Source organism: Arachis hypogaea, chromosome 15 (assembly GCF_003086295.3).
Source record: "Arachis hypogaea cultivar Tifrunner chromosome 15, arahy.Tifrunner.gnm2.J5K5, whole genome shotgun sequence".
NCBI lineage: Eukaryota > Viridiplantae > Streptophyta > Magnoliopsida > Fabales > Fabaceae > Arachis > Arachis hypogaea.
Window position 1 is genome coordinate 73,063,256 of NC_092050.1, and position 72,089 is coordinate 73,135,344.

The 72,089-nt window shown below is 33.9% G+C and overlaps 4 protein-coding genes and 1 non-coding gene across 8 annotated transcripts; 4 read left to right on the plus strand and 1 right to left on the minus strand.

Annotated features, from left to right (window-relative positions):
• Window positions 1–7,675: 7,675 nt before the first annotated feature.
• On the plus strand, window positions 7,676–7,783 carry LOC112752296 (small nucleolar RNA R71). The gene has a single exon (XR_003176740.1). It is a non-coding gene; the product is annotated as a small nucleolar RNA R71 (small nucleolar RNA).
• A 7,066-nt stretch (window positions 7,784–14,849) lies between these two features.
• On the minus strand, window positions 14,850–17,900 carry LOC112750316 (uncharacterized). 4 transcript variants are annotated; one of them, XM_025798972.2, is made up of 7 exons: window positions 17,647–17,900; window positions 17,205–17,367; window positions 16,323–16,385; window positions 16,135–16,182; window positions 15,965–16,018; window positions 15,392–15,452; window positions 14,850–15,285 (listed from the first exon to the last, which is right to left on the minus strand). In XM_025798972.2, the coding sequence occupies exons 2-7, from the start codon at window positions 17,352–17,354 to the stop codon at window positions 15,191–15,193; spliced, it is 471 nt and encodes a 156-aa protein (XP_025654757.1). In that variant the 5' UTR covers window positions 17,355–17,367; window positions 17,647–17,900; the 3' UTR covers window positions 14,850–15,190. The 4 variants fall into 4 exon arrangements, with proteins under 4 accessions (XP_025654757.1, XP_072072462.1, XP_072072461.1 ...); XM_072216361.1 differs by having other exon boundaries at window positions 15,398–15,452; window positions 17,647–17,887; XM_072216360.1 differs by having other exon boundaries at window positions 14,850–15,288; window positions 15,398–15,452; window positions 17,647–17,887.
• A 3,404-nt stretch (window positions 17,901–21,304) lies between these two features.
• Window positions 21,305–22,819, plus strand: LOC140179235 (uncharacterized). Its single transcript, XM_072217908.1, has one exon. The coding sequence runs from the start codon at window positions 21,305–21,307 to the stop codon at window positions 22,817–22,819; it is 1,515 nt and encodes a 504-aa protein (XP_072074009.1).
• An 11,524-nt stretch (window positions 22,820–34,343) lies between these two features.
• LOC112748450 (uncharacterized) lies at window positions 34,344–36,395 on the plus strand. The gene has a single exon (XM_029292940.1). The coding sequence runs from the start codon at window positions 34,344–34,346 to the stop codon at window positions 36,393–36,395; it is 2,052 nt and encodes a 683-aa protein (XP_029148773.1).
• Window positions 36,396–45,643: 9,248 nt separating this feature from the next.
• Window positions 45,644–47,923, plus strand: LOC112748448 (uncharacterized). Its single transcript, XM_025796684.1, has one exon. The coding sequence runs from the start codon at window positions 45,644–45,646 to the stop codon at window positions 47,921–47,923; it is 2,280 nt and encodes a 759-aa protein (XP_025652469.1).
• The last annotated feature ends 24,166 nt before the right edge of the window (window positions 47,924–72,089 follow it).

Sequence of the window (72,089 nt, forward strand, 5' to 3'; positions counted from 1 at the left end):
GAACACTATCAACCTTTCCACCCCCACTTCTTTGGCCAGCTTCAAGCCAGCAAGTAAGGCCTCGTTCCCTGCTTGATTGTTAGAGGCAGAGAACTCAAACCTTAGGGATAGTTCTATCCGAGTTCCTTAGTCGCTTTCCAAAATTACACCCGCTCCACTTCCAGCTTTGTTTGATGACCCATCTACGTATAGGCTCCATGTTGCTGGGTCCCTTAGGCTTCTGGTGTATTCAACGATGAAGTTGGCGAGGTATTGTGACTTGATTGTTATCCGTGCTTCGTACTTTAGGTCGAACTCGGACAGTTCCACAGCCCATTGTAGCATCCGTCCTGCCAATTCCGTCCTTTGTAAAATGTGTTTCATTGGTTGATTAGTGCAGACTTTGATGGTGTGAGCTTGGAAGTAAGATCGGAGTCTTCGAGATGTGAGGATATGAGCATAAGCGAACTTCTCTATCTTTTGATAGTTCAACTCTGCCCCCTGTAGGACTTTGCTAACGAAATAGATAGGTTGTTGCCCCTTTTTATCTTCTCAGATCATGGCAGAAGCTATAGCTCGGCTTCCTACTACCAAGTATAGCACAAGCTCTTCTCCTTTGATAGGTCGGGTAAGTATAAGGGGCTGTCCCAGAAATACTTTGAGTATAAGGGTAGTGATTTCAAAGCTGATCCGGCTAAGAATCTGGATAGAGTTGCCAACCTTCCGTTTAGTTGTTAGACCTCTTTAACACAAGTCAGGCTCTTCATGTTGAGTATAACCTGACACTTGTCTGGATTTGCTTATATATCTCTTTGGGTTAACTTGAAGCCCAGGAACTTTTCTGCTTCTACTACGAATGTGCACTTTGAGGAATTTAACCTCATTTTATGCTTCCTTTTGTGGAGAACACCTCGGAGAGATCAGGCAGCAATATTGTGTTCTCTTTGGTTTTGACGAGCATGTCATCTACGTACACCTCCATGAATTTTCGCAGGTGAGAGGAAAATACTTTGTTCATTAGTCGCTGATAAGTAGCCCTCGCGTTCTTAACCCAAAAGAAATTACTACATAGCAATAGTTAGCTTTTGGAGTTATGAACGAGGTCTTTTCTTGGTCTAGTTTGTACATCGAGATTTGATTATATCCTGAGTAAGCGTCCATAAAGGATAGATATCGGTAGCCTGAGGTTGAGTCGACCAGAGCATCAATGCTAGGGAGAGGATATGGGTCCTTGGGGAAAGCTTTGTTGAGGTCAGTGTAGTCTACACACATCCTCCACTTTCCATTTTGTTTTTCACTAAAATGACGTTAGCTAGTCACAATGGATATTTTACCTCCCTTATGAACCCTGCTTCCAGCAAGGGTTGCACTTGCTCTTCCACGACATGTGTCTTTTCTGGCCCGGGTACACTGCGAGTTTATGGGACATTAGGTCGGGATCTATGCCGGGCATATCAGAGGCCTTCCAGGTGAAGATGTCAGAAGTTTTCCTTAGTAGTTCGACAAGTTATTCCTTTAGACTTTCCTCCAGGTTAGCTCCGATATTTGTTGTTTTGTTTGGGTGATCTCCGATTTGCACCTCTTCTACCTTGCCTCTAGTTTGGGGGCGTAGTTCTCCTCGAGTTTGGACTCCACCTATTTCAATTGTGTTGACCTCTTTTCTTATAGGACTATCTTTTAAATTAAGGCTTTCATTGTAGCATTTATGTGCTAGCTATTGGTCTCCCTTAATAGTGACAATTCCTTCTGCTATAGGAAACTTCATACAGAGGTGGTGTGTCGAGACAACAGCTATAACTCGGTTTAAGGTGTTCCGACCTATCAAGGCGTTGTACGCCGAGTTTACATCAACGACGATGTAATCGATACTTAGCGTCTTTGATCTTGCACCCTTTCCAAAGGTAGTGTATAAGGGATATACCCAAGGAGTCGGATTGGCGTATCCCCTAATCCAAAAAGGTTATCTGGGTAGGCCTTTAAGTCCTTTTCTTCCAACCTGAGTTTGTCGAAAGCGGGTTTGTAAAGGATGTCCGTGGTGCGCAAAAATTGTGATCATCAACAATGGCGCCAAAGACTTGGTGCTCTCAAACGTGAATCACACTTTGTCACAACTTCGCACAACTAACCAGCAAGTGCACTGGGTCGTCCAAGTAATAAACCTTACGTGAGTAAGGGTCGATCCCACGGAGATTGTCGGCTTGAAGCAAGCTATGGTCACCTTGTAAATCTGAGTCGGGCGGATTCAAATGGTTATAGAGAATTGATAATTAAAACATAATTAAAATATAAACTAGGATAGAGATACTTATGTAATTCATTGGTGAGAATTTCAGATAAGCGTATAGAGATGCTTTCGTTCCTCCTGAACCTCTGCTTTCCTGCTGTCTTCATTCAATTATTCCTACTCCTTTCCATGGCAAGCTGTATGTTGGGCATCACCGTTGTCAATGGCTACATCACGTCCTCTCTGTGAAAATGGTCCAATGCGCTGTCACTGCATGGCTAATCATCTGTCGGTTCTCGATCATACTGGAATAGGATTTACTATCCTTTTGCGTCTGTCACTACGCCCAGCACTCGCGAGTTTGAAGCTCGTCACAGCCATCCCTTCCCAGATCCTACTCGAAATACCACAGACAATGTTTAGACTTTCCGGATCTCAGGAATGGCCATCCATGGGTTCTAACTTATACCACGAAGACTCTAATATCTCAGACTCAGTCCCCTGTATTAGATATCTAAGAGATACTCATTCTGTCTCGTCTTCATGTAGAACGGAAGTGGTTGTCAGGCACGTGTTCATAGGTGAGAATGGTGATGAGCGTCACATAATCATCACATTCATCATGTTCTTGGGTGTGAATAAATATCTTAGAATAGGAATAAGCTTGAATTGAATAGAAAAATAGTAGTACTTTGCATTAATACTCAAGGAACAGCAGAGCTCCACACCTTAATCTATGGTGTGTAGAAACTCTACCGTTGAAAATACATAAGAACAAAGTCTAGGCATGGCCGAATGGCCAGCCCCCAAAACGTGATCAAAGGATCCAAAGACAATCCAAAGATGTAAATACAATAGTAAAAAGTCCTATTTATACTAACTAGTTACTAGGGTTTACAGAAATGAGTAAATGATGCAGAAATCCACTTCCAGAGCCCACTTGGTGTGTGCTTGGGCTGAGCATTGAGCTTTACACATGTAGAGGCTTCTCTTGGAGTTGAACGCCAGTTTGTAACCTATTTCTGGCGTTTAACTCCACTTTGCAACCTGTTTCTGGCGTTTAACTCCAGAATGCAACATGGAACTGGCGTTGAACGCCAGTTTGCGTCATCTAAACTCAGGCAAAGTATGGACTATTATATATTTCTAGAAATCCCTAGATGTCTACTTTCCAACGCAATTAAGAGCGCGCCATTTGGAGTTCTGTAGCTCCAAAAAATCCATTTTGAGTGCAGGGAGGTCAGAATCCAACAGCATCTGCAATCCTTCCTCAACCTCTGAATCTGATTTTTGCTCAAGTCCCTCAATTTCAGCCAGAAAATACTTGAAATCACAAAAAAATATACAAACTCATAGTAAAGTCCAGAAATGTGATTTTTATTTAAAAACTAATAAAAATATACTAAAAACTAACTAAATCATACTGAAAACCATGTAAAAACAATGCCAAAAAGCGTATAAATTATCCGCTCATCACAACACCAAACTTAAATTGTTGCTTGTCCCCAAGCAAATGAAAATCAAATAGGATAAAAAGAAGAGAATATACTATGAATTCTAAAATATCAATGAAACTTAGCTCCAATCAGATGAGCAGGACTTGTAGCTTTTTGCCTCTTGAATAGTTTTGGCATCTCACTTTATCCTTTGAAGTTCTGAATGATTGGCATCTATAGGAACTTAGAATTTAGATAGTGTTATTGATTCTCTTAGTTCAGTATGTTGATTCTTGAACACAGCTACTTTATGAGTCTTGGCCGTGGCCCTAAGCACTTTGTTTTCTAGTATTACCACCGGATACATAAATGCCACAGACACATAACTGGGTGAACCTTTTCAGATTGTGACTCAGCTTTGCTAAAGTCCCCAATTAGAGGTATCCAGGGTTCTTAAGCACACTCTTCTTTTTTGCTTTGGACCTTGACTTTAACCGCTCAGTCTCAAGTTTTCACTTGACACCTTCACGCCACAAGCACATGGTTAGGGACAGCTTGGTTTAGCCGCTTAAGCCAGGATTTTATTCCTTTAGCCCTCCTATCTACTGATGCTCAAAGCCTTGGATCCTTTTTATTTACCCTTGCCTTTTGGTTTTAAGGGCTATTGGCTTTTTGCTCTTGCCTTTTGGTTTAAAGAGCTTTTGGCTTTTTCTGCTTGCTTTTTCTTTTTCTTTCTCTTTTTTTTTGCCATTTTTCTTTTCTCTTTTTTCTTTTTTTTTTCGCAAGCTCTTCTCTATTCACTGCTTTTTCTTACTTCAAGAATCATTTTTATGATTTTTCAAATCATCAAATAACATTTCTCCTTTTTTCTTATTCTTCAAGAGCCAATATATTTAACATTCATAAACCACAATATCAAAAGACATATGCACTGTTCAAGCATTCATTCAGAAAATAAAAAGTATTGTCACCACATCAAAATAATTAAACTAGTTTCAAGGATGAATTCGAAACCATGTACTTCTTGTTCTTTTGTTTTTAGAACATTTTTTTCATTTAAGAGATGTGATGGATTCATAGGACATTCATAACTTTAAGGCATAGACACTTAGACACTAGTGATCATATAGTAAAGACACAAACATAAATAAAACATAAAGCTCAAAAATCGAAAAACAGTAAAATAAATAGACAAGGAGATTAAGGAATGAGTCCACCTTAGTGAGGATGGCGTCTTCCTCTTCTTGAAGAACCAATGGTGCTTTTGAGCTCCTCTATGTCTCTTCCTTGTCTTTGTTGCTCCTCCCTCATAGCTCTTTGATCTTCTCTAATTTCATGAAGGATGATGGAATGCTCTTGGTGCTCCATCTTTAGTTGTCCCATGTTGGAGCTTAATTCTCCTAGGGAAGTGTTTATTTGCTCCCAATAGTTTTGTGGAGGAAAATGTATCCCTTGAGGCATCTCAGGAATTTCTTGGTGAGGGAATTCCTCGTGCTCTTGTTGAGGTCCATGATCTCTTGTTTGCTCCATCCTTTTCTTAGTGATGGGCTTGTCCTCTTCAATAAGGTGTCTCTGGCCTTAGGTTCCATAAATGGTTATGGAAAAATAAAAAGCAATGCTTTTACCACACCAAACTTAAAATGTTTGCTTGTCCCCGAGCAAAAGAAGAAAGAAAATAGTAGAAGAAGAAGAAAATGGAGGAGATGGAGGTGTGTGAATGGTTCGGCCACTGGGGGTTTAAAGTGGTTATGATGTGTGAAAAGGAAGGAGTGATGGTTTGAATTTGAGTGGGTGAGTGTAGGTGGTTGTATGGTGGTTTTGGAGGGGAATTGGAGGTGATTGGTGGAGGTTATTTTGGGGAAGAATGTTGTGGAAAGGTGTGAAGAGGAGAGAAGAAGTGGTGAGGATCCAGTGGGGTCCACAGATCCAGTGGGGCCAAGGACTTAACATCCCTGCTCCAATTAGGCGTGTAAAACGCCCTTGCTGTGCAATCCTAGCGTTTAACGCCAGACTGCTGCTTGTTTCTGGCGTTAAACTCCCAAATGTAGCCTGTTTCTGGCGTTTAACGCCAGGTAGATGCTTGTTTCTGGCGTTAAACGCCAGCTTGGTGCTTGTTTTGGCGTTAAACACCAGACAGATGCTTGTTTCTGGCGTTTAAACGCCAGAATGCTCCTCCTCCAGGGTGTGCTGTATTTAATGCTATTTTTTATTCTGTTTTTGATTTTTCAGTAGTTTTTGTGACTCCACATGATCATCAACCTAATAAAACACGAAATAACAAAAAGAAAATAAATAAATATAATTAGATAACATTGGGTTGTCTCCCAACAAGCGCTTCTTTAATGTCAATAGCTTGACAGTGAGCTCTCATGGAGCCTCACAGATGTGCAGAGCATTGTTGGGACCTCCCAACACCAAACTTAGAGTTTGAATGTGGGGGTTCAACACCAAACTTAGAGTTTGACTGTGGGGGCTTTGGTTGACTCTGCAGTGAGAGAAGCTTTTCATGCTTCCTCTCCATGGTTACAGCAGGAGATCCTTGAGTTTTAAACATAAGGTTGTCCTCATTCAGTTGAAGGACCAACTCTCCTCTGTCCACATCAATCACAGCTCTTGCTGTGGCTAGGAAGGGTCTTCCAAGGATGATGGATTCATCCTCATCCTTCCCAGTGTCTAGGATTATGAAATCAGCAGGGATGTAAAGGCCTTCAACCTTTACTAGCACGTCCTCTACTAGTCCATAAGCCTCTTTTCTTGAGTTGTCTGCCATCTCTAATGAGATTCTGGCAGCTTGCACCTCAAAGATCCCAAGTTTCTCCATTACAGAGAGTGACATTAAGTTTATTCCTGACCCCAGGTCACACAGAGCCTTCTCAAAGGTCATGGTGCCTATGGTACAGGGTATTAAGAATTTACCAGGATCCTATTTCTTTTGAGGTAGAGTTTGCTGATCCAAGACATTTAGTTCCTTGATGAGCAATGGAGGTTCATCCTTCCAAGTCTCATTGCCAAATAATTTGGCATTCAGCTTCATGATTGCTCCTAAATATTGAGCAACTTGCTCTTCAGCAATGTCTTCATCTTCTTCAGAAGATGAATAGTCATTAGAGCTCATGAATGGTAAAAAGAGGTTCAATGGAATCTCTATGGTCTCTAGATGAGTCTCAGATTCCTTTGGTTCCTCAAAGGAAAACTCCTTATAGGTCAATGGACGTCCCAGGAGGTCTTCCTCACTAGGATTCACGTCCTTCTCCTCCTCTCTGGGTTCGGCCACACCAAGTAAGGTTATGGCCTTGCACTCTCTTTTTGGATTCTCTTCTGTATTGCTTGGGAGAGTACTAGGAGGAGTTTCAGTGACTCTTTTACTCAACTGGCCCACTTGTGCCTCCAAATTTCTAATGGAGGACCTTATTTCATTCATGAAATTTAGAGTGGCCTTAGATAGATCAGAGACTATATTTGCTAAGCTAGATGGATTCTGCTCAGAATTCTCTGTCTGTTGTTGAGTGGATGATGGAAAAAGCTTGCTATTGCTAAACCGGTTTCTTCCACCATTATTAAAGCCTCGTTGAGGCTTTTGTTGATCCTTCCATGAGAAATTTGGATGATTTCTCCATAAGGAATTATAGGTGTTTCCATAGGGTTCACCCATGTAATTCACCTCTGCTATTGCAGGGTTCTCAGGATCATAAGCTTCTTCTTCAAAAAAGGCCTCTTTAGTACTGTTGGATGATTCCTTCAATCCATTCAGACTCTGAGAGATCATATTGACTTGCTGAGTCAATATTTTATTCTGAGCCAATATGGCATTCAGAGTATCAACTTCAAGAACTCCCTTCCTTTGAGGCGTCCCATTATTCACAAGATTCCTTTCAGAAGTGTACATGAACTGGTTATTTACAACCATGTCAATGAGTTCTTGAGCTTCTGCAAACGTTTTCTTTAGGTGAATGGATCCACCTGCAGAATGGTCCAATGACATCTTAGATAATTCAGACAGACCATCATAGAATATATCCAGGATGATTCATTCTGAAAGCATGTCAGAAGGACACTTTTTGGTCATTTTCTTGTATCTCTCCCAAGCTTTATAGAGGGATTCACCTTCCTTCTGTTTGAAGGTTTGAACATCCACTCTAAGCTTGCTAAGCTTTTGAGGAGGAAAGAACTTGGCTAAGAAAGCCGTGACCAGCTTATCCCAAGAGTTCAGGCTATCCTTAGGTTGAGAGTCCAACCATATTCTAGCTCTGTCTCTTACAGCAAACGGGAAAAGCATAAGCCTGTAGACCTCGGGATCAACCCCATTGGTCTTAACAGTATCACAGATCTGCAAGAATTCAGTTAAAAACTGAAAAGGATCTTCTAATGGAAGTCCATAAAACTTGCAGTTCTGTTGCATCAGAGAAACTAATTGAGGTTTCAGCTCAAAGTTGTTTGCTCCAATGGCAGGGATTGAGATGCTTCTTCCATGAAAATTGGAATTTGGTGCAGTAAAGTCACCAAGCATCTTCCTTGCATTGTTATTATTTTCGGCCATGTCTCCTTTTTCAAAAATTTCTGTCAGATTTTCTCTAGAGAGTTATGCTTTAGCTTCCCTTAGCTTCCTCTTCAGAGTCCTTTCAGGTTCAGGATCAGCTTCAACAAGAATATTCTTATCCTTGTTCCTGCTCATATGAAAAAGAAGAGAACAGAAAATATGGAATCCTCTATGTCACAGTATAGAGATTCCTTATGTAAGTATAAGAAGAGAATAATGGAGGAAGGAAAAGATAAGAATCCAAACACAAGGGAGAGGAATGAGTTCGAATTCTTGGGTAAAAGAGGGGTGTTAGTAGATGAATAAATAACCAGAAGGGGATGAGAGATGAGAGAATTCGAAAATTAAATAAATTAAAATAAAAGTATTTTTGTTTTTAAATTGAATTTAAAATAAAAATTCAAAAATTTAAAAAGAAAAATAAAATTAAATCAAATTAAAATTTAAAATAAATAGTTAATTAAAAAGAAATTTTGAAAAAGAGAGAAGGTGATTTTCAAAAATTAGAGAGAGAATTAGTTAGGTAGTTTTGAAAAAGATATGATTGAAACAAAAAGATAGGATTAGTTGGAAAGGATTTGAAATTTAATTTTGAAAAGATAAGAAGTTAGAAAAGATTTTGAAATTAATTTTGAAAAAGATATGATTGAAACTTAATTTGAAAAAGATTTGAAAAAGAAATTTAAAAAGATTTGATTTTTGAAATCAAAGTTGATTACTTGACTAACAAGAAACTAAAAAGATATGATTCTAGAGTTTAAAGATTGAACCTTTCTTACTAGGCAAGTAACAAACTTAAAAATTTTGAGTCAATCACATTAATCATTAATTTTGAAAATATGAAATAGAAATAAGAAAAAGATTTTGAAAATAAATTTTGAAAATTTCGAAATTATGAAAGAAAAAGTGAAAAAAATTTGATTTTTGAAAAAGATTTGAAAAAGATAGAATTTTTAAATTGAAAATTTGATTTGACTCATAAGAAACAACTAAATTTTAAAAATTTTTGAAAAAGTCAACTCAAAATTTTCGAATTTTATGAGTGAAAAAGGGAAAGATATTTTTTTGATTTTTTGAATTTTTAATGATGAAAGAGAAAAATATCAAAAAGACTCAATGCATGAAAATCTTGGATCAAAACAAATGATGCATGCAAGAACACTATGAATGTCAAGATGAACACCAAGAACACTTTGAATGTCAAGATGAACACCAAGACTTATTTTTGAAAATTTTTCAAGAAAAGAAAACATGCAGGACACCAAACTTAGAAATTTTTAATTTTTAGACACTATGAATGCAAGAATGCATATGAAAAACAAGATGCAACACACAACAAGAAAATATGAAGATCAAACAAGAGGATCCATCAAGAACAACTTGAAGATCATGAAGAATGCAATGCATGAATTTTTGACAAATGCAAGAAAGAGATAAACATGCAATTGACACCAAACTTATGACTTGACACTAGACTCAAACAAGAAACACAAAATATTTTTGGTTTTTATGATTTTATTAATTTTTTTTGGATATTTTTCAAAAATTAATTGGAAAAATAAGGATTTCAAAATTTTTAATAGGAATTCCAGGAATCTTGCAATGTTAGTCTAAAGCTCCAGTCCAAGAATTAGACATGGCTTACTACCAGCCAAGCTTTTAGTGAAAGCTCCGGTCCAAAACACTAGACATGGCCAATGGCCAGCCAAGCTTTAGCAGATACAAATCAGACATACAACAGCTGATACTTCATTCAACTTCATTCTATGCTGATAAGTGGAAGCCCCAGTCCAAATGGATTAGACATGGCTTTACAGCCAGCCAGGCTTCAACATGCTTTGTGAAACTCTAGAATTCATTCTTAAAAATTCTGAAGAACATAGAATAATTTATTTTTGAAAATAATTTTTTTTTGTTTTTGTCGAAAATTATTTTGGGAAGGATGAAAAAGAAGAAAAATTTTTTTTATATTTTTCGAAAATAAGAAATAAAAAGCTTAAAATTAAAATAAAATTACCTCATCTGAGCAAAAAGATGAACCGTCAGTTGTCCAAACTCTAACAATCCCCGGCAACGGCGCCAAAAACTTGGTGCGCAGAAATTGTGATCATCAACAATGGCGCCAAAGACTTGGTGCTCTCAAACGTGAATCACACTTTGTCACAACTTCGCACAACTAACCAGCAAGTGCATTGGGTCGTCCAAGTAATAAACCTTACGTGAGTAATGGTCGATCCCACGGAGATTGTCGGTTTGAAGCAAGCTATGGTCACCTTGTAAATCTCAGTCAGGCGGATTCAAATGGTTATAGAGAATTGATAATTAAAACATAATTAAAATATAAACTAGGATAGAGATACTTATGTAATTCATTGGTGAGAATTTCAGATAAGCGTATAGAGATGCTTTCGTTCCTCCTGAACCTCTGCTTTCCTGCTGTCTTCATCCAATCATTCCTACTCCTTTCCATGGCAAGCTGTATGTTGGGCATCACCGTTGTCAATGGCTACATCCTGTCCTCTCTATGAAAATGGTCCAATGCGCTGTCACTGCATGGCTAATCATCTGTCGGTTCTCGATCATACTGGAATAGGATTTACTATCCTTTTGCGTCTGTCACTACGCCCAGCACTCGCGAGTTTGAAGCTCGTCACAGCCATCCCTTCCCAGATCCTACTCGGAATACCACAGACAAGGTTTAGACTTTCCAGATCTCAGGAATGGCCATTCATGGGTTCTAACTTATACCACGAAGACTCTAATATCTCAGACTCGGTCCCCTGTATTAGATATCTAAGAGATACTCATTCTGTCTCGTCTTCATGTAGAACGGAAGTGGTTGTCAGGCACGCGTTCATAGGTGAGAATGGTGATGAGCGTCACATAATCATCACATTCATCATGTTCTTGTGTGCGAATAAATATCTTAGAATAGGAATAAGCTTGAATTGAATAGAAAAACAGTAGTACTTTGCATTAATACTCAAGGAATAGCAGAGCTCCACACCTTAATCTATGGTGTGTAGAAACTCTACCGTTGAAAATACATAAGAACAAAGTCTAGGCATGGCCGAATGGCCAGCCCCCAAAACGTGATCAAAGGATCCAAAGACAATCCAAAGATGTAAATACAATAGTAAAAAGTCCTATTTATACTAACTAGTTACTAGGGTTTACAGAAATGAGTAAATGATGCAGAAATCCACTTCCGGGGCCCACTTGGTGTGTGCTTGGGCTGAGCATTGAGCTTTACACATGTAGAGGCTTCTCTTGGAGTTGAACGCCAGTTTGTAACCTGTTTCTAGCATTTAACTCCACTTTGCAACCTGTTTCTGGCGTTTAACTCCAGAATGCAACATGAAACTGGCGTTGAATGCCAGTTTGCATCGTCTAAACTCGGGAAAAGTATAGACTATTATATATTGCTGGAAAGCCCTGGATGTCTACTTTTCAACGCAATTGAGAGCGCGTCATTTGGAGTTCTGTAGCTCCAGAAAATCTACTTTGAGTGCAGGGAGGTCAGAATCCAACAGCATCTGCAGTCCTTCCTCAACCTCTGAATCTGATTTTTGTTCAAGTCCCTCAATTTCAGCTAGAAAATTCCTGAAATCACAGAAAAATACACAAACTCATAGTAAAGTCCAGAAATGTGATTTTTATTTAAAAACTAATAAAAATATACTAAAAACTAACTAAATCATACTGAAAACCATGTAAAAATAATGCCAAAAAGCGTATAAATTATCCGCTCATCAGTACGCCAAACTGCCCTGGTCTATCAAATTTCTATGGAGGTTTGCATTTTCAAGAATTATCGTTATCACCATGGGATCATTATACACGGGTGTTATCCATTGGGCGTCTTCTTTGGTAAACGAGATGGTAGGCAAGTCAAGTAGTCTGCTTTCCTCTCCGACTTGGTATACCTCTTTGAGATGTCTTTTTCGTGATGATTTTGACATTCATCCTCCAGTGAGTCCCCTGTTGATCATTTGTATCTGTCGTTCTAGGGACTGAGGTAGATGCTCTTGTTGTCCTTCATCTTCCTCCCTCTTTCTTTTCCTCGGGTTGCCCGATCTATCAACCAGATATCTATTTAGTCGGCCTTCTCTGGCCATCTTTTCTATGACATTTTTTAAGTCGTAGCATTTGTTGGTGGAATGTCCATAGAGCTTATGGTACTCACAGTATTCAGTCTGACTTCCTGTCTTCTTGTGTTTAATTGGATGAGGAGGTGGGAGCTTCTCCGTGTGGCATATCTTTCTGTAAACATCCACTAGAGAAACTCTTAGAGGGGTATAGTTGTGGTACTTTTGGAGCTTTTCTAAGATTTTCTCTTCCTTCTTTTTGGGTTCTTTTTCTTTTTCCCGAGATGGATAGGGCAGGCTGGGTCATGAAAAAGGTTTCCTTAGTCGGGAATTCTCTTCCATGTTGATATATTTCTCTGCTCTTTCCTGGACTTCATTTAGAGAAGATGGATACCACTTAGATATTGACTGAGAGAATGGCCCCTTTCTAAGGCCATTGACCAAACCCATGATCACAACTTCCGTGGGTAGATTTTGAATCTCCAAACATGCCTTGTTGAACCTTTCCATGTAATCACGGAGGGTTTTCCCGACCTCTTGCTTGACTCCCAACAAGCTCGGGGCGTGCTTTGTTTTATCCTTTTGTATAGAGAATCTGGTTAAAAATTTTCTAGCTAGGTCGTCAAAGCCAGTTATCGACCTGGGCGGTAGGTTATCAAACCACTTCATTGCTGCTTTGGTCAGGGTGGTCGAGAAGGCTTTGTAACGGGTGGTATCGGAGGTGTCAACCAGGTACATCCCTGCTTTTGAAGTTGCTGAGATGGTGCCTTTGGTCGGTCATCCCATCATAGAGATTCATGTCGGGTGTTTTAAAGTTCCTTGGAACTCTGGCTCGTATGATCTCTTCTATGAACGGATCTTCTCCATCAAGGGGCTTTCTTCCTGATCTGTTCGGTTATTTCGATTGCGAAGGTCGGCTTTTAACTTCAGGAGCTTTTCTCTAACTCCTTTTGTCGTCTTACTTCTCTCTGTAATTCCCGTTCTGCTTCTCGCTGTCGCTCGGCCTCATACTCCAACTGTTATAGCCGTTCTCGTTGGCCACATACTAGGCCCAATATCTCGGCCGTTTGTGGGGGTTCTTCCTCTTTAGGGTGACGGATCTCCAAATGAATTCGCCTTGGCTGGGGATTTGCTGATGGCCATTCCCCAAGAGGACCATGCGTCTGGTGTGGTGAAGGTAGTATAATGACGTTGCCCTCTGGTTGGGGCTCAGCTTCAGATTCAGATGCCATGTGGTCGTCTTCATACTGGTGGTCTGCCATTATAAGAGGGTGAATCCCAGGTCCCCAGCAACGGCGCTAATATTCCAAGGGTTACCTGAAACGTTGATTTGGGCCTGAACATAAGGTCCATGTCCCTTCGTGTGGCAGTGTCCGACTCGTTGATGCCGAGGTGCCGCCTGTCCGAGTTCCTCGTAAGGAGGTAGGGGGTTATACCTGTAAGAGACTCCGATACTTAAGTTAGCAAGGGCTTTAGGCATATTTTTACTAGATTAGAACGTGTATATACCTAAGGATGTCAATGTATTTATAGTAGAGTAGATAACCACCTTTGTTAGAGTAGTTCCATCTTTATTGATGGATAACCGTTCCTTTTATCTTGGGAGTTTGTTAGAATCTATCTTGCAAGAAAGACAGAGATAGTTGAAAAGATTTAGGGAGGCGGTTATTTACTTAGATAAGCATAAGCTGTCCTTTTCATCATGTCCGACCTCTTTAAAGAGGTCGGGTATGCGGTAGAGGTCACCCTCTTAGGTAGGTCTTTTATCCTTATTGAGCCTGACTTTTGTGTTTTGAACTAGGGTATGAACAGGTACATTTATTTATATTGGATTAAATTAAGTCATTAATTTTATTTATATCAATCTCATTTTAACTTCAAAATTTTATAATTTTAAGATTTTAAATTATTTGAATAAGTATGCACAGGACTAAGATTTCTATATAATTATATCTCGGATACTCAGTACTCGATATGTAAAACTGCTCAGTACCCGTAATATATACAACTAGCCAGTTATACATATATCGCCCTTTGTGTACTTAATGGTTTTTTGGTATATACTTAAAAATGTGTAATGGGTATTTAAAAACGTAATTATCTACACATTACATATTTAGTAAACATTATATTTTATTAATTTAAATAAAAAAAATTCTTTCTATTTTTGATATCACCTTCATCAATCTTCTTTTTTTTTTTTTTTTTTTTTTTTGAAGTTACATGTTAAAACACACCCTTCCCTTCCTATGGGTTTTATTTATCAACTTCTTAGTCATAGCTAGAATTCAAATCCGGTGCATTTTCTAACAAGACAACATAGTCGCCACTAGACTAGGCTTTTTAATGCGACCAATCTGTTGCAGACCAATTCTTAGTTATGCTCAACACAATAGCCAGCCCAATTACGGCATTTCTAAGAGCACGTCGGCCCATACAAAAAACACCCAGATTCATATCAAGATCAAGAGAAGGCACTAATGGTCATCTTTTATGCCTTGCAATGAGTGCACCTGGATTTAACTTAATGTTCTCCCGTAGTACGCTATTTATTTATACTTTAATCAAGTATGAACTATGAACACGATTACAAACCAATTTCAGTTAAGTTTATTATAGATGGTTATGCTCGATGAGACTTCAAATGTTACAACTGGCACATATGCTGCTTGACAAATGAATGTAAAGTATAAGATCTCTCATGGTGCAATCCAAGCACATTCAGGAAATCTCATACATACCGAGAGTACATAGTATCTAATACAAAGGTTACAAGTGCACCTGCTTCATAAATTCTCACCTTGTTATTAGCACAAGCAACTCAGTATGCATGATAGTCTTGATCTAAATTCAGATGGAAAAGAAGGGGGAAAAAGGGAGCATTGCTGTGTCAAAATGCAATTGATAGCACAAAAACCAGTAGCTATTAATGGCATTGGTCCTGAGAAGTATTAGTGTTGTCGCTGTCAACATCTTCGGTGGCACTCTGATGCTCTAGCGAGGCATTGTTGCTGGAGCCGTCTGCTGTCAGAAAGCCAAAACGGAAGACGACTCAATGCAGTGTTGAGTTCTAGCAAAGAGCCAAGATTTCTAGAGCTCAAGAAATGGCAGTGTCATAAGAACATACCTTCACCTTCATCTGCTGGAGCATAAGCTGAGCGCCTTGAACGTGTCTGCTGCGTTGTTGGCTGATTACCAGTGTAAGTAAGATCCCAAGATAGAGGGCAGAAAACAAAAAGAGAACATCAACAAAATTTATTCAAACTTCACTGAATGATACCTTTATTGCAATTGATCATTGAAAAGTAATATAAGTAACACGAATTCACTTCAGCTCCAAAAAGTAATATTAAGTGCCTCTTGCTCAAGCACATAGCATTTCTGCAACATTCTATAGATACATTTTTGGAAAGCAACATTAATCGAGTCTTGTTCCACTAGAAAGAGCCGGCTATAAGGATGACTTGAAGCTAATGTATTTAAACCAGAGAAACATCAAACTCCAGTATTCAACAGAGTTTTACGGTTCAATATACATCTATTTGGACTTTGTTAGTTTGAAACAATTGGCAATGCCTTGAAAGAAATCAGGACCAAAGATTTCAAATAGAAAATTACTCCTCTTGTGTAAACAACACTGTTTCATCTTAAAATCACCACTAAGGGGAAAACAGAAAGAATTAACAAAGCATTTCTTTACCTGCAACTTTGGGCGAAGTGCTTCCAGTGGTCCTTTGGGCTTTTGTGCTCCTTGCTATTTGAGAAAACAACAGGCCACATTTATAAGGCATCAACTTAAAAGTACTGAAAGTCCAATTGAAACTGACAAAAAATAAAATGACATAACACACTTCGGAAGAGATAAAGTACCTTCCCCAATGCCCAATCAGCAGAATCAAAATAAGCGCGTTCATGATCCTGCAAACAAGGTTAAAATCATTCAAAACAAAAATCAATTTTGGAAAGAATATTTCACATGAACAGACAGATGACCAGAAGTTTGAAGAAACGGAGCATTGCAGAAGCAAAGAAAATCAGATAAATGAAGAAGTAGTAACCTTGGATATTAGTGGGGGCTTCTTTGGTATTAGGCCTCCATACTTTTTCTTGATAACTTCTTCCTGCAAAAATAGAAAATAAGATTACAGTGAATAACAACGCAACATAATAACATAAACCCATATCATGAGATTTTGTATTAAGAAAATCAACAAAATTGGAAACAATCATTTTAAGAACCCGTATGTTACAAAGGGATTCTTCTAAATAATTAAGAAGTGAGTTCAATAATATCTAATCACACTTAACCGCTAAATATTCTCACATACAAACGTAATATCTGTCCATATTCCGAACTATACTATTGAAAATTATGATCTCATATTTCCTCATGTAGGAATAAGATAAGGTAATATTAAGATTAAAAAGTAAACACATGAATGAATTATCTGCATCAGCTAACACAGCAGAAGACGTATAACCTCTACCACACTGGTACTGTATTATTCAGACATAGTTATGTTTAAGAGCTTTAAATTCAGATTTTAGGCTAGTTGTCATGTTTAGCCACCAAAACCAAGTATGTTGGATTCTAAAAGTAATAATACTAGTATTTTAGAATCTGCATACCAGTTAGACAAATAGTACAGCAAGTTAGTATTGAAAGGAGTACAAATGCTGCTTCGGCCCATTTGAACTGAATGTAACATAAGACCATAAATAATTTAATTTAAAAAAAAATCACTTTTCCTTTTAACTATTAATGCAATCCGTGTCCTAAACTTACCATTCTTCCATTCCAAATGTACTTTTAAAAAAATTAATTGCAACTAAATGCATTCTACACATCATCAATTTCCCAAATCACCATGACACAAATAAATAAAGCTAATTTCCCAAATCATCAATTTCTTTTTTCCTTTTTAAAGAAAAGGGATTACCTCCTGTTGTGGCGAGGGCATGGGATTTTCACCATTTGTATTGTTATCTGAATCTGGATGTTGGAGATTATCCGCAGGATTTTCTACAGAAGTAACTTGATTCTTGTGAGGATCTTCAACAAAGTCCTGTTTCTTTACCCCCTCTGACATTGTTCACCCTCCTCTGTTCACAAAATTGCTTGATTTCAATAACCGATACGAAAATAATCAATCTCATCTTACCAAATCAATCACAATATGCATGATAACAACCATAATAATTCCACAAAGAGTCCTAAAGAAGTTAGTTGATTTCAATCAAATAACCCGAGAATTTTCATTCAAGAACATGGATCAATCCAATCCAAGATCGATTCAGCTGAGAAATGAAATTGAAAGCACGAGATCATTGAAAAGCGGAAAACAAAGAAAGGAACGTGGATCGTATCATAGCATATCGTACACCGTATCGTATCGAAGATTGTTGGAATTAACAGCGGGAAGGCGTCGATTCGAAGTGTGAGGAAGTAAGAAATGAAGCCAATCTGAAATCTGTGTCACAGTATCAAGGTAGCTGAACAACACGCATATTCTCCATTTGCGTTACTACAAAGTTATCTATAACAATATATAATGGGAATACATGGATTTGGTGTCCAAGATCTCTTTCTAATATTACCCTTCCTATTAATTTCTCTATTATTTGGCCATTTTGACATAACTTTCACCCATTATCTTTCACATCTTATCCGTTTCTCTCTTCTCATCTCATCTGTTATTAGTATTATTGAATACAGATAAAAAAATTTTTATTTTATTTACTTTTAATCCAATTTATTTTTTTTAAAGATATCACAAATAGACACATGTCTAGAATTATTGACCTTCAATATTTTACTTGAGGTACTTTATCTAAATTAATTATTATAAATTATAAATAATAATTTTTTCGTTTAGATCTATGTTTTGAATAACTATAACAATATATAATGGCAATACATGGGTTTGGTGTCCAAGATTTCTTTTCAATATTACCCTTCCTATTGACTTCTCCACTACTTGGCCATCTTGACATAATTTTCACTCATTATCTTTCACATCTTATCTGTTTTTTTTCTCATCTCATCTATTATTAGTATTATTGAATACAGATAGAAAATTTTTTATTTTATTTGTTTTTAATCCAATTTATCTTTTTTTTAAAGATATCACAAATAGACACATGTCCAGAATTATTGACCTTCAACATTTTACTTGAGGTACTCTATCTAAATTAATTATTATAAATTATAAATAATAATTTTTTCGTTTAGACCTATGTTTTGATTATTACTATTATACTTTTTTTTTACTCTTCGTAGGTATGATTTATAGAAGAAATTACTTCATTTTTGGTAGAATTTAAAAATACATTAATCTTATATCAATATTATTTTTACTCTTTAAATATTCACATACTCAAAATAACAGTAGAATTGGACCAAATTCAAGTAATAGATGGAACAGTCAATGGATATAAATTATCCTTTTTTTTCAAAAGCTTTAATTCATAATTAGTAAACTTTCAATTATTTCTAATATAATATATTACATATATCTATCTATAACAATATATAATGTCAATACTGAGTTTTTGGTGTCCAAGTTTATATTTCAATATTGCCCTTAATGATAGCAGTTCTTCGTACATGCATGGATCAATTACTTTAAATAAAAAAAATTTCACCGTGAACAACAACACATATTCTTCTATCTCATTTTCATTATGTGTTTTCACTAATAACAGTAGAAATGTGTAACCTCTTCTTCAAATTGTCCTCTTAAAATTTGGTCGAAAATGTAATTATTAGTTAATTTTTTTATTCTTTGTGCAGTTATTTTTTTTTATTCTATACATAACTTCTACCCATATTTTTCTTCCTTATTCTATGGAGTACATGTAGTACTCTTCCTATCTTTATTTCACTTAATTAAAAAAAATGGTAAATATGCGTATAGAAAATGGTAAAAAATAATGAAAATAAAAATTAAAAATTTTTAAAAAATAATAGAACAAAAGATGATTTAAGATATTGAATATAAATTAAAAGATAAAATTTTTAGCAATTAAAATTATACGAGAGAAAGAGTTCTTTAAATTTAAATTTTTATATCTACTTCAAATTAAATAAAATTGAAAAAATAAATAAATTTATAAATTTTTATCTTGATTGTTATCTATAACAATATATAAAGTCAATACAAAAGGTTGACTATGACTTTAGTGTCCAATTTTTTTGGACTATATTAACCTTATAACAAACCATTTCATATAGCAAATTATAAAGACAAAATAATCATAAAATTTGTTTTGAAAAATCCAATAACTTTCCATTAAAATAAAAACTGTTTTGTTACTCCTATAATTATAATAACACATCTTCTATAACAATATATAAAGTCAATACAAAAGGTTGACTATGACTTTAGTGTCCAATTTTTTTGGACTATATTAACCTTATAACAAACCATTTCATAAAGCAAATTATAAAGACAAAATAATCATAAAATTTGTTTTGAAAAATCCAATAACATCCCATTAAAATAAAAATCGTTTTGTTACTCCTATAATTATAATAACATATCTCCAAAAAAATACATACAGTCTGCAAATTACAAATAAATCAAAAAATGGACAAAAATAAATATCAATATTTTCACATTTCTCACCATCTTCATGATTTATTGTTTAATTTTATATTAGTTTGGTTTCTAAATTTTTGTATTTTTCTTGCTATTGTTCTTCTCTTTTCTTCAATACCCTCGCCTCAATCATCTTCCATTGCCTTCAATTGCAAATTTTAGACGATTTTGCAGTAGTTACTACTTTTACACGCATAACATCCACTTATATTTTTTTTCTTTAATTTACTTATCTAATCTATTTTTTCAGTAAAATTCTTCTGTCTTTTTAATTTATTCTAAACTTTTTACGTATAAAAATTAGCACTATGTCTGTTTTTTTTTATCAAATTAATGTAAAAAAAATAATTTTTTATCTTATCAATTTGATGTAGAAAGAAAATAATTTTTTTATTTGATATGTGTTTTTATTTTTTGATATGTCTTTACTTATTAACAGTTGAATGAAAAAAGTCCCATAAATATTTTGTTAACTTATTTTTTCTTTTTAAATTACTTTGTAATAATTTTTTTCTAAAATATTGATTATGTAGAGTATTATATTTGATATTTGAGTACATAAATATTTATTTCAAAACTAAATTAAATTATTAATTTTGTCTACTACTGTAATATTTGTTTTGAATATTGACAAATTTATTTGATTGGCATGTATATAAGACGCAAGAAAGTTCGCTTAAAAACATTAATATGTTAATTTCCTAAACTATCTAAACTATTAATTATGTAGAGTATTGAATTTGATATTTAATTATATAGAGTACTTGATTTGAAATTTATTAATTTTTTAAATTATATTGCAAAAAAATTATTAATTTAATATTATTTGTTTGTCACATGATTAACATATAAAAGATAAAAAAAATCTACACCTACCAATGGTAGAATAAAAAATTTTCACGCATATTTTTTTAATTTATTTTTTATTATTTGTAATCTATTTTATATTAGATAATATTATTTTTTATTGATTATTAGTTTGACATATAACACAATAAATGTAGCAATATAAAAACTTTGTTAATTGATTTTTCAAATAATATAGTGACCTAAGATAAGAAATTTGTTAATTGATTTTGTTAATCTCTTTTTTATTTTTAATCTATTTTATATTAAATAATATTATTTTTTATTGATTATTAGATAAACATAAAATATTTAAATGTGGTAAAATAAGAACCGTGTTATACATTTTGTATTGTTTCAACCTTAATGATTATTTTCTTCTCTTTATTTTTCTATCTCGTGGACTACGTAATAAGTTTTAATTTATTATTTTTTCTATATATATATATATATTCTATTTTGTAAAAATTTAAATAAGAACCGTGTAAGAGCACAGAAGTTCTCATTATGATGAGGTGCAACAGTTCATTGATGCAAGATGGATTGCCGCTCTAGAGGCATGTTGGAGGATATTTAGATTCAACCTTTACCGAATGTATCCATCAGTTGAAAGGTTGCAAGTTCATTTGCCAAATCAACATCAAGTGAGCTTTTATGAGCACCAAACTATTTCTGAAATAGTTAATAATGACTATTTCTCAAGAACAATGCTCACTGAATTTTTTGCACTTAATCGGGCCGATGACCAACAATCTAGGCATCTTTTGTACAGGGAAATCCCAGAATATTACAGTTGGCACAGCAAGGAAAAAGAATGGCATCGACGCAGGACACAAAAGAGAGCTATTGGTCGGATCTATACCGTTTCGCCAACAGAAGGTGAAAAATTCTATTTGCGTATTCTATTGTCAAATGTAAGAGGCCCAACTGGTTGGGATGATTTGCTAACAGTCGATGGTGTCCAATATTCGTCCTTTAAGCAATCCGCTCAGCATCGAGGACTGTTGGAGAGTGATAGTAGTATAAGATCATGTTTGGTTAAGGCATCCATTTTAAGAATGCCATGTGCTCTAAGAAGGTTGTTTGCCACCATTCTAATTTTTTGTGAGCCAACAGATGTAAGAAGTCTGTGGGACGAGTTTCTTTCATGTACGGTGGATGATTACGCATCAACAAGTACTACAACCTGTAATGGGTTGACAAATCGTTTGCTTAGGGATTTAAATGACATCCTCCTACAACATGGAAAACATATTGCACAATACGATTTACCAGCTCTAACCTCGGACAACGACAACGACAACTTCATGCCTAGAATTATTCAAGAAGAAATGTCCATCGAAGTTCCTCAAGAAGACCTGTGTTCTATAGAAAGATTGAATCATGACCAGTCTGCAGCTTTCAGGTGCATTATGAATACAATTGATCGAAGAGAAAGTGGAGTGTTCTTCGTGGATGGACCAGGAGGAGCAGGTAAGACATTTCTTTACAGAGCTATAATTGCAGACTTAAGAAGTAAAGGGCATATTGTCTTGGTAACTGCGTCCTCAGAAATAGCTGCAACTTTACTGCCTGGTGGTCGAACAGCTCATTCTAGATTTAAGATCCCAATCAATGCAGAGCCATCCTCCACGTGCAATATAAGTAAACAATCTGATCTTGCAAAACTGATTAGGCAGACGACCGTGATAATTTGGGATGAAGCGCCATTGACTAATAAAAAGACAATGGAATCACTGGACCGCACATTACGAGACATCTTAGAAAACAATAATCCATTTGGAGGGAAGGTGATGGTTATGGGAGGGGATTTTCGCCAAGTACTACCTGTTGTGCCGAAAGGAAGTAAGTCGCAAATGATTTCAGCTTCTATTGTTAAATCACATTTGTGGGCATTCACCAAAATTCTCCACCTGCGACAAAATATGCGATCTCTTAATGATCGTGATTTTGCGGAGTATCTTATGCGCATAGGGGATGGGATTGAGCCTACCATATGTGAAGACTTGGTACAAATAGAAGTAGGCATGGCAATACCATGGGAAGGTGAGGCATCATTACACAAATTAATAGAAGAAACCTTTCCAAATTTGCAATCTCATGGGTGAGATGCATCTTATATGGTGGAGAGAGCGATATTGACACCCAAGAATCATGATGTGCAACAGCTTAATGATATTTTCATCAACCAATTTCCGGGAGACGAACGAATTTTAGCATCCTTTGATGAAGTAGAAGGAGATACAAATAATCTGTATCAACAAGAATATCTTAACTCGATCTCCACAGGTGGATTGCCACCTCATATGTTGAAGGTAAAAAAAGGTGCTCCTCTGATGTTACTGAGAAACATAGATCCTAAGGCAGGCTTATGCAATGGCACAAGGCTACTGTGTCGAGGAACTTTTCAAAATATGTTAGACGTGAAAATCTTAACAGGCCATCACTCTGGAAAAAGAGCTTTTCTGCCTCGGATAAAACACAAAACAACTGAGAACTCAGGACTACCCTTTGTGCTTATTAGAAAACAATTTCCTGTAAGGTTGAGTTTTGCCTTAACGATAAATAAATCACAAGGGCAAACTATCCCTAAGGTAGGGATCTATCTCCCTAAACATGTGTTCAGCCATGGTCAATTATACGTTGCTCTACCTCGAAGTGTTTCTCAATCAACCACAAAAATCTTAGTCAAAGAAGGAACAGTAGATGGAAAAAGGGGACAATTCACAAAGAATGTGGTGTTCAAAGAAATTTTGTTACCTGCACCTCAGGTAATTTATGTCCTTGGCAAATATGTGAGCCTTTTTACAAGTATAATCCGTGTATTATGTAATTTTATCATTACAATATCAACATTGGAATAGATAGTTTTGTTCACTAATTTTAACAACTAATGACTAAGATTTTTAACAGATAAATTGATATCAAGAGAGCTCATCAGCATATTAAAAGAGATAAGCGAAAGGAACTGGAACCTCTACTTTACCCAACAGGTATGCACCAACTACGATTCACATATAAATTATAAAAATTATATCATACATCCTTAAAATATATCATTATTGGTTTTTTAATAAATTATAGTTTGCAATGTTTGTATATACTTTGAAAAGAATTCAAAATTTGATTTCTTTAAATGTTGCTATCAATTTTATAATTTTATCAATAAAATTATAAAAATTAAAATTTTAAAACTAATAAAAGGTAGAGGTATGTCTTATTTGGGATATATCATTACTTAATTCTAAAGTAATATATAGGACACTACTGCAATATATTGTGATACATATATGCAATAAATTACAGGAAACAGGATTTCAATCGTTATGGAATACATGGAAGGATGAGCAATCAATTGCATCAATGAGACCAATCGACAATAAAGTAAGGATTACAGAATTAATGACAGTGACAACTACACTGATGATACATATTTTTGTTTTAGTGTTACTGATCAAACGTGAAATTGACACAGGTTCATCCAATCAAAATTTATTCTATTGGTTGGGGAGGTACAGTTAAAGCAGACAAAACTCAACTATGGAAGATGGTAAAAAGAGAAATATTGGAACAAAAAAATAAAAGGTAATGCAATAAACTTTTGTTACATAATAAATATTTCCGTCTATTTCGTCATATATACCATATATGTTAAAACTTTAACTCTTTTCTTTCAGCCATGAACTTAGAAGAACACAACTAACTCATTTCGAACCAAAACAATATCATTGCAGGTAATTATTATTAAAAAAATTCCTAACAAAAAAAGATGTAATTTCATTTAATTTACATTTTGTCAATGATAAACAAGGATTAATGTCATTTCTTTTGTCCTGTCAGAAAGTTCAATGCAAAACAAGATGTCACAATTCTACAGGTTTTAATTAAATTCTTCACAATAATAAGCAATCAATTTAATTGAATAAACCTGAAGTGTTTATACGGTTATTTTTATGATAAATAAAATCTTACAGTTTTTCAAGATGCAAGAAGTTATTGACAAGGAGATGTATGATGAATTACAAAGGATTTTTTCCAGGTACACAATCTTTGTATTCTCCTATTTTTTCAGTAATACTCTTATAGTTTGATCTTTTAAAACGAAAAAAATAAGCATATTCATTTCTTCTATCCTTCCATTATTTATAGGAAAATGCAAGTCTCTTCAGATTCAGAATCATATTTTGGCCTACCACTTAAAAAAGAAAAAGACAAACATGAATATCCATGATATTTAGAAAAAATTAATCTTTTGTAAATAACTAACATGCATTTGGGTTTATAGATATATACTCTTTTTAAATTAGGATAATATTTTTTTCGTTATTTCTGGAACTATATCTTTTTCTGATAATATACATATATCTTTATTGTGTGCTTTTATAATTTAGCATTTTAAAGGTTTTCTATAGTAGTTTTACCCTCAACAGAATATGAAACAAATAAGGTTACGTTAATTTTAAAATGATGAAAAAAATATTTATTTGACAAATTTAAAGAATAAATGATATATTAATATCAACACTAAAATCTATAACAATGTATAATGGCAATACATGGGTTTGGTGTCCAAGATTTCTTTCCAATATTACCCTTCCTATTAACTTCTCCACTACTTGGCTACCTTGACATAACTTTCACCCATTATCTTTCACATCTTATCCGTTTCTCTCTTCTCATCTCATCTATTATTAGTATTATTGAATACAGATAGAAAATTTTTTATTTTATTTGTTTTTAATCCAATTTATCTTTTTTTTAAAGATATCACAAATAGACACATGTCCAGAATTATTGACCTTCAATATTTTACTTGAGGTATTCTATCTAAATTAATTATTATAAATTATAAATAATAATTTTTTCGTTTAGATCTATGTTTTGAATATTACTATTATACCTTTTTTTTTACTTTTAGTAGCTATGATTTATAGAAGAAATTTCTTCATTTTTGGTAGAATTTAAAAATACATTAATCTTATATCAATATTATATTTACTCTTTAAATATTCACATACTCAAAATAACAGTAGAATTGGACTAAATTCGAGTAATAGATGGAACAGTCAGTGGACATAAATTATCCTTTTTTCAAAAGCTTTAATTCATAATTAGTAAACTTTCAATTATTTCTAATATAATATGTTACATATATCTATAATACATACAATATATTATGATTGATAATTGTTCATTTAAAAAATTTATACTATTAATTTAATATTTGAATTTTTTTATTATGGTACTATTTTAATGTACTTTAGATTTTTATTATGTATTTATAATTTTGATGAAAATCATTCTTAAAAAAATATTAATCTTATTTTTTAATTTTTTTGGGTCCAGACAATATTAAATTATTTATATTAAAAGATTTAGATAATTCAAAAAATATTATTTATATGTTAATAATCTGTTTTTTTAGATATTTAAGTATTAAAATTGGTCTAAATAATATACTGAATGATGATAACATTTGTTAGTTGTGTATATATATATATTCTATTAGTTTGTTAATTTTATCTCTTGAATTATTTTTTATTATGGTACTATTTTAATGTATTCTAATTTTTTATTGTGTATTTATAATTTTAAAAATAATTATTCTTAGAAGAAATATTAATTTTATTTTTTTTAGCTCTGATAATATTAAATAATTTGTATTAAAATATCTATAACAATATACTAGCGGCTCAACAGGCACTAACGTGCCTGTTCAGCCGCTTTTCTATTGTTTTTAAGAAATTAATATTATTTTTTTGTTAATATATTATTCATTTTTCAAATTTATTAGATAAGTATTTTTTTATTTTAATGTTGATGTGACTTTATTTATATTATATCTTATTGAAATTAAAATTATTATAAACTAAAATATCATTCAAAAAATAATGATAATAACATTATTTTGATTCAAAAAAGTATATATAAATCAAAATACATGTTGGTTATTTACAAAAAATAATTTTTACTTAAATATCATGGATATTCATATTTGTCTTCATCTTTTTTAAGTAGTAGGCCAAAATATAAATCTAAATACGAAGAGTTCTTTATTTTTTTTTATAAATAGTGAAAAAATATAATAAATAAGAATGCTTATTTTTTTTGTTTTAAATATCAAAATATAAGAATAATTAATAAATAAAATAGAAGATTAAAAAAATTGTGTATCTGAACAAAATCCTTCTTAATTCATCATACATCTTCTTATCAATAACTTCTTTAGTCTTAGAAAACTGTCAGATTTATTGACCATAAAAATAAATATATAAACCCTTTAAGATTATTCAATTAAAAATGATGTGTAATAAAATCAAAATAAAAATTTAGAAACATTATTTACAAATTAACTATTTATAAACATTATTAAGTTTAATTATTTATTTTTAATTCGTATTTAATTTGAAGCCGAGATAAAAATTTATATTAAAAGCACTCTCTATCTTCATGCATAATTTCAATTGTTAAAAATATTTAATTTTTTTAATTATCTTTAATTTTATTATTTTTTCAAAATTATTAATTTATATCTATACCAATATATAATGGGGATATGGAAGTTTGGTATCCAAATCTTTCTTCCTATTTTACCCCCTGTTTCTTTTTTGACTCATGACAAAACTTAAAAACTGAACTATTTCTAATAGATGAAACTGACACCACGTACTCAAAAGACATAATATTTTGAAATTAAATTTATTAAATGTATTTTTATCTATAATTATTCATGATAATTTTTAAAAATTATTAAAAAATAAATAATTAATATAAATAACATTATACTACAATCATAATAATAATATAAATAAATAAATTACTTCAACAAAATATTAATTATTTATGATTTTTTATTTATAATTTTTTTATAAGTATTTTTTATACATAATAGTCCATAATACAATAGTATATAAGTGATCAATATATCATTATAGTACAATAACTGATAGTATATAAAATATATTTATTTTATTAATAGTTATTTCAATGGGACAATAGTATTTAAAGTATCGAAATAATTAAATTTACAACACATGGTTTACATATTTTTTATGTCCAATATTTATTTTTTAAACAAAATTTACAGATAAAAGTGTACTCATTAATTAAATTTATACCAATATATACAATATACAATATATAATGGACTATACCAACGTATAATGGGAATAAAAAAATTTGGTACCCAATTTTTTTTTACTATTTTACCCCTGCTTATTTTTTTATTTAGACACCGGATTCAATATATAAAAAACTGTTACTACGTCCTCCATATTTCTTATTTTTTATCAAGGAAAGAATTTACTCCACGATAGAATGTCAAACTGATTCCCATCAACCCACGATATATTTTAAAACTGTAAAAAACTGCTACTACTACGTACTCGCTTTAAAAACTAACTCACTTTCAACTCTTAAGAGACTCTTTCCCTTTCAATCGTGCTCTCACAAACGTTTTTTCTCTGCATATTATTCCTATCTTTCTGACAAATAAAAATGGAAACTTCACCAAATCCACAGTCACGTCAACGTCGACCCAGTTGGACAGATTATGCTAGGTGAAGAAGACAGAACATGACCGAAGAACAGAGACAACAATACCTGGCTAGAAGACGTGCAAGTTATCGGGAGATGATTCGACAAGGAAAACAAGTTACCATATCAACTGATACAACTTCAATGCCAAACACTGGTGGAGGTGCCCGATTAACTACAAACATAGGGTAGCCAGATTGACTACAATTAGACAAATGGCCAGAGCTACCACTTATCATCAATCTGTTAAAGGTAACACGATAACATAATTTAAATTTCTTTGTTATAAATTGAATTAGTTCTTAATAATTATATTTTACTTTTTAAAAATGCAGGAATGGAAGCGCATGGCAATAGAACTGCCACAGGTACAAAAATAAAAATAACATAATTGATTGCTATTTTATCATTAATATTTTGTAACAAAATTAATTAAATTAATATTACTATACATGGTTTACCATCCACGTAGTAACTTTCTTAATCAAACAACATATTAATCATATATGAAGTTAAAAGTTAACATTCTAAATTTTTTAGACATCATTCATCTATAAAAAATTTTTTCTAAAAATTAATGGTCAATAACTAATAATAATATTTCTTTAATATATTTCATTCCCGTCGTCCAATATAATATATAACGTAATATATAATTTTTATATATTTGTATTAAAAAAATAAAAAAAATGATGTCATGTAAGACTAACGACAAAAAGTACTCTTATATTAAAGTTTTTGATAATGATTTTATAATAAAAAATAAAATTTATATATTAAATTAATAAATCAATGTAACATTAAAATTCTTAACAACACTTTAATTTAATTTTTTTTAATTTTTTATATTCTCAATTGGTAATGATATATAATTCTAAGAAATCAAAAATAAAATTAGGATATATCTCATCTACGTACAAATATAACAGCTAAAAAAATAACAAAAGCTATCTATCTATACCAATATATAATGAAAAACACATGTTCTCCTCTATTTTTTTATCCCTTTTTTTTTATTAAAAAATGAACTTACCTATGAACAAAATTTAAAAATTAAACCACTTCTAATAAAGAAAACACATACTACGTACTTAGGATAAATGACATTCTGAAATTAAATTTATTAATTATATTTTTATCTTTAACTTTTCATGATATTTTTTTAAAAATTATTAAAATTTCAATAATTAATATAGATAACGTTATACTATAATAATAATAATAATAATAATAATAATAATAATAATAATAATAATAATAATAATAATAATAATAATAATGATATAAATAAAATTATGTCATCAACAAATACCAACATATAATCGAGATGCACAGGTTTAGTATCCAATTTTTTTTAGTATCCAATTCCTTTGTCTCTGTTTCTTTTTTATTAAAAAATGGGTTTAACAGAATTTAAAAATTGAACCACTTATAATAAAGAAAACTGACACTACGTACTCTAGATACATAATATTTTAAAATTAAATTTATTAATTATATTTTTATCTTTAATTTTTTATGATATTTTTTAAAAAATATTAAATATAAATAATTAATATAAATAACGTTATACTATAATCATAATAATGATATATAAATAAAATTACGTGAACAAAATATTAATTATTTATTATTTTTTATTAGTATGTTTCATACATAATAGCCTATAATACAATCGTATATAAGTGATCAATATATTATTATAGGACGATAACTGATAGTATATAAAATATAATTCTTTTATTAATAGTTATTCTGGACAATAGTATTTAAATTATAAAGAAACATAAATCATTATTAACTAAGGTCATTAGAATAATTAAATCTACAACACATGGTTTACATATTTTTTATGTCCAATATTTATTTTTTTTTAAAATTACATATAAAAGTGTACTCATTAATCAAATATATACCGATATATAATAAACTATACATAATGGTTAAAAAATTACAAGAATTATTATTTTTTATTTTCTGTGATTAAAATAGCCCTACATAAATAAAGATTAGTTCTTTTTATTTTATAAAGATTAATTCCTTTTATTATCAACATAAACACAAAAAAACAAGAATACATTACAGTATAACAAATAAATTATTCTTTAATCATATCTTTGTATTCTTAATTGTCTTAATTGATGAAATACTCATCATATCATCAATTTAAGGTAATAAATTAAAAAAATAAGTTAAAATATCTCACGCATTAATGGACGAAATTCAAACCTTTGAGAAAAAGTACTATAAAAAATATAATAGAAGCATAGAAAAAACTATTTATATTATAATAAAGAAATCTAGATCAATTCTAAAATAATTAAAGTTATCGATATTTTATTTCTTGCAATCAAAGTTAACTAATATTATGATAACTAATTCTTTTCTTATGAGTTTAATTATGCTTATTTTATAAATTGCTCTTTAAAAATATAGGTACCAAAATATATGGTAACGGAGCTAGTCCAAGTAACAGATCCCCTGGTTAGTATCTTTATATGCTTTAAATATGTAAACACAACGATATAAGTTATTTTACCTGCACATTAAATCTTCTTAACGTAAAATATTATCAAGATTAACCAACTTAATTAACACGCTTTATTTTATTGCTAAGCACTAATTTGTTATTAATTCTAAAATAATTAAAGTTACCGATATTTTGTTTCACACAATCAACATTAACTAATTCTTCTCTTATTAGTTTAACTTATTCTTATTTTCTATATTGCTCTTTAAAAATATAGGTACGGAAATACATAATAACAGAACTGGTCCAAGTAATAGATCATCTGGTTAGTATCTTTATATGCTTTAAACATGTAAATACATCGATATAAGTTAATTTGTCTGCACATCAAATCTTCTTAATGTAGAATATTAACAAAATTAACCAACTTAATTAACACGCTTTATTTTATTGCTAAGCGCTAATATTCTATTTTTTTAAAAAGGTAGATAACATATGAATTTTGCATTGTTTTTAAATATAGGTGTACATCAAGACACTGTTACAACTACTAATTCAATTCCTCAACCAATTGCTTCTTATAAACCAACTATAAACAATACTAGAAGCCATGCAAATATAAATGGTGAGTACTCTATTTATATTTTTAATATTTTATCATCATCATCATATAATAATCATTACTATATAAAATGTGATTAGTTAAACTTATTGTATTATTATGCTTATTAGTTATCGTAATAACAAATGAATTTTTATTATGTTTATTATCTGTACTGCTTATTATATATTGTAACCAAAATTCTGAATTTAATAAAAAAATTTAAAATAAATACTTAACAAATAAAACATTTAAAATAATTGATACATTCATGAAACTAATAATACTAACAATAACTATATAATAAAATTTTTGTAACAACATATATCTTTTAAAATTAAGGAGAAAAACTGAACAAAAAAAATTTAAACACAAAAATAACAATTAATAGATACTACAAAAATATTGATGTCCTATCTCATGTATTTAAAAATAAACTGTACAAATTATATGGGTCCTTTTTATTATAAAGTCATTAACAAATTAAGCATTTAATAAATGGTGAAATTTACAAATAGCACAAAGTGTTCTAATTTCTTAAAATAAAAAAACTAAACATTATATTAAAAGTTACAAGTCAACACGTAACTAAATAATGTAGATTTCAAATTAAAAACATAGATAACGGTATATACATTCTTATGAGTTATAAATTTTTTTTTAATGAATCACTGATTTAAGTACTAACTCAAAAAAATGCTACTACATCGTTTATCCAATAGCAAAAACTATGAGACACATAATATTATTTAGTGATGCAAAATAAATTTTAACATCGTTACAGTTACTAGGGAATAAACTCTTGATGATAACAAGATTATCAAATTAAAATTTAATAATGTATAAAATATTATAAACATAAACACCAACAAAAATAACAAAATAAAAAAACACCAAGTATGTTAACCATAAAAAAATATTTATGCAATTTTAATGGACAAATTTTTTATTATATCGTTAATTTATCATAATAATTTTAAAAAATATAATTAAAATTATTACAAATTAGTGGGCAACATTCAAAATTTTCATAAAATTAAATAGCAAATAAAAATACAATAGAATTATATCATTTTAAAAATATTCTTTGTATATTTCAGTATAACTCAGAATAAAAATTTGCTCTATTAAATATATATTTAACTTCATATATTACCTAGAACTTCAAACTTTGACAATCTTATATGAGTTTAGGCAATAGAAAAATATAGAAAAAGACACGACATTTTTAAAAATTACGTTTAATTTTGAAAACACAAACCTCAATTGAAAAGTTGTATATATATTCTTTGTTCACCCTTGATTTCACTATCTAAAATAATATGAAATAATTAATAAATTCTACCCGAGTACCTAACCATACAATTATTGGCACATGTAGGAAAAGAAATCTATAACATAATATTTTAATATTCCTATGCGAGTGCAGAAATTAGACACCATATCCGAACATCCCAGAATTGTGCTCGAAATTTTCAAGAGAATACAACAGTGCTTCAAACTACACTGCCTCCTACAAGGACATATACATACTGTAATGCACGTCTGTTTCACCATGAAACATTTGACATGTGTTGCAATGGAGGAAAAGTCTATTTGCCCCAAGTAAATGCTCCTTAGGAATTACTAGACATCTTCTTAGACCCTTCTGCAGAAGGGAACCATTTTAGGAAACACATTCGTGGTTACAATCATATTTTTTCATTCACTTCGTGTGGTGTACACATAGACGAACAATTAGCTTCAGCAAGTCATGGTATATATACATTCCGTGCTCAAGGATCAATGTACCACAGTATAGGAGGATTTCATCCGGATCAGGGGGCGCGGCCACGCTTCTTGCAACTATATATATACGATACTGATCACGAGTTACAAAATAGGATGCTGGAGAACACACAACTGCATGAAAGTTTGGTTTTGAAGCTACAACAATTGTTGCACCGATATAATCCTTTTATCCATGTATTCCGCCAGCTTGCACAACGACTAGATGTGCAAGAGTGTAGTTTGGTGATCAGAGAGCAACCTGCTAATCAACCACAATACAGTCTCCCAACTGCTTCACAAGTAGCAGCCATAATAGTCGGTGATGATATTGAAACAATGGTGCGAGGACGGGATATCAAGGTTCAAACTCATGCTGGTAACCTCAGAAGGATTCAAGAGTTTGTTGGGTATTACGATCCACTACAATATCCTCTTCTTTTTCCATTTGGAACCCATGGATGGGATATAAATACTCGAACTCAACGTGGAAACAAAGTATCATGCCGGACATATTATAGCTATATGCTCCAGGTACAAACTCCTATATTTGTTACATCATTTATAGACTTCCGTAGATAATAGTTTGTACCAATAAATCATTTCACAATTTCTAACAATTTTCTATAATCCTCAATATTCGTAGATCCGCCCCAATGATCACTCAACAGTTTTGCAAGTGGGGCGACTTCTTCAACAATATGTTGTTGACAACTATGTGAAAATGGAAACAGGCAAGTTAAGATAGGTTCGACAAAGACAAAAGGAACTTCGAGCTGAACTGTATCAAGGCTTGCAAGATGCTTTGCACACAGGAGAGAATAATGCTGGTAATTATTCAACTTAACGGCCACATGATTGATCATTACGTGTTCCTAAATTTAAACTTTAAAACTAATAATACTTTTCTCTAAAATCTGTTTTAGAAAATGTTGGCAGAAGAACGATATTACCATCGTCGTTTGTGGGCAGTCGTCGAGACATGACTCAACGGTAAGAGGATGGAATGGCTATTGTTCTTAAAGAAGGCAAACCGGATATTTTTCTAACTATGACATGCAATCCATCATGGTCAAAAATAGCTTCGAAACTCAGTCCTACTCAAACTCCACAGGATCGTCCGGATCTAACAACTAGGATTTTCAGAGCCAAGTTCGAACAATTAAAGCAGGATGTTATTACCAAAGGTGTATTGGGAAAGGTGAAAAGTTATATTTATGTCACCGAATTTCAGAAAAGAGGATTGCCACACGTACATATGTTGCTAATCTTAGAAAACAATGACAAGTTGAGTGATCCTGACCAATATGATAGTTTGGTCCGAGCGGAAATACCATGTAAAGAAACAGAACCCCACTTACATGAGGCAGTGCTAAGGCATATGGTCCATGGTCCTTGCGGAACACTAAATCAATCTTCACCGTGCATGAAGAACGGTCAATGTAAACGCAACTACCCAAAAGAGTTCGTACCAGAGACACGACGAGGTGATGACTCATATCCTCAATATAGGAGGCGATTTGATACTCCAATCCCTATAAACCAAAATGTCACAATTGACAATAGATGGGTGGTTCCGTACAACCCTTGGCTACTACTAAAGTATGATTGTCATATCAATGTAGAGATATGTAGCAGTATCAAGAGCATAAAATATCTATACAAGTATTGCTATAAGAGACCAGACCGTGTGGCAATGGAGGTTCACAGAAGTTCTCATTATGATGAGGTGCAACAGTTCATTGATGCAAGATGGATTGCCGCTCTAGAGGCATGTTGGAGGATATTTAGATTCAACCTTTACCGAATGTATCCATCAGTTGAAAGGTTGCAAGTTCATTTGCCAAATCAACATCAAGTGAGCTTTTATGAGCACCAAACTATTTCTGAAATAGTTAATAATGACTATTTCTCAAGAACAATGCTCACTGAATTTTTTGCACTTAATCGGGCCGATGACCAACAATCTAGGCATCTTTTGTACAGGGAAATCCCAGAATATTACAGTTGGCACAGCAAGGAAAAAGAATGGCATCGACGCAGGTCACAAAAGAGAGCTATTGGTCGGATCTATACCGTTTCGCCAACAGAAGGTGAAAAATTCTATTTGCGTATTCTATTGTCAAATGTAAGAGGCCCAACTGGTTGGGATGATTTGCTAACAGTCGATGGTGTCCAATATTCGTCCTTTAAGCAATCCGCTCAGCATCGAGGACTGTTGGAGAGTGATAGTAGTATAAGATCATGTTTGGTTAAGGCATCCATTTTAAGAATGCCATGTGCTCTAAGAAGGTTGTTTGCCACCGTTCTAATTTTTTGTGAGCCAACAGATGTAAGAAGTCTGTGGGACGAGTTTCTTTCATGTACGGTGGATGATTACGCATCAACAAGCACTACAACCTGTAATGGGTTGACAAATCGTTTGCTTAGGGATTTAAATGACATCCTCCTACAACATGGAAAACATATTGCACAATACGATTTACCAGCTCTAACCTCGGACAACGACAACGACAACTTCATGCCTAGAATTATTCAAGAAGAAATGTCCATCGAAGTTTCTCAAGAAGACCTGTGTTCTATAGAAAGATTGAATCATGACCAGTCTGCAGCTTTCAAGTGCATTATGAATACAATTGATCGAAGAGAAAGTGGAGTGTTCTTCGTGGATGGACCAGGAGGAGCAGGTAAGACATTTCTTTACAGAGCTATAATTGCAGACTTAAGAAGTAAAGGGCATATTGTCTTGGTAACTGCGTCCTCAGAAATAGCTGCAACTTTACTGCCTGGTGGTCGAACAGCTCATTCTAGATTTAAGATCCCAATCAATGCAGAGCCATCCTCCACGTGCAATATAAGTAAACAATCTGATCTTGCAAAACTGATTAGGCAGACGACCGCGATAATTTGGGATGAAGCGCCATTGACTAATAAAAAGACAATGGAATCACTGGACCGCACATTACGAGACATCTTAGAAAACAATAATCCATTTGGAGGGAAGGTGATGGTTATGGGAGGGGATTTTCGCCAAGTACTACCTGTTGTGCCGAAAGGAAGTAAGTCGCAAATGATTTCAGCTTCTATTGTTAAATCACATTTGTGGGCATTCACCAAAATTCTCCACCTGCGACAAAATATGCGATCTCTTAATGATCGTGATTTTGCGGAGTATCTTATGCGGATAGGGGATGGGATTGAGCCTACCATATGTGAAGACCTGGTACAAATAGAAGTAGGCATGGCAATACCATGGGAAGGTGAGGCATCATTACACAAATTAATAGAAGAAACCTTTCCAAATTTGTAATCTCATGGGTGGGATGCATCTTATATGGTGGAGAGAGCGATATTGACACCCAAGAATCATGATGTGCAACAGCTTAATGATATTTTCATCAACCAATTTCCGGGAGACGAACGAATTTTAGCATCCTTTGATGAAGTAGAAGGAGATACAAATAATCTGTATCAACAAGAATATCTTAACTCGATCTCCACAGGTGGATTGCCACCTCATATGTTGAAGGTAAAAAAAGGTGCTCCTCTGATGTTACTGAGAAACATAGATCCTAAGGCAGGCTTATGCAATGGCACAAGGCTACTGTGTCGAGGAACTTTTCAAAATATGTTAGACGTGAAAATCTTAACAGGCCATCACTCTGGAAAAAGAGCTTTTATGCCTCGGATAAAACACAAAACAACTGAGAACTCAGGACTACCCTTTGTGCTTATTAGAAAACAAATTCCTGTAAGGTTGAGTTTTGCCTTAACGATAAATAAATCACAAGGGCAAACTATCCCTAAGGTAGGGATCTATCTCCCTAAACATGTGTTCAGCCCTGGTCAATTATACGTTGCTCTACCTCGAAGTGTTTCTCAGTCAACCACAAAAATCTTAGTCAAAGAAGGAACAGTAGATGGAAAAAGGGGACAATTCACAAAGAATGTGGTGTTCAAAGAAATTTTGTTACCTGCACCTCAGGTAATTTATGTCCTTGGCAAATATGTGAGCCTTTTTACAAGTATAATCCGTGTATTATGTAATTTTATCATTACAATATCAATATTGGAATAGATAGTTTTGTTCACTAATTTTAACAACTAATGACTAAGATTTTAAACAGATAAATTGATATCAAGAGAGCTCATCAGCATATTAAAAGAGATAAGCGAAAGGAACTGGAACCTCTACTTTACCCAACAGGTATGCACCAACTACGATTCACATATAAATTATAAAAATTATATCATACATCCTTAAAATATATCATTATTGGTTTTTTAATAAATTATAGTTTGCAATGTTTGTATATACTTTGAAAAGAATTCAAAATTTGATTTCTTTAAATGTTGCTATCAATTTTATAATTTTATCAATAAAATTATAAAAATTAAAATTTTAAAACTAATAAAAGGTAGAGGTATGTCTTATTTGGGATATATCATTACTTAATTCTAAAGTAATATATAGGACACTACTGCAATATATTGTGATACATATATGCAATAAATTACAGGAAACAGGATTTCAATCGTTATGGAATACATGGAAGGATGAGCAATCAATTGCATCAATGAGACCAATCGACAATAAAGTAAGGATTACAGAATTAATGACAGTGACAACTACACTGATGATACATATTTTTGTTTTAGTGTTACTGATCAAACGTGAAATTGACACAGGTTCATCCAATCAAAATTTATTCTATTGGTTGGGGAGGTACAGTTAAAGCAGACAAAACTCAACTATGGAAGATGGTAAAAAGAGAAATATTGGAACAAAAAAATAAAAGGTAATGCAATAAAATTTTGTTACATAATAAATATTTCCGTCTATTTCGTTATATATACCATATATGTTAAAACTTTAACTCTTTTCTTTCAGCCATGAACTTAGAAGAACACAACTAACTCATTTCGAACCAAAACAATATCATTGCAGGTAATTATTATTAAAAAAATTCCTAACAAAAAAAGATGTAATTTTATTTAATTTACATTTTGTCAATGATAAACAAGGATTAATGTCATTTCTTTTGTCCTGTCAGAAAGTTCAATGCAAAACAAGATGTCACAATTCTACAGGTTTTAATTAAATTCTTCTCTATAATAAGCAATCAATTTAATTGAATAAACCTGAAGTGTTTATACGGTTATTTTTATGATAAATAAAATCTTACAGTTTTTCAAGATGCAAGAAGTTATTGACAAGGAGATGTATGATGAATTACAAAGGATTTTTTCCAGGTACACAATCTTTGTATTCTCCTATTTTTTCAGTAATACTCTTATAGTTTGATCTTTTAAAACGAAAAAAATAAGCATATTCATTTCTTCTATCCTTCCATTATTTGTAGGAAAATGCAAGTCTCTTCAGATTCAGAATCATATTTTGGCCTACCACTTAAAAAAGAAAAAGACAAACATGAATATCCATGATATTTAGAAAAAATTAATCTTTTGTAAATAACTAACATGCATTTGGGTTTATAGATATATACTCTTTTTAAATTAGGATAATATTTTTTTCGTTATTTCTGGAACTATATCTTTTTCTGATAATATACATATATCTTTATTGTGTGCTTTTATAATTTAGCATTTTAAAGGTTTTCTATAGTAGTTTTACCCTTAACAGAATATGAAACAAATAAGGTTACGTTAATTTTAAAATGATGAAAAAAATATTTATTTGACAAATTTAAAGAATAAATGATATATTAATATCAACACTAAAATCTATAATCTATAACAATATATAATGAAAAAACTCACTTTTGGTGTCCAATTTTTTTTTTCCATTTTTATCCTTTTTAATAACTTACTTCCAGTTACAGCATTCTACTACTTCATTTTCATTCACGTTCACATCAATATAACTTCTCCCGTTAATTTCTCTCACATCACGTTACTGCATTATTTACAGAATTCTACTACTTAATTCCCACTACTGCATCAATTCATTTCTCTCACATCAGTCAGTTACTGCATCAATTGTATTATTCTCAATTTTTTCTCTTAATCTCTCACTTCACTGGTTACTCCATATCTCTCCACAATAGAAAAAAATTCCTTCATTTCTCCTCCATCTTTTCCTACATTCTTTTCATTTCGCCTAAATATAATGTAAAATTTACTGTAATTTATTTTTCGTCATTAAATAAAAGTGTAGAACTGTTTTTATATGTTTCTTTGATTAATTATAGTTGACAACATATCAATAGAAGATTCACGTGGAAGTGGTCGACGAACTTGGCAAGACTATGCCAGACAATGAAGACAAAATATGAGTGAAGAACGGAGGCAGCAACGCCTTCTACTTATTTTTTATGATGTATCTATGTTACAGGACTCTTAGTAAGTACTAATTGTGTATAATTTATTTCTTGAGTGTACCCTTAAATTATCAAATTACATTATTTTCATCTTAATAATGAATTTTTTACATATACAGATACTCACAATAACACCGGAGCTGGTTCAAGTAATATACCAAACGGTCCAAATATGGGTAGGAATCCTATATTTATATTTATTTAATTAATAATAATTTATTTTTTCTTAAATTTTGATTCAATAAATTTTTTATTGTTGGCCTAAATAATATTATTATATTGTCTTAAATGTACTTTACATCATTATAATCTCAATTATTAAATAGTTTAATAATTTTTTAATATAATATCATACAAATATAAAGTTTTTATAACTATATCTATAATTTATAACAATATATAATGCCAAAACATGGAGGTTTGGTTTCCAATTTTCTATTTCCTATTTTAACCCTACTAACATAATTGAAAAATATTATACAGTTACTTATTTCACTAACAGTTACCACGTAACTTCTATTCAATTCTTTACTCCCACAATCTCTCTTTTTTTTATTTTTTTATTTTATTCTGATTCTCTTTTATCTTATAAACTCTTTTCTGTACCACACAATTATTTAAAGGAGTTTTTTTGACATCTTAAACTAGGTAAAGATAATGTCAAAAGATTTATTTTCGTGGCCATATATGAAATGAAAAAAAAAAAAATAGAAGCCAACAAGTGTTTAACCAGTGGTGATAAATAGTTTTTTTTGTATAGATCTTATTATATTCGGAGGTATTCATTTAAATTATGTTTTGTTTAATTTTATATTGGTCTTTGTTTGTATAGTGTTGTTTTAAGTATATCTGTGAGTACTGTACTCTGATGGTCTGTCCAGTAATTTAGCCTCATTCTAATTATTCTATTAGAATTTTTTTTATAATCATAAAAAATATATCTTTTTATTTTTTTTTATAATTTCATCTATTTTACTGGTTCTTTTTTTACCTCCTAATACACGTTGTTATATTTTTCTTGCTGCCATTATTTTTTTACCTTTTCTTGCTGCCATTATTTTTTTACCTTCAACGCTATCGATTTCATCACATCCATCGTTACAAATTTTATTTAGTTTTATTGCAGTTACTACGTTCACGTATAACTTCTACTTATATTTTTTTTCTCTTTAATTTACTTATCCAATTAATATTTTCATGGTTCTTTTACTTTTTTTAATTTGTTCCCAATATTTTACGTACAAAAGATAATGTTCTATCTTTTTCTTTTATCAAGGAAGAACTAATTTTTTCATATTATATGTATTTTTTTTAAATATGTCTGTACTTATCAATGACGAATTGAAAAAGTCTAATATTTTATTAAATTCATTTTTTTTCTTTTTAAATTTACTTCATATGTGATAATATTATTTTTTTAATTTTTAAATTATTAATTATACAGAGTATTATATTTAAAAATTGAGTACATGAATATTTATTTTTAAATTAAACTAAAATAAATGAATTATATTACAAAAATATAATTTACTTTGACTTCTATAATATCATTTGTTTGGTATATGGCACTGGTTATTTGATTAACATATAAAAGATGTAACATATAAATAGTGATAATTAATTACGGTGGGTGAAGAGAAGGTGGAAAGAGAAAAAAAAACGAGAAAGAACAAAGTAATATAATAACAGTCATTAGACAATGATAGGTATGTGTATAGAGAATAATAATAATAAGAGAAAGAATAATGTTTGATATAGTAAGGGGATATAATAAAAATTATAAATTAATAATTTAGAAAAATAATGAAATTAAAAAAATTTTAAAAATTAAATATAAAATTAAATGCTTTATGTCTTACTTTTTTTAGCGAAACTTTAACAACTCATAAAAGTTAACGGAATAGATGGTTATAAATCAAAGTGATAGACAAGATTAAAATTTGCGATAATAATACTTGATGATAATTAATTACGGACGGTCGGGTGAAGAGAAGATGGAAGGAAAAAGAAAAAACGAGAAAGGAGAACAAGGTAATATATAATAATAATAACGGCGATGAGACAATGACATACAGGTATGTGTATAGAAAATAATAACAAGAGAAAGAATAGTGTTTGATATAGTAAGAGATATAATAAAAATATAAATTAATAATTTTAAAAAATAATAATATTAAAGATAATTAAAAAATTAAATATAAAATTATAAAATAAAATATTTTTAACCATTGAAATTATGCATGAAGATAGAGAGTGTTTTGAATATAAATTTTTATCTCGGCTTCAAATTAAATACGAATTAAAAATAAATAATTAAACTTAATAACGTTTATAAATAGCTAATTTGTAAATAATATTTCTAAATTTTTATTTTGATTTTATTACATATCATTTTTAATTGAATAATCTTGAAGGGTTTATATATTTATTTTTATAGTTAATAAATCTGACAGTTTTTTAAGACTAAAAAAGTTATTAATAAGAAGATGTACGATGAATTAAGAAGGATTTTGTTCAGATACACAATTTTTATAATTTCCTATTTTATTTATTAATTATTCTTATATTTTGATATTTAAAACGAAAAAAATAAGCATTCTTATTTATTTTATTTTTTCACTATTTATAAAAAAATAAAGAACTCTTCATATTTAGATTTATATTTTGGCTTACTACTTAAAAAAGATGAAGACAAATATAAATATCCATGATATTTAAGTAAAAATTATCTTTTATAAATAACTAACATGTATTTTGATTTATATATACTTTTTTGAATAAGAATAATGTTATCATCATTATTTTTTGAATGATATTTTAGTTTATAATAATTTTAATTTTAATAAAATATAATATAAATAAAGTCACATCAACATTAAAATAAAAAATACTTATCTAATAAATTTGAAAAATGAATAATATATTAACAAAAAGATAATATTAATTTATTAAAAACAATAGAAAAGCGGCTGAACAGGCACGTTAGTGCCTGTTGAGCCGCTAGTTAATTCTAAAATAATTAAAGTTACCGATATTTTGTTTCACACAATCAACGTTAACTAATTCTTCTCTTATTAGTTTAACTTATGCTTATTTTCTATATTGCTCTTTAAAAATATAGGTACGGAAATACATAATAACAGAACTGGTCCAAGTAATAGATCATCTGGTTAGTATCTTTATATGCTTTAAACATGTAAATACATCGATATAAGTTAATTTGTCTGCACATCAAATCTTCTTAATGTAGAATATTAACAAAATTAACCAACTTAATTAACACGCTTTATTTTATTGCTAAGCGCTAATATTCTATTTTTTTAAAAAGGTAGATAACATATGAATTTTGCATTGTTTTTAAATATAGGTGTACATCAAGACACTGTTACAACTACTAATTCAATTCCTCAACCAATTGCTTCTTATAAACCAACTATAAACAATACTAGAAGTCATGCAAATATAAATGGTGAGTACTCTATTTATATTTTTAATATTTTATCATCATCATCATATAATAATCATTACTATATAAAATGTGATTAGTTAAACTTATTATATTATTATGCTTATTAGTTATCGTAATAACAAATGAATTTTTATTATGTTTATTATCTGTACTGCTTATTATATATTGTAACCAAAATTCTGAATTTAATAAAAAAATTTAAAATAAATACTTAACAAATAAAACATTTAAAATAATTGATACATTCATGAAACTAATAATACTAACAATAACTATATAATAAAATTTTTGTAACAACATATATCTCTTAAAATTAAGGAGAAAAACTGAACAAAAAAAATTTAAACACAAAAATAACAATTAATAGATACTACAAAAATATTGATGTCCTATCTCATGTATTTAAAAATAAACTGTACAAATTATATGGGTCCTTTTTATTATAAAGTCATTAACAAATTAAGCATTTAATAAATGGTGAAATTTACAAATAGCACAAAGTGTTCTAATTTCTTAAAATAAAAAAACTAAACATTATATTAAAAGTTACAAGTCAACACGTAACTAAATAATGTAGATTTCAAATTAAAAACATAGATAACGGTATATACATTCTTATGAGTTATAAATTTTTTTTAATGAATCACCGATTTAAGTACTAACTTAAAAAAATGCTACTACATCGTTTATCCAATAGCAAAAACTATGAGACACATAATATTATTTAGTGATGCAAAATAAATTTTAACATCGTTACAGTTACTAGGGAATAAACCCTTGATGATAACAAGATTATCAAATTAAAATTTAATAATGTATAAAATATTATAAACATAAACACCAACAAAAATAACAAAATAAAAAAACACCAAGTATGTTAACCATAAAAAAATATTTATGCAATTTTAATGGACAAATTTTTTATTATATCGTTAATTTATCATAATAATTTTAAAAAATATAATTAAAATTATTACAAATTAGTGGGCAACATTCAAAATTTTCATAAAATTAAATAGCAAATAAAAACACAATAGAATTATATCATTTTAAAAATATTCTTTGTATATTTCAGTATAACTCAGAATAAAAATTTGCTCTATTAAATATATATTTAACTTCATATATTACCTAGAACTTCAAACTTTGACAATCTTATATGAGTTTAGGCAATAGAAAAATATAGAAAAAGACACGACATTTTTAAAAATTACGTTTAATTTTGAAAACACAAACCTCAATTGAAAAGTTGTATATATATTCTTTGTTCACCCTTGATTTCACTATCTAAAATAATATGAAATAATTAATAAATTCTACCCGAGTACCTAACCATACAATTATTGGCACATGTAGGAAAAGAAATCTATAACATAATATTTTAATATTCCTATGCGAGTGCAGAAATTAGACACCATGTCCGAACATCTCAGAATTGTGCTCGAAATTTTCAAGAGAACACAACAGTGCTTCAAACTACACTGCCTCCTACAAGGACATATACACACTGTAATGCACGTCTGTTTCACCATGAAACATTTGACATGTGTTGCAATGGAGGAAAAGTCTCTTTGCCCCAAGTAAATGCTCCTTAGGAATTACTAGACATCTTCTTAGACCCTTCTGCAGAAGGGAACCATTTTAGGAAACACATTCGTGGTTACAATCATATTTTTTCATTCACTTCGTGTGGTGTACACATAGACGAACAATTAGCTTCAGCAAGTCATGGTATATATACATTCCGTGCTCAAGGATCAATGTACCACAGTATAGGAGGATTTCATCCGGATCAGGGGGCGCGGCCACGCTTCTTGCAACTATATATATACGATACTGATCACGAGTTACAAAATAGGATGCTGGAGAACACACAACTGCATGAAAGTTTGGTTTTGAAGCTACAACAATTGTTGCACCGATATAATCCTTTTATCCATGTATTCTGCCAGCTTGCACAACGACTAGATGTGCAAGAGTGTAGTTTGGTGATCAGAGAGCAACCTGCTAATCAACCACAAGACAGTCTCCCAACTGCTTCACAAGTAGCAGCCATAATAGTCGGTGATGATATTGAAACAATGGTGCGAGGACGGGATATCAAGGTTCAAACTCATGCTGGTAACCTCAGAAGGATTCAAGAGTTTGTTGGGTATTACGATCCACTACAATATCCTCTTCTTTTTCCATTTGGAACCCATGGATGGGATATAAATACTCGAACTCAACGTGGAAACAAAGTATCATGCCGGACATATTATAGCTATATGCTCCAGGTACAAACTCCTATATTTGTTACATCATTTATAGACTTCCGTAGATGATAGTTTGTACCAATAAATCATTTCACAATTTCTAACAATTTTCTATAATCCTCAATATTCGTAGATCCGCCCCAATGATCACTCAACAGTTTTGCAAGCGGGGCGACTTCTTCAACAATATGTTGTTGACAACTATGTGAAAATGGAAATAGGCAAGTTAAGATGGGTTCGACAAAGACAAAAGGAACTTCGAGCTAAACTGTATCAAGGCTTGCAAGATGCTTTGCACACAGGAGAGAATAATGCTGGTAATTATTCAACTTAACGGCCACATGATTGATCATTACGTGTTCCTAAATTTAAACTTTAAAACTAATAATACTTTTCTCTAAAATTTGTTTTAGAAAATGTTGGCAGAAGAACGATATTACCATCGTCGTTCGTGGGCAGTCGTCGAGACATGACTCAACGGTAAGAGGATGGAATGGCTATTGTTCTTAAAGAAGGCAAACCGGATATTTTTCTAACTATGACATGCAATCCATCATGGTCAGAAATAGCTTCGAAACTCAGTCCTACTCAAACTCCACAGGATCGTCCGGATCTAACAACTAGGATTTTCAGAGCCAAGTTCGAACAATTAAAGCAGGATGTTATTACCAAAGGTGTATTGGGAAAGGTGAAAAGTTATATTTATGTCACCGAATTTCAGAAAAGAGGATTGCCACACGTACATATGTTGCTAATCTTAGAAAACAATGACAAGTTGAGTGATCCTGACCAATATGATAGTTTGGTCCGAGCGGAAATACCATGTAAAGAAACAGAACCCCACTTACATGAGGCAGTGCTAAGGCATATGGTCCATGGTCCTTGCGGAACACTAAATCAATCTTCACCGTGCATGAAGAACGGTCAATGTAAACGCAACTACCCAAAAGAGTTCGTACCAGAGACACGACGAGGTGATGACTCATATCCTCAATATAGGAGGCGATTTGATACTCCAATCCCTATAAACCAAAATGTCACAATTGACAATAGATGGGTGGTTCCGTACAACCCTTGGCTACTACTAAAGTATGATTGTCATATCAATGTAGAGATATGTAGCAGTATCAAGAGCATAAAATATCTATACAAGTATTGCTATAAGGGACCAGACCGTGTGGCAATGGAGGTTCACAGAAGTTCTCATTATGATGAGGTGCAACAGTTCATTGATGCAAGATGGATTGCCGCTCTAGAGGCATGTTGGAGGATATTTAGATTCAACCTTTACCGAATGTATCCATCAGTTGAAAGGTTGCAAGTTCATTTGCCAAATCAACATCAAGTGAGCTTTTATGAGCACCAAACTATTTCTGAAATAGTTAATAATGACTATTTCTCAAGAACAATGCTCACTGAATTTTTTGCACTTAATCGGGCCGATGACCAACAATCTAGGCATCTTTTGTACAGGGAAATCCCAGAATATTACAGTTGGCACAGCAAGGAAAAAGAATGGCATCGACGCAGGACACAAAAGAGAGCTATTGGTCGGATCTATACCGTTTCGCCAACAGAAGGTGAAAAATTCTATTTGCGTATTCTATTGTCAAATGTAAGAGGCCCAACTGGTTGGGATGATTTGCTAACAGTCGATGGTGTCCAATATTCGTCCTTTAAGCAATCCGCTCAGCATCGAGGACTGTTGGAGAGTGATAGTAGTATAAGATCATGTTTGGTTAAGGCATCCATTTTAAGAATGCCATGTGCTCTAAGAAGGTTGTTTGCCACCGTTCTAATTTTTTGTGAGCCAACAGATGTAAGAAGTCTGTGGGACGAGTTTCTTTCATGTACGGTGGATGATTACGCATCAACAAGCACTACAACCTGTAATGGGTTGACAAATCGTTTGCTTAGGGATTTAAATGACATCCTCCTACAACATGGAAAACATATTGCACAATACGATTTACCAGCTCTAACCTCGGACAACGACAACGACAACTTCATGCCTAGAATTATTCAAGAAGAAATGTCCATCGAAGTTTCTCAAGAAGACCTGTGTTCTATAGAAAGATTGAATCATGACCAGTCTGCAGCTTTCAAGTGCATTATGAATACAATTGATCGAAGAGAAAGTGGAGTGTTCTTCGTGGATGGACCAGGAGGAGCAGGTAAGACATTTCTTTACAGAGCTATAATTGCAGACTTAAGAAGTAAAGGGCATATTGTCTTGGTAACTGCGTCCTCAGAAATAGCTGCAACTTTACTGCCTGGTGGTCGAACAGCTCATTCTAGATTTAAGATCCCAATCAATGCAGAGCCATCCTCCACGTGCAATATAAGTAAACAATCTGATCTTGCAAAACTGATTAGGCAGACGATCGCGATAATTTGGGATGAAGCGCCATTGACTAATAAAAAGACAATGGAATCACTGGACCGCACATTACGAGACATCTTAGAAAACAATAATCCATTTGGAGGGAAGGTGATGGTTATGAGAGGGGATTTTCGCCAAGTACTACCTGTTGTGCCGAAAGGAAGTAAGTCGCAAATGATTTCAGCTTCTATTGTTAAATCACATTTGTGGGCATTCACCAAAATTCTCCACCTGCGACAAAATATGCGATCTCTTAATGATCGTGATTTTGCGGAGTATCTTATGCGCATAGGGGATGGGATTGAGCCTACCATATGTGAAGACCTGGTACAAATAGAAGTAGGCATGGCAATACCATGGGAAGGTGAGGCATCATTACATTGCGTGTAGAAATTGCTTCTACCCATTTGGAAACATAATCCACAGCTAACAATATATAGAAATAACCATTAGAATTTAGGAATAGACCCATGAAGTCAATGCCCCAAACATCAAAAATTTCACAGAAAAGTATAATCTGTTGAGGCATCTCATCTCTCCTGGATATATTACCAAATTTCTGGCATGGGAAACAAGATCTACAAAATTCAGCAGCGTCCCTAAAAAGAGTAGGCCACCAGAATCCACAGTCTAAGATTTTTCTAGCAGTTCTTTGAGGGCCAAAATGTCCTCCACTCTCAGATGAGTGACAGGCCTCTAAGATGGACTGGAATTCTGATTGAGGCACACACCGTCTAATTACCTGGTTAGCGCCACATCTCCATAAATATGGGTCATCCCATATATAATATTTAGACTCGCTTTTCAGCTTGTCTCTTTGATGCTTAGAAAAGTTCGGAGGAAAAGTGCAGCTAACTAGATAATTAGCTACAGGTGCATACCAAGGGACTATCTCAGATACTGCTTGCAGGTTATCAAATGGGAAATTATCAGCTATAGGAGTGGAATCATCTGTAGTGTGCTCAAGGCGACTCAAGTGGCCTGCCACTAAATTCTGGTTACCACTCCTGTCCTTAATTTCCAAATCAAATTCTTGTAATAGCAGTATCCAACGTATAAGCCTTAGTTTGGACTCCTTTTTAGATAATAAATACTTTAGAGCTGCGTGGTCTGAATACACTACTACTTTAGTACCAAGTAAATAGGCTCGGAATTTATCCAGAGCAAAAACAATAGCAAGAAGCTCTTTCTCAGTAGTAGTGTAATTCGACTGAGCGGCATCTAAGGTTTTAGACGCGTAAGCAATAACAAAAGGATCCTTACCTTCACGCTGAGTCAGTGCTGCTCCTACTGCATGGTTGGAAGCATCACACATTATTTCAAATGGTTGGCTCCAGTCTGGTCCTCTTACAATTGGAGCTTGAGTCAGTGCGGTCTTCAGCTTATCAAACACTTGTTTGCAATTTTCACTGAACTCGAACTCAATATCTTTCTGCAGTAGTCTGGATAAGGGAAGTGCTACCTTACTGAAGTCCTTAATAAACCTCCTGTAAAAACCTGCATGGCCAAGGAAAGAACGGACCTCCCTCACATAAGAGGGGTAAGATAAACTAGAAATAACATCCACCTTTGCTGGATCTACAGAAATATCAGTATTAGATACAACATGTCCTAGTACAATCCCTTGTTTAACCATAAAGTGGCATTTTTCAAAATTTAATACCAGGTTTGTACTGACACATGTATCTAATACTCTACATAATCCATCTAAGAAAAGGCTAAAGGAATCGCCATAAACACTAAAATCATCCATAAAAACCTCCATATAGTCCTCAATAAGATCAGAGAAAAGACTCATCATTCACCTCTGGAAAGTAGCTGGTGCATTGCACAAGCCAAAGGGCATTCTCTTGTAAGCATAAGTCCCAAAAGGACATGTAAAAGTGGTCTTTTCCTTATCCTCAGGAGCTATATGAATCTGGAAATAACCTGTGTAACCATCTAGAAAACAATAATGCGATTTACCTGACAGGCGATCCAGCATTTGATCAATGAATGGAAGAGGATAGTGATCCTTACGGGTTGCTTGGTTGAGGCGTCTGTAATCAATGCAGACCTTCCAAGCGTTCTGAACTCTGGTTGTCAGGAGCTCTCCATGCTCATTCTTCACTGCAGTGACTCTAGACTTCTTTGGCACTACTTGTACTGGGCTTACCCATTCACTGCCTGAGATGGGATAGATGATATTTGCCTCTAGTAGTCTGGTCACTTCCTTTTTGATAACCTCTAGTATAGTGGGGTTCAGTCTTCTCTGGGGTTGACGGACAGGTCTTGCTCCCTCTTCTAAAAATATTCTATGCTCACAGACTTGAGGGTTGATGCCTACTATGTCTGCCAAACTCCACCCAATTGCCTTCTTGTGCCTCCTCAGCACACCAAGTAGCTGCTCTTCCTGTTGAGAAGTGAGTTTCCTTGCAATGATAACCGGAAACTTCTGCCTGTCTTCAAGGTAAGCATATTTGAGGTGTGGAGGAAGGGTTTTAATTCTAACTTCTGATCATGTTCAGGCTCTGAGTTGTCTGGAGCTGGTAACAGTGGTAAGGCACTGTCATTGTCCTCTGAGAATGTCCCCACACTTGGGCCTTGTCCTGTGTGCTTCTCTTCAAATTCCTCCTGATGGACTTCAGCCACGGTTTCATCTATAATGTCACACTTGAGGATAGAGTGATCCTCTGGAGGATGCTTTATGACTCCATTCAGATTGAAGATCACTACTCGGCCATCTATTTCAAAAGAGTATGTTCCTGAGAAAGCATCTAATTTAAACTTTGAGGGCTTCAAGAATGGCCTTCCGAGTAGGATTGATGATGGCTTGTCTAAGTCATTTTGGGGTATTTCCAGGATATAAAAATCAGTGGGAAACGTGAGTCCCTTAATGCCTACTAGTACATCTTCAGCAACTCCAACCACTGTAATAATGCTTTTATCTGCTAACACAAAACGAGCTGCCGACCTTTTTAAGGGAGGGAGCCTCAAAACATCATATATAAACAAAGGTATTATAATCACACATGCTCTTAAATCACACATGCATTCAGAAATTATCACACCACCAATAGTACAATTAACTATACAAGGACCTGGGTCACTACACTTTTTAGGTAAACCTCCCATTAAAGCAGATATGGAACTTCCTAAAGGAATAGTTTCTAATTCATTAATTTTGTCTTTATGTATACATAAATCTTTTAGAAACTTAGCATACTTAGGTACCTGTTGAATAACATCAAATAGAGGAACAGTTACCTCAACCTTTTTTAATATCTCTACCATTTTTTGATCAGGTTCCAGCTGCTTCCTGGGCTTCCTTGCAAGTTGTGGAAATGGAATGGGAGTGGCATTTTCTGCAGTGTCTGCGCCTTTTAGTGCTTCCTCCTATGGTTGCACTTCTTCTTCTTCAGCCACGTCCTGTATGTCCTCTTCTTCTTCAACATCTTCTATTTCCACTACCTCTTCAGCTGAGGCGTATTCTGGTGGGTTTGGCTCCTCCTGGTTCCTCTCCTGCAGTGTGGTTCCGGACCTCAGAGTGATAGCATTAATACCACCCTTGGGATTGGGTAATGGTTGAGAGGGAGTACCACTGGAGCTCAAAGGTTGGTTATTGGAGTTATTGATTGATCCTATCTGGGAGACAAGAGCCTGCAAAGTAGCGGTCAGACCATTTAGAGTGGCATTAATGATATTTTCTATGGTCTGTTGTCTCCGATCAATAGATTGTAGTAAGTCATCATTGGCAGATGCAGAAGGATGGGTAATTTGAGAGGTTTGCTGTAGGGTATTCTGTGGTCCTTGGGATTGCCTTAGGTGAGGTGCTCTGTAAGGCTGATTCTGAGTCTGCTGTCTGTTGTTGTTGTTATTCCACCTCTGATTTCCCTGATTATCTCTGCTTCCTCTGTTGTTGTTGTTGTCCCTCCAATTTTGGTTAGAATTGTCTTGCCATCCGTGGTTGTAATTGCCACCTTGATTGTACCCTTGGTTGGGGCGGTCATAGAAGTTAGGTGTGGCTGCCACGGTGTTGTCTTCCTGCTGGAGCTGCGGACATTCATCAGTATAATGGCTGTAATCAGCGCAGATTCCGTAAACTCTATGTGGGACTAACTGTTGGTTTTGCGGTGCTGGAGAAGGTTGAGCTTGCTGAACTTGTTGTTGATTCAATTGCATTTGCTTCAGCAAGTTGGTTATTTCACAGATACTCTGAGTTAAAGCAGCAGTCTCTCTGCTAGAGGATACTTCTGCCACGGCTTTTGCACGGCCTTGTTTCTGCCTGTGATTCCTAGTAGATTCAGCTAAGTCACTGATCAATTGCCATGCCTCATCAGTGGTCTTATACTTTTTCATAGACCCATTGCTAGCACTTTCCAATGTGGTCTTATCTTGGGGACTCATTCCCTGTGTGACATAACCGAGTAACACTATCTTGTCAATCATATGGTGGGGGCAAGCTTCCAGAAGATTATTGAAGCGCTCCCAATATTCATAAAGCGTCTCGGATTCATCCTGAACAATCATGGAAATATCTTTCCTCAGTTTATCAGTAACTTCAGCTGGAAGGAACTTTTCCAAGAATTCTCTTCTCAGTGTATCCCAGTTGGATACAATTGCTGCTGGTTGAGTGTAGTACCACTCTCTTGCCTTTTCCTCAAGAGAAAATGGGAAAGCTTTAAGCAAAATTGAAGTTTCATCTGCACCCTCACGCTTGACAGTAGAACAGGCTGCCTGAAAATCTCTCAGGTGCTTGATAGGCTCTTGAGCAGGTAAGCCATGAAACTTGGGCATCAAATTGAGTAATGCAGTCTTTATTTCAAAATCTGTAGCTACCGCTGGGTGATGCGCTTGAAATGGTTGCATTGTAAAATCAGGGGCTCCAGCCTCCTGGATAGTAACTCTCCTGGCTGCTGCCATGTTACCTGCGCGTGAAACAACCAAATTAGTAGAACGGGGGCTGGTTTCTTTCTCAAATGACGTTTCAGATCCGCCCTCAGAGAGGACTAACCGACGCCGAGCTTGCCTTATTCGTAAAATAGTTCTTTCAATCTCAGGATCGAATATTAGCAAGCTTGGATCAGGAAGCGAACGTGTCATCTAACGAAAGAAACAAACAGCTCATAGTAGCAAAATAAAATAAAATACAAATAAATAAATTCCAATTAATAACTTTAGCACTCTATTGCAACTCCCCGGCAACGGCGCCAAAAATTGATGCGAGCGAAAATTGGCGAGTTAAGAATGATTATAAAATATGCGTTGCAAGTATAGTTCTCAACCAACCAGAAATCTGCTTATCAATTTAGAAGAGTGTCACAGAAATTAAAATTAAAATCTGGGAGTATGAATCCCAGGTCGTCTCCCAACGAGTTGCAAAAAAGTGTGCTATTTTATTAATTAGATGTTTTCAAAAATGTTTAAGTTGAATGGCAGAAAATTAAATTAGAGAATTTATATAAATTTAAATAAAAGCCTTGACTGGGAGTTGATTAGCTGGAAGCCCTATTCTTATTGTAGTACTCTCAAGATTAATTGATAATTGAGGGTTATTTTGTTTAGTTGTCCCTTACTAAGTAAGGGAAAGTTAAACAAGTTGGAATGCTGTTCTATCCACAAGTTCCAATCCGCTCTTGGGAGGATTGGTGTGAGTGACTAGAGAGCAATCCAACAATAAACCCAATTACAATCTTTCTCTTGAGCATCCCAACTCAAGGGTTTCTTTCAATCAACTCCCCATCAAGCTAGGGAACTACTCGCTCATTGTAAATGAAGAATTCATAACATAAGAAAGGGAATTAAAGAAAGACATGATAAATAATGATCAAAAGATTAATTAAAAATAAAAGTAATTCTTGTATTAATAAATGCTAAAATAATCCGATAGTAAAATTAAGTAAATTAAGGAACATGGAAGAGTAAGAGACAAGTAAAGAGAACGAACTAGAATGTCGAAGTCTTGATGAGGCAATAACTTTTCTCAATATCCCAATGCAAAAACAATGAACATAACAAATCCTAAAAACTATGAATGTGTAGAGAGAAAAACCTAGAGAAGAGGAAAACTAGATCTAAAAAGTAAAACTATGCGGAATGAATGTTGTTGTTGGTTTCTGCATGTTCTCTGGCTCTAGTCTGCTTTTCTGTGCCAAAAACTTGGTCAAAATAAGGCCTGAAATCGCTCCCAGTGATTCTGCAGATTATGCAGATCGCGTATGTCATGCGGTCGCGCCATCCATGCGGCCGTCATTCGGCTTTCTACTTTTCCACGCGGTCGCATCATCCATGAGGCCGCGTCACTGCGATTTCCTTTCTTTCGCGCGGTCGCGTGATCCATGCGGTCGTGTCGCTTCTCGCTGGTCATCTCCTTAATTTCTTGTGTTCCTTCCATTTTTGCAAGCTTTCTTTCCAATCTCCAACTCATTCATGCCCTATAAAGCCTGAAACACTTAACACACAGATCACGGCATCGAATGGAATAAAAGAGAAATAAAATACATAATTAAAGTCTCTAGGAAGCAAGTTTTCAATCATGCAATAACTTTAGGAAGAAATTATAAATGCATGCTTATTTAACGAATAAGTAGGTAAAGATCATGATAAAACCACACAATTAAACACAATATAAACCATAAAATAGTGGTTTATCATGGTCTTGTACTTTTTCATAGACCCATTGCTAGCACTTTCCAATGTGGTCTTATCTTGAGGCCTCATGCCCTGTGTGACATAGCCGAGCAACATTATCTTGTCAATCATATGGTGGGGACATACTTGCAGAAGACTGTTGAAGCGCTCCCAATTTTCGTAGAGAGTCTCGGATTCGTCCTGAACAATCATGGAAATGTCTTTCCTCAGTTTATCAGTAACTTCAGCTGGAAAGAATTTTTCCAAAAATTCTCTTCTAAGCGTATCCCAGTCAGAAACACTTGCTGCGGGTTGAGTGTAGTACCACTCTCTCACCTTTTCCTCAAGAGAGAATGGGAAGGCTTTTAACAAAATAGAAGTTTCATCTGCACCATCACGCCTGACAGTAGAACAGGCTGCTTGAAAATCCCTAAGGTGCTTGATAGGCTCTTGAGCAGGTAAGCCATGAAACTTAGGCATCAAGTTGAGTAGTGCAGTCTTTATTTCAAAATCTGCATCCACCGCTGGGTGATGCGCTTGAAACGGTTGCATTGTAAAATCAGGGGCTCCAGCTTCCTGGATAGTAACTCTCCTAGGTGCTGCCATGTCACCTGTACGTAAATCAACCGAATCAGTAGAAATGGAGCTTGTTTCTTCCTTATGTGACGTTTCAGATTCCCCATCCTGGCAGAAAGGAGTTACAACAACGAATACTTTCTTATCCTCCCGACCCGTATTGCTGAATTTGTTGAACCGCAAATTGAACGAAGACAATGGGGTTTCCTACAGAGACAGCCACGGTAGGTTAATCTTTCCTGGGTAGTCGAGTTCTACTCTAATTTTCACTACCAACCCTGCAGTCTGTCTATGTCCGTCAGAAGTAAATCCCCATTACAGAAAAGGCCATTCAACGAGCTTTAGATCTTCCCCCTACTCCAGAAGGACTGGACGCATTTCAAGAAGCCTTCCTCAAGCGCCAGACGTACCAATTTGACTGGGACGCTGTTCTCAGAGTTATCGCACTACCTGGCAGTAGATGGATTTATGGATATCATCGTTCCCGTCCTAAGGGAATATCGGCTTCCGCACTTACCTTGGAGGCTCGCGTATGGGCACAGATTATGTCCCATTACGTCTTTCCGAGCACTCACGAGTCCTCCTTCACTGTAGACATGGCTGTTTTACTATGGTGCATCCTTACAGACCAGCCTCTAAACTTACCAAGACACATCCGGAATGCCATGGGACATGTACAAATTGCGGGCAACTTACCTTTTCCTACCTTGGTCTCCAATCTTGTCTCAGCAGCCGGAGTCTCCTACAGAGCTGGAGACACCAAAGTCATGCTCCCACGGGATGATCAGTACGTCCCTAACGGGAAATATATCAGACCTCCAGCAGCCACTACAAGCCAACCTACTGAACCGGCTAGAGACATTCCTTCTTCAACACCTCAAGCACCTATAACAAACCAACTGCTCCATCAGATACTTGAGAGGTTGGATCGGCAGGAACACAAAGCAAAGCTGAGAGAGCGTTGTAACAAGCGCCGATTCACATACCTCAAGGAACTACTTATGGGAAAATACAAAGACCCTGACACCCCAGACTTCACTTTATTTACCAGCACAGGGAGCCATGACGGTCCCGACTGTGGAGATACTGCTACCAGCCCACCTTTGTTCCTGACAGATGGCATCGAGGACGGTGCAAAACCTTAAGTGTGGGGAGGTCGGTCAGCACCTAACTTCCGGAGGTAATTTTCCTTCCTTAACACCAATAAAATAGGATATTTAGTTAGTTTTTCTTTTGTAGAATAGGATAAATTGCATAGTAATAGGTTAGTTGCATGCATGTTCTACTTGATTGAAAAGATAATAAGTTTTTTCTAAGACCCTATTTTTGTTTGAACAAAATTTCACTACTTTTAATCAAAACTTTTATGTTAAATTTGTTTGAAGTTGTAATTGGAACATGGTTTTTGAGCTAAAGAACACACAACCTGTGAGACTTTGAGCTTAGTTACATGGTTACCTTATTTAACCATAAATACTTTATTCTTGTGTGTTTACTTCTCTATGATTGTAATCTATATTTTGTTTCACCCTATATGTCCAATGTTTAATATATTTATATGCTTGCATATGATTGAGGCCATTATTTGTTTAGATCACTTATCCAAATTAAGCCTACCCCTTAAGTTACCATTGTTAGCCACTTTGAGCCTTTAAATCCCATTTGTTCTGTATTTTACCACATCACTAGCCTTGAGCAGAAAAATAATTATATATCCCAATTGAATCTTTGGTTAGCTTAAGATAGAATTGTGTGTTAATTAAGTATGGGAAGATTGTGGGAACAAAGGATAATAAGGGAATGTGTCATGATAATATAATGGGAATTTGGGTACCTACTCATGAGAACTTATAAAAATTAAGAATCCATGTGCATTGATAAGCTATGTTTATTTTTATGTTTAAAAAAATAAAAAATAATAAAAATAATAAAAATAAAAATAATATTCAATAAATAAATAAGGGGACAAAATTACCCCAATGCTAAGTTAAAATTCAAAGATCAATGCATATATGATAAAATTGAAATAAAGTTGATACATGAGTATGGAATGTGAAAAGGAAAGTTTGGGTAGCTAGGTATGAAATTTAAAATTATATAGAATATACATATATGTGTTAGGTGAAAGCTTAGGTTAATTAAAGATTCAATTTATAAGCTTACTTAGCCATATATACCCTTACCTTTACCTTAGCCCCGTTACAACCTTGAAAAGACCTCATGATATTTGCATTGGTACATTAAATGTTGTCGATTGGTTAGGTGAAGAACAAAAATTAGAAAGCATGATTAGAGAAGGATAGAGTGATTACCCTATACACTAGAGAGATTAGAGTGTACATACATCATCAGTGAGGGTTCAATGCTTAAATTCTATGTTCCCTGCTTTCATGAGCTACCTTCTTGCATTTTTATCTGTTCTTACTGTATAAGAATTGAGTTAGTGGAATTTGATTTATGATTGTCTTGAGGAGCTTATTTACTTTTAACCAAGTGGATAAGAACCATATAGTTGCATTCACATATATAGGTTGCATTGCATTGCATGAGATCTACATGTTCCTACTCATTTATTTTATCTCCTTCAACTAAGCATGAGGACATGCTAATGTTTAGGTGTGGGGAGGTTGATAAACCATTATTTTATGATTTATATTGTGTTTAATTTTGTGGTTTTATCAAATCTTTAACCACTTATTCATATGATTTGCATGTATTCACAATTCCTTCCTAAAATTGTTCTATGATTGAAAAATTGCTTCCAAGAGACTTTTAATTATGTATTTTAATTCTCCTTTATTCCATTCGATACCGTGATCTGTGTGTTAAGTGTTTCAGGCTTTATAGGGCATGAATGACTTGGAAATTGGAGAGGAGGCTTACAAAAATGGAAGAAACACAATAAATTAAGGAGATGACCAGCGAGAAGCGACGCGGACGCATGGCTCACGCGACCGCGCGAAATAGAGGAAATTGCAGTGACGTGCTCACGTGCCTGACACGAACGCATGGATTGGAAACTGCACAAGTGACGCGAATGCATGGACGACACGCACGCGTGGCAAGGCAAAACGCTGGATGACGTGAACGCGTGGATGACGCGATCGCGTGACGTGCGCGATCTGCAGAATTTGCAGAATTCGCTAGGGGCGATTTTGGGCCATGTTTTGACCCAGTCTTCGGCCCAGAAAAGCAGATTAGAGCCAGGGAACATGCAGAGACCAGGAACAACATTCATTCCGCATTTTTTTAGTTTTTAGATCTGAATTTACTCCTCCTCTAGGTTTTCTCTCTACACATTCATAGTTCGTAGGATTTTGTTTTTATTGCTTTTTGGATTGGGATATTGAGAAGAGTTATTACCTCCGCCAAGACTTCATCATTCTAGTTTGTTTCCTTACTTGTCACTTACTCTTTCATATCTTTAATTTTTTCAGAATTACTATTGGATTATTTTTAGAGTTTATTAATACAAGAACTATTTTCATTTTTAATTGATCTTCTTTATTATTATTTCTCATGTCTTCCTTTATTTCCCTTTCTTATTTTGTGAAGTTTACAATCATAATGAGCGAGTAGTTCCATAACTTGATTGGGAGTTGGTTGAAAGGAGAATCTTGAGTTGGAATGCTCAAGAGTAAAATTATAATTGGATTTATTGTTGGGTCGCCCTCTAAACACTGACACTAGTCCTTCCCAAGGGAGAGGATTGGAACTTGTGAATAAAAACTGACTTCCAACTTGCTTGACTTTCCTTTATCTGGTAAAGGATAACTGAGCAGAACAACCTTCAATTATCAATTAATCTTGGGAGAACTCCAACAAGGATAGGACTTCCGACTAATCTACTCCCGGTCAAGGTTTTTATTTAAATTACATAAATTCTCTGATTTAATTTCCTGCCTATCAAACTCAAACCCTTTTGGAAAACATCTGATTAATAAAATAGCACATCTTTCTGCAACTGTTGGGAGACGACCTGGGATTCATACTCCCAGTATTTTAATTCTAATTTTGTGACAACCCTTCTAAATTAATAAGCAAATTTTTGTTGATTGAGAACTGTACTTGCAACGTATCTCTTATATTAATTTCTTATTCCGCCAATTTTCGCCATGTCAAGCTTCTTCTATGGGCTAGGCTCCGGAGTGTTAAGTGTTTATATATGTATATATTTTGGAAAAAGGATGTGTTAACTGACTTTTTTTTGAGCTCTCTGTATATATGTATGATGAGTTCAAATTTGATGATAATTTTTTTATGAGGTCTCACATTTATTCACTTGAATAGCATAATTTTGTGTTTTCTCTCTAAATTGTACCTAATTGTAAAAACATGCTCTTTTGTACTTTAATTGATCAATTTAATTTCACTTTTATTCCATTCGATGCCGTGATATATTTTATTGAGTGATTTTAGGTCCAATAGGCAAGAATGGGTTGGGAGAAGTGGAAAGAGAGCATGCAAAGTGGGAGATTTCATGAAGAAAAAAAGGAGAAGAACACACTACTATGTGCGTACGCACAAGTGAAGACTCAGCCAGTGTGCACACGCACAAGTCCTGATGCATGACACACTTAAAAAGTCATGTGGCTCTCAATTTTGGGGCCTTTTGGCCTAATTTTAGAGATCCTGAAGTTGAATTGAAGCTATTACAAAGGGGGCAACATTCCATAACATATAAAGACAATATTAGATAGTTTTAGTTAGGTTTTAGGGCAGTTTTTCTCTTAGGATTTTTTCTCAATTCACTTTTAGGGTTTATTTAGGATTTCTAGTAAAAATTGCTCATTTACATTTTGATCTTGGATTTTAGCTTGTTTCCATTGTAAGTGCCTTTAATTTTTTCTTCAATTAAACTACATTTAGTACACTTTCTTATAATTGAAGTTACTTTGTTTAATTTTATTACTTGTGGATTTTGAGTTCTTGTTAATGAATTTGATGTTTTATGATTTATACATGCTTGATTGAGTTGCTATTGTTGATTTTGATCAAAGATTGGTTATAGTTTCAATTATCTTTTGCAATTTACCATGTTTTGCTATTGTGCACACCAAATATTTGTGAAAATGCCAATTATGAATATTGAGTAGATTTTCACTCCTTCACTTGGGAAATAAACAACTAGGATTCGAGAGTCATAATGTCCGACATTTAGTGGTAATTTTGAGTTTGTTAGTTGCTCTTGTTTCTACTAGTGCTAGCTTTTTACTGAATTAATTAGTAAGTTAATTAGGATTTGTGGATTAAGGCCAATTATGCTCACTTGACTTATTCCTCGATGTTAGGGGTTAACGAAGTGGAATTAACTCATTGTAATTGTCATAGTTGTGGTTATGACAAAGATAGGATTCCTTAGCTCTCATTCCAAGTCAAGGTTCTTTCATGCATTGAATTATATTCTCATTAGTTTATTGCTTCAATCTTCTTTAGTTTGCATTAATTGCCCTTTTGATCTAGTGATAGCTTGTAAGTTGTTCTCATTCTTGCTAGTTTGCTTCATTGTCTTGTTTGCTTGCTAGTTTTAGTTCTTGTTATTTCATTGCTTTAGTCATTTAATTTCTAGTTCCTTTAATTTTCGCTCTATGCTCGAAACATCCGATTTCACAAACAAACTTATGCGCTCTTAATTGCTAGTTCAAGGAAAAACGACCCGGAAATTAAAACTTTCGATTTTTTATTGAATTGAATTGTGACATTTTTCTTCTAAACTTTGATTAAGGGTCAATTGTCGGTCCGGACAATGCTTACAACGAAGTTATCACCAAATGGAGCCTATAACGAGAACAGTAATACGTACTTCAGCGCAAGAACACAAAATGTATCTACTAAATAAACAAAAATATCACTATGTAGTGTTTCGCATTCGAAATGAGAAAGAGAAAAGTGAGAAAACTGGACGATTAGTGAACAGTACCTTCAATAATATTTTGTGTTCTCTTTCTGTATTTCTTGGAGAAGATTTCAAATTTAGCTTTGAAATTTCCTTAACTTTTCGCGACGAATTAAGAGATTTTGAGCTTGGTTTAAATTATGAGCGTTGCAATTTTGATCAAGGGAGAATAACCATTTTTTATAATGACGTTCGCGCTATTTAACAGTTGGGGAGCGCGTGTTTAACACATTCTAATCTGAGGTTGGTTTTTGTTAGACTTGGATCAACTTGATTGGATTTGGTTGCCAAAAAAATTTGTATGTGTAGCAGGAGTGATCTAAATATATGACAAATTAAAAAAATCCCCATATTTGTTGTCAATAGTTTTTTTTTTTGTGGAAACAAAAAGGCATAAGGCATATATATATATATATATATAAAGAGAGAGAGAGTATTGAATCACAAGTTACTAGTTCCTCCTTCTGACAAGGTGGGACATCGAAATCCCTGATGCATGGTGGGCAAGCTTGTTATAGAGCTGAAAGAGAGAAGTTCTTCAGACCTAGAAAGGTAAATCATATATACCTTCCTTTTTGAAAAGTTCTTCACACCACTCCAGTAAAATATGGAGTTAAGTGCTAGTTGATTTACATTTAGTTTATTCTTCTTTTTTGGTTCGAAGGAATTAAGAAATGCGAGGTTTAAGTTACAGGGTATTTGTTTCTCTTTTTTTCTTTGGGTTAAAATTTTGGCAAAAAATAAAATAACAAAACTAAAAGCGAGACCAAGTTATCATGAAAGGTTTGAGTAGTAGGGCATTTGTTTCTCTTCTTCCTTGGGTTAAAATTTTGGTAAAAGATAACATAATAAAACTAAAATCGAGAACAAATTATTATTGGAGGTTTGAGTAGCAAGGCATTTGTTTCTCTTCTTTCCTTCGGATTAAAATTTTGGTAAAAGATAACGAACTTCGTTAGATAACCAACATCCAACCAATTAATTATCAGTCAACTTAGCATGTCATTAATTAATAATTCTGATATTTTAAATTTTTATGAATTAATAATTATTTAAATTTTATTTTTTAAACCATATAAAATCAATAAGTATTAATTACAATTATTTAAAATTATCTAGTTAAAAATTATTTATTTATATTTTTTTAAAGATAAATTAACAAAATTAAAAGCGAGAACAAGTTATTATGGGAGATTTGGGTGGCAAGACATTTATTTCTCTGGAAAAACTACCAAAAGTATCCATGAAGTTTACGAACGCTGACAAAAATATCCATAAACTAAGAAAATTAACGTTGTACCCATGAAAGATGGGTTCCGTATGACAAAAGTATCCAAATCCTAATTTTTTGTTGATTTTTTAATAAAATTCCTAAACTACCCCACCCTAACCTCATTCTACCGTCACTCCCTCTCTTATCTTCTTCCTCTCTCCTCATTTATCTCTCAAAAACCCTCACAGAGTCACAGAAACTCTCCTCCTACCTCCTCATTGCTGTCCGCCACCCACCTACTCCATTACCGCCAATCTCTTCCCCTCTCACTGCTTCTCCCTCTCACTATTAAGGTGACTACAACACCTTCATCGCACACCTGTGACTCAACCTGAGGAGAATGCTGCCGTGGCGCGCTTGTTGCAGCCGATGAGAACGTCGTCGTGGCGCGTCTGACCTAGCCGAAGAGAACACCGTCATCGCACACTTGAGAAGAGAGAGGGGTCGTGGTACTCTTGCATGCAGAAAGCGGGTTCGATAAAGAGAAATCAGAGAAGAAAGGGAGGCGGCACTGTGGATGGAGGTTCTGTCATTGACAATGTTACAGTCGGCCGGCGAAGAAAAAGGTATTTCTTTTTTAAAAAATATTTTTATTTTATTTTTCTTCTTTTTAGAAATTGATTTAGTTACTACTAAAATGATACTGTTCTTTTTTTTTAATCTGCTTCTATTTTTTATGAAGGCTGAGATTGATTTACAGAAGATCCAGTTGATGGCTACTTCTACTTCTGATTTTTGCTGAAATAAATTTCAAATTGGATGAATAGATTTGTTGATTTTTTATGGTTGATGGCTTTTTCTATTTCTAGTTTTGCTAAAGTGAATTGAAATTGGATGAATGGATTTAAAAATTTTTATGTTTTGAGTATTTTTTGTGTTTGATTAATTTGGTTTGGATATGGATTATAAACTTATGAGTGAATCGATTGAGGTCCGATCCTCTACCACCACCACCACTACCATTAATTTCGGTCTGGTTTGTTGTAGGAGTAGTTTTGATTTCCATGGCAAGAGTTGGTGCAAATTGAGTTATGAAAAGTTAAAGAAGTGAGTTGAGGTTGAGTGTAGGGTAGTTTAGGAATTTTATTAAAAAATTAACAAAAAATTAAGAGTTGGATATTTTTGTCATTCAGAACCCATCTTTCATAGGTACAGCGTTAATTTTCTTAATTTATGGGTATTTTTATCAACATTCGTAAACTTTATGGGTACTTTTGGTAATTTTTCTATTTCTCTTCTTCCCTTTGCCTTTTGTGATGACAAATTGTCACACGCTCGTAAAAAAGCACAACACTGATAAAAGTAAAAATATTGAAAAACAAAAATTTTTAGTTAAAAATTATTTAAATTTATTATTTTTGACTTATCTAATGTACCTTATAATTAATTTTTATTATATTTACTCTTATGCGCCCCCGCAGTTAATCCATATTAATGATGTTATGATTTATTTTTTTTTAAAAGGGAGATGTTAATGGTAATCCTGCTATGCATTGAGTGCTCCATTAAAGAAAATATTTTGATTCTTTCAAATAGAGATATTGATATTGATATGTATTGAGTGCTTCATTAGAGAAAAAATTTGAGAGATATTGATAGTAACAAAGATATGCTTTGAGTGCTCTATCAGAAATTAAATTTGGTTTTTTTTAGAAGAGAGATTAATGGTAATAACTGTAATGTTTGAGCGTTTACAAAAATTTTATTTTTAATTACACATATTTTTAAATTTGATCATAATTTAATTTAAAAAAATTAAATATTTAAATTAATTTATTCAATTCACAAATTTACTTATAACATTCATAATTTTATAACTTAATATATATAATATCTATAGCTAGATACATATATTATCTATAATTTTATACATATAATATTCATAATTAATAAATTTTTTTAAGTAGCGTTACCAAATTTTAAACTATGTATCTTATTATATATCTCACATGTGCATCAATGGATCATAATTTTAAATATTTTAATATTTTTTATTTAAATATTTGTATCTATGTTTATTTATTGATTTAAATATGATGACTTATTTTTAAAAATTTGTTTCTTAATTTTTGTTTTTTTTCATTTTTTATTTTATATTTTATAATAGTCTATATATAAATTAAAATATGAATTGTATAATAGAAGTTATTAAAATTTTATAATTTAATATCTATAATTTCATACGTATAACATCTATAATTTTAAACACAATATTCATAATCAACGAATTAATGCTAATTTATTATTATTTATCATTTTATTTTATAGGTCACAAATTAATAATTTTAGATATTTTTATTTTCAATAAATAGATAATGATCAAATTTAAGATGTTTTGATTTTTTATAAAATATTTAGGTGATTTGAGATTTTTTTAGGATTAATAAAATAAAAATTTAGATTTTTTATTTGAGATAGAATTATGAAAATAATAATGAAGGAGAATTTTTTGGAACTTGATTCACATTAAATTTAAAATTTATTTTAATATAATTAAATAAAATAAGATAATTATAAAAAAATTAATTGTGTCATTAAATTAAAAGAGTGATTTACTATTAAAAGCGCGAACAATGCCCGAGTTTTCATGGGCTTGATTGTTCTCAAGGGTGTTTTTTGGTTTATTTACTTTTGATTTTATTATCTTAGGTGTAGTTAATTACTTATCGCCTTATCGATTATTATTATAGTAGAGAATGAAGAAGAGGTTTCATTATTGAGATTTGGGTGAGATGTCGGAAGAGGAATTGCATGGCCATGACACCCTCCTTGACGAACAACAACTCATACGCAGCCATGTCGAGTTTTTGTGGGGAAAAAGAAGAATTAAGCCAGTGTTGGAAACTTGGGATGGACATGAGATTTTGGATAAAGGTTATAAGAAAAAAGGATGGAAAAGTTTTTAATAATAATGAAAAATATACATATATAGAGTATATTTTGTAATTAAATCTACGAAGTCTACCTGTACCTTCCTTTAGAGAAGGTCGCCGAATCCAAAGCCTGCTTACAAAGAGCATGGGTAGGTCATTATCAAATCAATTAGGATATGATTTCAAGCGATAAAAGAGAAATTTTATTGTAAATGCCTAACTCGCACAAGTCTGTAAGTTAGATTCAAGATGAATGAAGGGCTCTCTATAAAAAATAATTCGATCTTAGTTGCAAAATGGTGTATGTACAAAGAAGAAGGTGTTGCATTTCTATCTAGTAATTTGTAAATAAAATCCTGTTCGGTGACTCGCGTCCTAAACAGGTCGGGAGTGATGAAAGTCTGGGGTTGGTGGGTTGCCGGCGGCTGGACCTGAATGGATTCCAAAGATGAGGTTCTACCGAACTGTCGTGGCGAACGGCGGGGGGAGGCCACCTGCAAGGACTCCAACGCTCAAGTTAGCGTCTGTACAAAAGCAACATTTAGGGTTAGGGTAGGTAACGTATCTCTGGGAGGAGTAGGACCCTCCCCTTATATACTCTGTGCTCGAATAGGTCTCACATGAGCAGACCCTCTTTCCAGGAAGCTTCCTTCCAGTTGTCCAAGTGCTGTGACCAGGAAGGAAAAAAGGGGATCTTGCGGGTTGGAGGACCCTTTGGGTCGGCGACTTGGTATCCGTGCCCAACTCAGTAACGGGCCGAATCGGAACAATGCCCCCAACGTGCCAATTACGAGGCTAGACGGTGATTGGCGCGTTCGTGCCACTCGCTTCTTCCCTTAGCCGAGCTCTCCTCAAATCGAGAATCCGTTGATGGAGACTGCGATTTCGTGCGCGTGCTTCACCCCCACTCCTAGCATGGTGCATCGCTTCGAACTTCGCACTGAGCATTTAATGTTCATTATGATTGATTTGATAACCCAAGGGAAAGGACTGTTATGCCCCTGTCTTTTCGCGCTCTCTTTTCGACGGTTATCGTTCTGCCTCCCTCAAAACTCCCTTTCTTCTTCATTTTTTTATTCATTTCCACCGTTTTACTACTTTTGCTTATTGCTTTTCCCTGGGTTTTTCTCGGCTGGGGAATTTTGTGCGTTCTTCTTCATTCGCTCCTTTTCCTTCTTCTCGCATACTTTCCTGGTAAGTACTTCGTACTCCCTTCGCTATTTCTCTGTGATTTTTGCTTTCATTATTTTCGTTGATCAATGCATGCCACTTTTCTTTTTCACTTTGGTTCATGTTTGCTTGAGTCGACGTAGCCCACGTTAGATAGTTGCTAGGGAGGGGGCTACCATTTAGGTATCTGTTTCTTGAATCTAGGCTATAGATATTAGCGTAAGCAATATGGATTAGCAGTGTACTTAGTTGTAGATCCATTTTTGTTTAACCTCCGAGCTTGCGATCTTCCGAGTTGACTTGAGTGGTGCCCCATTATAGGTATGGCTCGACCACCAACAGCGCCGAACGTCATCGATTTTTACGTGTAGGTTACCTCGGATGCGAAGGACACGCCGTCTCGGGTAACCAAAGAGGAACTTCAGGCTCTTCGGAACTTTGGTTCCTTCTGTGGAAGAAGTCCCGAGGAGGCAAACTACCAGGTCTACGTTCCTAGCAACCGCGAAAGAGTATACTATAAGAATATGGCCTCTCCTCGGGTGGTCGACTGGTTATGGGTGTACAAGCCCATGCTCACCACACTGGGCATCCGGCTTCTTTTTTCTCCTTTTATTATTTCACTGTTAAATCACTGCGATGTTGTCCCATCACAACTCTATCCCAACAGCTGGGCCGCCATTTGGTGTTTCGAATTGGTGCGTGAATACCTGGAGCTCCCGGCCTCCGTGAATGTGTTTCTCTATCACTTCTTACTGATAAACCCCTCTCGAGAGGGAATGACAAAAAAGGGGTATATATCTTTCCGGGCCGTCTAGGGTCGTAGGATCTTTGGTCTCGTTGAGGAATCTTTTCATGGCTTTAAGAGAACCTTTTTTTAAGTAAGGCCCACTCCGGGTCATCACCCCTTCTGACTTACCGTGGAGGGGGAAAGACAGATCCCGACCTACTGGAGTTTTGGGGCTGGTTCAGATTATCTGATAAAAGAGACCTACGAAGGGTTAGGTGAGGAGAACCGCCGGATAGCTGACATACTGTTGGCGATCTTTGGCTCCAAAAATATAAACCCTTATCTAGTGATGGGGGACCAGGAGATTGGTCGGTCCCACATAGATAAATCATCATCTTTATCCCTCCTTGCTTGCTTTCCTTGATTCCTATGCTTCCAGGGTTTTTGACACTCTATTTATTGATTTCGTTACTTGTGTTCATATGTGCAGTTTCTATGGCTGCCGGAAAGACTACTATGGCTGAGTTGATGGCCCATTTTCTTGGTGGAAGTGATAATGATGACTCCTCGGCGACTCATTCAGAGATCCCGAGTCCCGATGTCGTTGGTTAGGGAGTGGTCGGGCTGCTGCAGAAGACCAAGGTGATTCCCAGCCCTCCGGGAACGCCCAAGCCGAGAACCCTCCGGAGGCGTGGCAATGGAGGAACCGATTCAAGGGCGAGAAGTTGGTCCTGAGGCTGACCCCGATCTGGTCATCGTGCCCAAACCCAAGAAACAAAAAGGTCCCGCGGGGAAGACTTTGACGGTGATGGAGAGGAACTTTGACGCTGGTCATTTTATTGATTCTCAACTTCTCCATGGGACTGAGGGAATCATTTAAGATGAGGACCTTGCCGCTCAGGCGAGGTGGACCTATCATAGCCTCCTTCAGGCCGATGCCATTGCACAAAAGGTGGAGCCCGTTCTAGCCCAGTGCCAGGCTCTGAAGGGGAAACCTCGTGCCTATCAAAAAGACATTATTGAGCTAAAAACCCAACTTGCCAAAAAAGAGAAAAAGGTGGAGAAGGACGCTGCTGAGATCAACAGGTTGGTGGAGCGTGACCTCTCCATCTCCAATGAAATGAACACTGCCCGAGCCCAAGCCGTTTTAGCTGAGGCCAAGGTTAAAGACCTAGAGAAGAAATTAAAAGAACTGGAGGAAAGGCACAACAAGGTCGAGAGATCGGCCCAGGCCACACAATAGGAGGTCGCTTCTTTGAAGAAGAAAAATAAAGACATTGTAAGGGATACCAAGAAGGTCGTTAAGGCTACCGAGGATGGGATCAAGGCCCAGATTGCTGTCTTGGCTCCCGATCTCGACACCTCCCTGATTTGGGCCTTCAAGATGGTTCAGGAAGGCAAGATCGTGGACATTCCTAAGAAGTCGGGAACTCCTCAGTAATTTTAATCTCAGGTATTTTGTAACTTGTTGTTTTAACTTGTTGGGCCAAAGCGATGCCCTTGTTTTGTAGTACTTTTATGTTGTTGGGCCGATGCGATGTCCTTGTTCTGCGATAGTTATCGTAACTTGCTTTTTATTGTTCTTGGACCGACTAGTTATAAACCCCGTTAAATTAGTAGATAATTAGTCAATAAATTAGTTTTTAATAAGGAAGATTAGAAATATGAATATTACATCAAATTAGGTTAGAGCTAATCGAAATAAGAATTTTGACACTAATTTCGAAGAAAACGGTCCAAGATTGGACCGAACGGACCGAACTGGTTGAACCAAGCCCAAACCAGGCCGTGGGCCCAACCGGGCCAGCCTTTTAAATGAGCCCAATGCCCTTCTCTTCCTCATTTCAGCTGAACGTTGCTGAAAGCTCCAAGGAAGGAGAAGAACGCCATAACCCTTACAGTGATTTCCGACTCACGTAACTCCTCCATCTGAGCTCCGATCGCCGCACCGTTTGCGGCCACGCGACCATCGCGTTGAGCTCTACACTTCTACCGGAACAATTTTATAGGTAACTCTGTTCTCAGCCTCTTCTTCCCCAATTTTTGGAAATTTCAGTGGAGGTATTGAATTTCTTTATTCTTTGATGTTTTAGGATCCAATTAGCTTGAGAAAACCGTTCACTCTTTCTTATGTGAAGCTTGGGTAAGGTGAGGATATAATAATTCTATCTAAATATTCTGAATTTGTGTTTTGGGAATTAAACTGGGTATGTATGTGTTATGAATGTGTATTAGGTTGTGAATAAATAATTGGATCTTGAAATCGTGAATACCGGAACTTGGAGGAAGCTGTGTAGTTGAGGTTTTGGGGCTGTGATTGGCTTTAGTTAAATTGCCTTGATTGTTACGTGGGAATTGGACAAGATATGGTTTAGGTTTCTTGCATTTAATATATAATGTTCTGTGAAAACTTAAGCTAGCTGACCATAGGATAGGTTGGAATGGATGTGTATATGATTACTGCTTAGCATTTTGGTAACTAGTTGGCTTGGGTATGGTGTTTGTTAATTAGTTAGTGAAATGGATAATTTGTTGATCATAGATTAGAGGATGTTAAATCATGATTGATGATGCTTGATGATTAGTGGTGGTCTAAATAATTGTTGATGGTTTGAGATATGATTATTGTGGTGGTTGTTATGGTGATTGAGTAAGGATATGTTGTATTGAACTGGTAGGTTTGTAAGTGAATAAAATGAGATTTTTTGATTGAAAATGAGGCTTGGGGAAAAATTGCAAAACTTTGGTTTTGGGCCGAACTTCGGCGGGCTATAACTTGGCTTCTGGAATCCCACATTGATTTCAACTTGTTTTAAATGAAAAGTGGGTTCATGAAGTTTATGCCGTTCGAAGAACGGAAGAAAAACGATTTAAAACGATTGAATTATGCCCGTTGGAAGTTTCGATGTGGAATATGAAATGTTGCTACTAATTTACCATGGATTTGCAGCTTTCTGGTTGATCTGCCAATTTTTTTTTTAAGAAATGTACGTCCACGCGTACGCGTGGGCGGACGAAATTTTGGCTGCACGAGCACGAGGAACTCTACGCGTACGTGTGATGGACCAGTAAGCATGTCCACGCGTACGCATGGCCCACGCGTACGCGTGACATGAGGTACTCACTTACGCGCACACGTGATAAGGGGATGTGTGCGCGTGTTACAATTTATACATTTCCATGCGTACGCATGGCCCCTGTTTCAGCAAACATGATTTTTGGAGTTTTAAAGTTTATTTGAAACTTCTAAACCTCTATTTTCATTCCTTTAGTCATTAATAATAGTATTAAACCTGATAGTCAGATGAAGTTAGGAGATGGGGATAACTTGAAGGTGAATAAAGCTGAAAAGTGATGAATTGATTATGAAATATTACGAATGATCATATATGATACTTGGCTGGATGTTCAAATGAATGATTATATATGACACTTGGCTTTAATGATTAAATGATCTGAGATACGAGATTCCCTGGATAAAGTACTGTGGCTTGCCACCACGTGTACAAGGTTGAAAACTCGATACTCTGTTGACCCTATGACGTAAGGGTGACCGGATACTTATAAATTCCCGGGAATGTTAACCCCCATTGAGTAATATTGATTATTTGAGAAAAAGCTATGCATAAACTCTTGGGGATGTATGTCGAGGGATAGTCTAAGGTTTTTGGACTTGTCGGGTTGGCTGGATAACCGACAGATGAGCCTCATCAGCCATAGGATAGGCATGCATGATATGCATACTACTTGAATTACTTGTTTGTGCATTAACTGGGTGTGCCTATGTGTACTTGCCATGTTAAATGTATATTTGTAACCTGCAGTACTTGTAACCTTCTTGTGCTTGCCTTTATTTGTTTATTTGTTTGTGAAATACTGACGGAGATGGACGTATGGAGGAATGGCAGTATGATAAATCCCATTTTTAGGGATTATCTTGTGCTTAATTTAGGTAATTTTATGACCTTTTCCCCACATTTATTCAATGAAATAGCATGGTTTCATGATTGTCTCCCAATTTGTGCTTAAATGTGAAAACATGCTTTCTAGGCCCTTAATTAGCTAAATTTAACTTACCTTTGATTCTACTAGATGCCTTGATTTGTTTGTTAAGTGATTTCAGGTTGAAAAGGCTAGGAATGGATCAAAGGAGTGAAGAGGAGAGCATGCAAAGTGGAGAACACATGGAAAAGCCAAAGATTAGAGAAGCAACATCCACGCGCACGCGCACTGGACGCGCACGCGTGGATCGCGAAACTTCAAGGGACGCGCATGCATGCTGTACACGTACACGTCGGTGGCTGCACGTGATTTTTAAATAGAAAATGTAACCAGCGAATTCTAAGAGCTGTGGGGCCCAGTTTACAACCAACTTTGGTGCCAAAATGCATAAAAGGACCAAGGAATGAAGGGGAATCATCTTAATTAACATATTTTGGCTCATTCATTAACATTAGGATTAGTTTAGAGTTAGTTTTAAAGAGAGAAGCTCTCACTTCTCTCTAGGATTAGGATTAGGTTTAGGTCAATAATCTTAGATCTAAGTTTCAATTCATGCTTTCATCTACTTCTACTTTTCAATTCTTTGTTATTCCATCCATCATTCTTCTATTCTTTTATTGTAATTTCCTTTATGTTGTTTCTATGCTTTGTTGTAGATCTACTCTTGTTTCTTCTATTCTCTTTTAATTCAATTTGAGGTAATTCATAATAATTGTGTTTCTTTTGGTTGTTGTTATAAATTCCTTGCAATAATTGTTGTTAGATTCTATTTTTGTTGTCAATTTACTATACTTTTCTTTTGTGCCTTCTAAGTGTTTGATGAAATGTTTGGTTGGATTTTAGTATAGATTTTATTCCTCTTGGCCTAGGTAGAGTAATTAGTGACTCTTGAGTTATCTAATGCCTTTGTTGATTGATAATTAGAAGTTGCTAGTTAATTTAAATGCCTCTAAAGCTAGTCTTTCCTTAGGAGTTGATTAGGACTTGAGAAATCAAATTAATTCATCCACTTGACTTTCCTCTATGGTTAGAGGTTAACTAAGTGGGAGTAATGGACAATTTGTTGTCACAATTAAGGAGGATAACTAGGATAGGACTTCCAATTCTCATACCTTGCCAAGAGCTTTGTTAGTTGTTAGTTTATTTCCCTTGCCATTTATATTTCATGTCTCTTATCCCAAAAACCCCAAAACATACCCCGTAACCAACAACAAGACACTTTATTGCAATTCCTAGGGAGAACGACCCGAGGTTTAAATACTTCGGTTTATAATTTTAGGGGTTTGTTACTTGTGACAAACAAATGTTTGTATGAAAGGATTGTTGTTAGTTTAGAAACTATACTTCGACGAGATTTCAATTGTGAAATTCTATACCACACAAAAATCCAATCATCAAAATGGTGCCGTTGCCAGGGAGTTGCAATGGTG

Bases quoted from the DNA above. Each gene is read 5' to 3' on its own strand.
- LOC112748450 (XM_029292940.1), top strand. From the start codon at position 34,344: ATGTTGCTAATCTTAGAAAACAATGACAAGTTGAGTGATCCTGACCAA.
- LOC112748448 (XM_025796684.1), top strand. From the start codon at position 45,644: ATGGCTATTGTTCTTAAAGAAGGCAAACCGGATATTTTTCTAACTATG.
- LOC140179235 (XM_072217908.1), top strand. From the start codon at position 21,305: ATGTATCCATCAGTTGAAAGGTTGCAAGTTCATTTGCCAAATCAACAT.
- LOC112750316 (XM_025798971.3), bottom strand. From the start codon at position 17,354: ATGTCAGAGGGGGTAAAGAAACAGGACTTTGTTGAAGATCCTCACAAG. The intron at 16,386-17,204 runs GTAATCCCTTTT...CTATTTTTGCAG, and splicing joins TGCCCTCGCCACAACAGGAG to GAAGAAGTTATCAAGAAAAA. The intron at 15,453-15,964 runs GTAAAGAAATGC...ACTGGTAATCAG, and splicing joins CACTTCGCCCAAAGTTGCAG to CCAACAACGCAGCAGACACG.